Consider the following 72,089-nt stretch of genomic DNA (forward strand, 5'->3'; position numbering starts at 1 on the left):
TTGGTTTTGGGTTGTTTTTGAGTGTTTTTAGGTTGAGTGTTTTTTTCCTCCTACTTTTCTGTGTAATGTACATTTGGTTTATCTCTTCAGTTCATTTTTCTTGACATTTTGATGAAATGAAAAGTGAAAATAAACCTTAAACAACCTTGAACTGAAAAACAGAAAGACAAGGCCATAAAAAATAATTTTGTTTTGTTTTTATTACAACAAATCCCATGTCTTGACTATCTTACAAAGTGTTGGATCTGAAGACCCAGCCTTAAAAATTATGTGTGAGTTTAAATGGTGATTTGGAGTATAGGGACACCTGAGTGTAGTCTGTGACGGCAGAGAAGTGAGGAATTTAGATCATAATTGGTATTTTGATATAATGGTGATTTGAGTTAAGTAACCTATGGCATTCTAACAGTACTGAGGAAACATATCCCCATTCAGAGCATGGTTATGTTTTAAGATTTGTTTGGATTTGTCTTATCATAGCGATCAGTAATTAATTGTTAATAACATGGAATAATTTTTTTAAAATGCAAACTTGCTTTTCAAAAATTGTACTCCTAAAATATCTATATTATTGATTTTATATGTTTAAAATTTTCTTGCCTTCTGAAAGCAAAAAAGTGTTAAATGAGTATATAGTCGGTATATATTTGCCAAAAGTATTTAATTGATTTTCCATTGTTATTCTTGAACATTAGAGCAGTATCCTTCAAAAATAAGCATTTCTTAAGACTAAGAAATATTTTCTTAATGTCATGGAGAATAATTAGGTAAATATCTACATCAATTTGTAGATATTTCTGACTGATATTTGGGCTATCTCAAACTGAGGAGTTCTGCTGTAAACATTGGCATGCTTTGAGGGAAAAACATCACCTACTTATATTAAAACACAATAAAATACAAGTAGTCTTGTATTTCAGTTTGGTCCTCAACATAAAATCTTGATCCAGTTTTGTTTAGTTCATTGCTATCTTTGCTGTCTCCAAACAAAGTTGGCATCTTCCTACGTGCCAGGTGAATTTGATTTCCAGATATGCTGATCTCTTTTCACTTGGAAAAAAGTGTGGAAAACCTCCACACTGTTTTTCTTTTCAGTGAGCTTTTTTATAGATATTTCTGTAGTTATCCTTCATTCTTCTCTCAAAATGTTAATGGAGGAACCTAATAGATAGTAATGATTATCTGTTGTATGGTTGCATCATCAAAATCCATAAATAAAGACTACCATCAGATTCAAAATCTGAAAAGCACTTTAAAGATAAGTTAGAAATGCTTAGTTTTAAAAATATGTTGTCATGTGTTTTACAAATGACTGAATAAACCACAGGACTGATTTAGACCCTTGTCATTTCATTTGTATCTACTTTATCCCTGTTATACATGTATCTGGAATTTAGAGCTATCTCTCTGAATGTCTACTCAGCTTTCAGTAATTTCACAAGTTTCATAGGCACCAAAAAGTGTTTCCCTATTCATTTGGCAGCTGGACTGGCAGGTAGGTCAACATTTATCCAAGCCTAAGTAGAACTTTAAACCAGCCCAGTTAAAGTGTGAATGGGGACATGCTGACAATAGTCAAGTTTTCTCCAACACACAACTGCCTCCAAGACTAACAGTAGGGCTCATTTCCTCCGTCTTCTTAATCAGTGACCCTGGAAAAAATTACACAGGGAAGCAGAAAGAGAACTGGTCTGAATGTTCTCTCCTGGCCTTAATTTGCACCATTTTTGGAATTGCCTAGTCTGAACACACTACAATTTCTGCTGTATAAAAATTCCTAAGTCTTGACAAAGAAAGAATCTTCTTCTCTTCTAAGGAGATGCATGAATACTGGGATATTGTCGACACTGAATTTAACATTTCTTTTTACAATGTCAACATTGATAAAGCACCTAGTTTATTGTTTGACTGCAACAAGTATATTCTTCATCATCTGGCTACAAAAATCTCTCATTTCTTCATCATGAGAAAGAGGAGCCTGACCTGAGCATGAAAGTTCAGGACAAATGTTCACAAAATGTTCTCTAAGGTTTTTGAGAAAAAATAGGTATCCAGCTGTTTTCGTAATAGAGCCAAAAACTTGGTCTTCCTTATGGGCAATCTTGAATAACTTGTGAGAACAAATGCTCTTTGAAAAAGTTTTCAGTTTTCTAGCACCAACAATTAACACTTGATTTACTGAACGCTTTGTGTTCCTTAGGAGAGATGATGTCTTCCGTAGCACTGAAATCCCATGGTGGATTTAGCTCTTTGCACTTCTATAACCATTCACTTTAAAAGGACTTAATGGGATTACAAAAACTGTCAACCACATTCTATTATCATTCTATTAAGAGATAAGGGTGTCCATAATGAGACTATTATGAAGATGGACATTTGTTAATAATGATTTTCAGTGCACTTTATGTTTTAAACTATGTCAAAAATGTTTAATTTGGTAGTGCTACCTGGACTCTAAAGTGCGGGTACGCTCACCATCCTGTGATCAGAATTAAGATCTTTTTTTATAGCAGATCAGAAATTTGAACTTCATGCTTTAAGCTGCTTGTACTAAGAAAAGCAACATATTGCATCCTTCCTTGGATAACAGTATCAAAGAAAGTGATCCTTAGAAATACTTCTGTGATTGGCGCTAGCAGCAAGGCTTTGATACTATTTATAAAAAAAAAAAAAAAAAACAAACCAAAAAAAAAAAAAAAAACCAAAAAACCAAAACAAACCCTAATATGCTTTACTTAGCTCCTTTGATGTCCTTGAAAGAGATTGCACATAATTCCTCATGTAGAAAATGTGCACTGTGCCTTATAATGAAGAGGAACAGTTTCCTTTACACACTGGAGGGTTTCTTGTACACTCACTGAGATTTGTGCTGGGTTTTGAGAGACTGCAACACAAAGATAACTTTGCAGTTAGGAAAGAAAGCAAACTGCTGCTTAGGCTATCAGACTTGGTGTCTTCTGGCTCTGCATATGCCTCTTTATGGCAAGTATAGTAAAAGATAACTAAAGTTTGGACAGGTACAATAGTGGAGTATGGTATTTAATCTGTGTTTTTTAATGTATACTTGTTTGTTCGCCATAAGATAATTAAACAATTTGAATTTTTAAGTCAAAAAATATCTCTCAAAATTTGCCTTTACAATCTATCACAAATAGGATAGTTGACTTCACAGGTTGGCCAGTTTGTTTGTTTGCTTGTTTTAATATCTCTCATCCTCATATGTGTAACCACAGAAGAATAAGTGTCACAGAAAATTTCTATCTTGGCACTACCAAATGTCAGCATCTATTCCCATATCGTCTTACTGTGTTTTCTGATTTTCTAGGTATTTACTAATGATTCATTAAACTGTTTTACATACAAAGTTGTAGGGGTGACCCACATGACTTTAAATACTGTGTTACGTCATTACTATTTGAAAAGCTGGTGAACAGCTAGCTGTGCAGAAAACAGCTGTCTTAGAAGGAATAAAATCAATGTCTTGAATTCCAGTAAATCCCCACTTGGCTTTTCTTTTCAAAGCCCTCCAGAACAAGGCATATCAATACTTAAAAACAGGGAGACAATATAAGAGCGAGGGAGAATTGCTTAGGATTGTTGCCAGAAAATAAATAAATAAGCATAATGAAAAACTGTGCTGCATGAAAGTGTGATAGAAATACAGAGGGATTATGAAAAGCTGAAAAATATATATACTGAAAAACATATCAAAAAGAATTTTCTCAGTAAGTGTTAGAGAATTTCATCATAATTGGAAGCAAGCCTTTGTTATGTTCCACTATATTTGGGAAAAGCTGTACCAAGCATTTTGCTCAGGCTATGTTTTGGTTTTGCTTTAATAACCCAAACAGTTCTGTCTTTACAAGATATATCCTCAAGAGATTTTCTGCTGTAGAGGCTTGAGATTACTATGATGGATTGTGATTTACTGTACACTGAAAGGAGTCTCACTAGTGTTGCTATATTCTCACAGAGGTTAAATGGTATTCAATATGGAATACTGTCAAAAATGTTTTCTTTTGTGACAAGAAAACAACGCAAAAAATAAAGGAGCACCCACACAATCATGATCCCTGTGTCCAGTCTACTTTCTACTAATCATCAAATGATGGAGACAGCAGTTTGGGAAGGAATTCTCTGATGCTGGATAACAATGTGTGACTTCAATTTTTTAAATGCATTTCTTGATTCAGTTGAAGAAAAAGGACTGTTGGAAGTATAGAAAATAAAAAAAAAAATACACTAATAATTCTATGATTTTAGGTTTCTATATTTGGGCTCCTCCTGATTGTCAGTGTAGCACTTGTTATTTAGTTCTTAACTTTATTTCAGAACATGAATAGAGGGACATTAATTCTTCTATATCTATTCAATGCTTCAATAGAATGTTTTAGAATATTACTTTAAGTGATTTAATTTATAAGTAATTATTTATATGTGGGTTTGTGTTATTAATTATATCCTATATATTTTCTTAAATATAATTATTTCTTTTAATACTTAATATAAGTATTTATTGTTGCAAGAGTAAATTAACAAATTTCAGTCCGAAACTAAAGCAGAGAGACTGAAAAACACAAGTGTAATTCAAATTAGATTTTAGATAAAACACTGTCTGTATCTAGAGAAAAAAACTGTTGCTAGCACAGTTGTCACAATAACTTGAACCTGAATGGCTTCTGCATGACTTGTGTCATCAAGTGATTCACTTGTGTATTACTTTAAAAAATTCTGTTTGACACTTTTGACATACCATATCCTTTGAGTTTTTCCCTCTTATTCAGAAATCAAGGCAAAAAGTTCACTTCATAAAATATTAATAGGTGCAAGTATTGTCTCTGACCTTACTTGATCAAAGCGATTAGTGTCAAAGTTTAATTGCATTTCATTTGTCTCAGTGGCATCTCTAAATCTTTCATGTAGTCAATAAATTATTAGCATCACATGAAAATCTCAAAAAAAAAATCTTAGAAAGCCATAATATGAAGTAAGAAAATTTCTGTAAACTGATACTTGAGACTTAAATGAAAATTTATTTTATTTAATCTTAGCATCTTTCTTCAGTTCTTACTAAAGATCAAGGATCAAAGCCTGAATAATTCTGTGAGAATTATTTGGGGTATTTATCACTAGCCTTATAAAAAGAATATACCTTCATTTGAATAGATACTGTGGTAATTCTAAGATCTCAAAGATTGTTTCCTTCTCTGGAATTATTTGCAAGATTGTTTTAGGCCTTATGTTTTGCAGTCAGAAATAAATTCCTGATCCTTGTACTGAGCAGGCATACTGACATTGAGCACAGTTCTTTCTACTTAATTTGTATCTTCAAGTAGTTGGTTTCCTTCTGTAACAATTTTGCTAGCAGTATTAGTAGCATTGTACTCTCCCTTCTAGTTGGATCTGTGGTCAGCTGTGCCAGTCATCCTCAGCCAGCAGTGATGAGTGGTTGCCCCAGAATCCCAAAGCCTTCGTTGGGTAGAGTAAAACACAGTGACTGAGTTCCTTTCTCCTCAAGAAGTTTTATTTTTTTTAATATATCAATCTTACTCTAAGCTCCTGGCTCTTGTCTGCATGGCCCATTTCACAGCCTCCCCAGGCTCAAATTTTCCCCCAGGACAATGAACTCCTGGGTTTGCTGGACTCTTCCCACGCAGGCATTGGCACAGCTCAGGCTCAGGCAGGGGAGACGCCCCCAAAGCACAAAGTGAAACCAGGCCAGCCCTGAGACTGAAGTGTCAGGATCAAACCTGTGGCCTTTTACTAGGAATGGCAAAAAATCATATTCCCTGCACTACAGCACTGCAAATGGAACTGCTTTCATGGAAACAAAGCTCTTATATGCTCCAGAAAGATTGCTAGTGGTTCTAGACTGCTCAGTCAGGAAGAATAATATTACTTCCTAACAAGAAGAATCTTTTGTCACAGTCTGCTCATGCTGAAGAATCAAAAGAAATTAGTCTGGCTAACATTTTGTCTTTTGGCAACCTCTTCAGCCTGAACTGTGCCTCTATTGGATTACTGACAATAATTTCTGACCTGAAGAAACCAGTCAGGCAAGGATTTCACTATCAGCTTTTCAGATGGAAGTGCAAATACTTGAACATTTACCTCAGCAGAAAGCTCATCATGCCAAGTTGTTCTGGCTTGCAAACATCTGTGTAAGCCGAGGGATCATCTCTTAATCTAGATCAGCAATGTCTGCTCCTCTTTCTCTAGAATACACTTGTGATTCATGTGAATCTCCACCTTATAACTCTCAACATTGCTAACAATTTAAACAGCAAGCACTTGTCTTGTGCGTAGCTTCATTCAGTTGATGTCAAAGTTCTTGAATCATAAATGATAAGCTCTTCATTCCCATCTGGTTATGTCTAGCAGAGATTTATTCCAATGCCATAGAGTGGAGCAACCCAAATAATAATCAACAATGTCTGTTTGTCATAGCAAATGAGTAGAATTGGATGTCAGTCACTTGATCACATTTTCAAAATGCACTTTCTGCCAGAAAGTCCATTGCCATTGATCTGTGTTGTAAAAGAAGCAGAGAGGAGTTATCATTGATTTTTGTGGCACAGATGTACCAGAAGTTCAAAGCATATCTAGTGATCTTTCTTATGTTTTAACTGAAGGGAAATTGCCTTCATGTTGTCTGGCAAAACCTATATGTATCTATTTGGCATCTCCTATAACTGTAGTACTCAGAAAAGTGATTATCCCTTGGTGTATCCTCTGCTTTCACTGTTGGTGGACCTCCATGGGATGCAGGGAGACAGGGGTATCACTAAGGTCTCCTCCCATAGGCTGCTCTCATACCTGGAGCACCTCCTCCTACTCTTTCACTCATCTGGACTGTTCCAGATTTTCTTCACTCCACTCCTTCACAGCACCACTGCAGTGTTCTCTGCTCTTTCTTACATATCACAGAGATGCCCCCAGCATCACTGATGGGCTCAGCTGTGTACTGGTGGGTCCATTTTGGAGCTCGCCAGACCTGTCTCTGTCTGACAGGGGGGCAGCCTCGTGTCTTCTCACAGAAGCCTCCTAGGTATCATCCCCACTACCAAAACCTTGCCACATAAACCCAATACATATCCAGCTGTGCTTTTGTGAAAATTTTGTTCTTGTTCGGCAGCTGTGACAAGGTTTCACACATTACCTTCTGTATTGGATGACACTCAATATTATCACCTGTTTATTCTGAAACTTCAGCAGATGATTGCCATTCTTGTAAACAGAAACTGCAGTTTTGGTTGTGCAACAGAATTCATTTGAAGTTCATCAAGTGGAAGGAATTCATTATGCTAACTGACCACGTGACAATCACATGTATGTGGGACAGCCTGATTTTCTCTGCCTGCTACCAATTAAACGGCGTAAAAGAGGGAGAAGACATGATCTCAAGACTTTCTTCATCAAGAAGCAACAAGCTCCTCTGAGGAATTCATACAGCACAAAATGAGTGCAGTAATGGTGTGTCCTTGAGAAAACACAGCATGCATGCTCACAGGACATAAAGCAGAGACTGGTGTTCTGTCATTAGAGAAGCACAAGAAGATACAGACATGCACTGCTAAACTGATGGCTTTCCTCTTCTCCTACGTCTTCTCAATGTATAATTCACTTAAATATAGCTACTATAATAGCTATATTTAAATGTAGCCTATACAAAATAGTGTCTTCCAACACCATGTTTATCTGGTAGAACAACTTTCCATTGCTAAAACCACAATCCTGCTAGAATGTAAAAGCTTTACAACTTTGTAGCTCTTTGTTGATTTGGGGTATTTCCAACAGTCATATGAGAACTGTTTTCCTGATTTAACATTTTTTTTTAAATAGCCTGTTCAAAAAGTAGAAGAAATAGGTAAAAAGACTATAGAAATTCAGTATATCACTACCTTTTAACTGAAAGATTTTGACTGATTTTTCTAGACTTATGCCTGATGGATTTTACAAGCATTTGAAACAGAGAACCAAGTAGATCTTTTTTTACTCACACAGCCATGAATACTGATTTCATGCGTTAGAAATACCAACCATGTGGTGTGTTTAAAACCTGTTTTAGTATTTCAGATTCCTTTTTATCAGAGGGTTTTTTTCAAGCAACAGATTTGTGTATTTTTCACTCTGAAAGTTGATATTTCAGAATGTTTTCATTCTTTTGAAGAAACAGTTTGAGAGAATAGATATGCAGAAACATACATGACTAAAACCCAATTGCACCTAAATAAAACTAAAATTTGAATTGTGAAATATAACTTAACATCAGAGAAGCCTAGAGTCTTCACAGCATGATTCTAAGTGACTATTTTGTGGTTCATGCCATGTGTATTGAAGCAATGCTAAAAGCATTTCTGTACATTCTGTGAGCAATTATAAACATTGGTCAATGCACCAATAAATGCTAAAGTGAATTACTTGCATATGATTCTCTATGGGCTAAAGCAAAAGTAAAGCAAAGAGAAACCATTCAGTGCCTGCAAAATTGATGTGACCGTGAACTCTAAATATGGCTACATTTTAAAAATGCATAGTTTTTATAGAATATTTGTTCAACATTTTATCTCTGCTTCTCTAGAGATTTCTAGATTACTCAATTTTTATCTAGCATTTCTATCAGCTCAGAACAGAATGCTTGTAATCCATCTAGTATCACAAGAATAAAATATAGCTAGTCTTGAGAATATATTTTTCCAATTATGTTTATTTACATAAAAGTAATTCTGAAAAATAGACACTGTTTGAAAGTTGCTCAAATACCCTAAAAGCTGCCTTCCCAATCTTCCCTCATACTAAGGCCCATATCTGCAATGAATAAAAATACTTGCAGCTACAAAAATTGTACATGAATTTAATCTATTATCTTCAAAACCAGCCCCCATTCAATTCTTTTCCAAGCTTTTGTTAGCTTTAAGTACACTTGAAACATATTTGTACAAATTTGTGCTCAGGCAACTTAAGGACAAATAGGTCGATATAGGAAAGGGAAGTTAACACTAGAATGGCACTTGTCAGCTGGCTAGAAGTTTTATGACATGTCAGTTTTACTAAAAATACTCAGTGCTTGATCTTAGACTTCGTTGTGTGAAGACATATTTGGCCAGACCTCAGTGTTTCATCCTGAACCTGAATATATATAGTTTTAAGACTCCATGTTATGCCGCATGTTGATAGAGAAATATTTCAGTTCTCTTCTATCTCTAACTGCATTGAGTATTTCATCTTGGAATGAAGAGATTGACCTTCTGTTTTCAATTCCAATAGGGGGAACATTTGCCAGCTGTGGAAAGAGACGTTTTCACTGAGTATGCATAAATGCCATAAGAACAGTAAACCAGGTTGGCATAAATAAAAAAAAAAATAAAAAAAAAAGAGATTCAAGTAAAGAGAAAGAAGAAAAAATGAGATGAAGAGAGGGAAGGGAGGGAGGGAGGGAGGGAGGGAGGATTTATAGTGTTCTTTCTACTAGTAAGAGAAACAAGTAATAGACTGCATGGAAAGGTTACTAGAAACAGCATGAACACTTCTAGAAATAAAATCATTCTTAAATGAAGAATATTTGGGCAAAGCTATACTCCATGGTAAGTGCTTTTTAAGTCTGATGTATAAAAAAGAAGAAAGCAGAGAACTGATTAAAATTACTTGTTAGTTCTGTTGGTTGACAACAGGCAATTTGGAGTGATTTTTTTTCCTATTTGAATAACAGATCAATGAATTTAAAACATATTTTAAGATCTTCAAAACATTTTATTTTATAAAACTATAGAACTCTGAATTTAAATCAGATTTTTTTTTCTTTTGAATATATTTTTTATATATACATATATATATATGTATAGGAAACTGGTAATTAAAAAAATACAAAATATAAAATTATCTATGAAATATTTTGATTTGGTCAAGTCTATATATATTGTGACAATAATATAGCAACTTTTGCCTATCATCATTAGTAAATCTGTGAATTTGTCCCCACATTAAAAAGCATACATGAAATAGGGAGGGAAAGAGAACTGCAGAGAAACTGCTGGTGAGTGACACACAATGGTTTTAGTCAAAAATTAGCAGTGTTTGGTGAAGGCACCTATGTCAAAGCAGCCTCAAAGGAAAGAGCTGTTTTCTGATTGAAGGAAGCAGCACGATTCCCATTTTGGTGGAGACAGAAGCTTCCTCTTTGCACTGACATGTATTCCTGAGCTCAAAGCCATGTCTCCCACTGCCTTAATTTCTGTATAATGTAATGTTGTCAGGTCTTTCTATTCCAGACAGGTTTTTTCAACTGCACTCACTTACAAGCAGGCAGAAATAGAAGTCTGTTTAGCAACAACAGTTAGCTGAGCTATTCTGCTCCCTAAATTCCTGCTCATCTCTCTTGACACTCTGGCAGATGCATTTTTAATTGCTATTTAGTGACAATGGCATTCAGTCAGAGTTTTATAATTGTCAAAAGCCTTTTTTAAATTTTACAATACCTCATCTTACCAACTAGTTATAGCTTTGTCAATCAGTGGAATTAGAGTGCTAGTTAATTTACATTTCAGCAAATGTGGTAAGACTTTTGCAAAAATATCTCTGTAACTCAACCTTAATTTTGTCCAAACTGTTCCACACTGGAATATCATCATTCAGCAGATGCTGTAAAACCAGTTGAAACACTGTTGAAATGCAAAAATGAAATGCACTCTTTGTGCCATATGGGAGATGAAGAATGTATATGCTCAAAGCAGGACTGCACAAATCTTGTCAGTACAAAAGCCGGCACTAGACAAAAGCAGGTGATGTGAGTGGGAGAGAGCACGGAACTCACAATAAATAGGTGCCTACAGAGCATACACAGGCTAGAAATTATTTCTGTCACTGAATCCTAAATGATTTTGAGTTGGATTGGGTGTCTGGGTTTCTGTCTCGCTGTCTATATTCTGCCAATGCCTACATGGTAAGAAAATGTAAAATAAAATTGAAGGAAAAAACCTGTATCCATACTTAAGCCACAAAGATAAAAATATAAAAAGAGACATGAAAATAAAGGGAAAATTTTTATGTCTCTTTTTATACTTTTATTAACATAAATAAAAATTATTTTAGAGTTATTAAAATAAATAAAAATATTTTAGAAGAACAATTACTTACATGGTTAAGATGTCAAATATAAATTTTAAATCAATGTTTAACAAGAAATATAAATAAATCATTTTGTAAGTCATGAAAAGCTCTAAGGAAAGCTTTTGAAAGAAAAGTAGTGGAAATGATTAAACGGATGAATAGACTTACTTATTAGAAAAGATTAAAAGAATAAATGCAAATAGTTTAGTGAAGTAATTAGGTGAGGGAAGAAAGGAGGACATAATAAACTACAAACATCTGAAGGCAGTAAACACAAAGGAAGGAGAGGAATAATTTAGCCTGATACAAGAGAGTGTAATTAGTAGTAAAGGAATTAAAGTTAAAAGGGGAAAAATACATGGAGCAGAAGAGAAAAACACTTGCTCACTAGATGAAAAAAGATTGAAGTGCTGAGAGTCTATATCTAAGAGTAAGTAGATGAAAGGATTGGAAAGTATAACAAAACATTAACAAAAAGATTAAAAAAAAACAAGTTCTAGAGGGCTTCATGCAACTGTCTGATTACAAAATTTACATTCTAGGACATTGCTTACCTTCTAAAAAAACACTTTTTAAAAATAACCGGAATGATCCTTTTAAAGATCATTTTCACTCCTGTGTAAGCCTTTATTGTTGCCTGTTACCTCACTGAGCCTTTGTGGTTTGGTTTGGAAAGCCCTCTGGGAGAGTGAAGAAAGATATCTGTACAATCAGAGTGAGCAACTTCAAGACATGTCAAGCCCAGAGAGCAAGAATCAGATTTATTCCCAAAATCACTGACAAAGCAATGATCAGGAGGATGTGTGAGAGACTCAGTGCTTGATCTTTGTCTTGCTTACTTGTAAAAGTTAGGGCTTTATGGGGAGGCTGTGTCAGCATTTCAGATTTGGATTGGCTGTTCCCTGACAAGGTGTGCTCCATAGTCCTTCTGTATCTCTTTCCTATTTTCTGTCCACTTCCTATCAATTTCAGACTATCACAGTTCCTTTCCTTTCTTTCACTGCTCTCTTCCTGTCTTCTCACAAATAATTTCCTGCAAGTTTCCCTTTGCTTTCCATGCAAGCACACTAGCTCCTCTTTGCCTCCTTTCCACTATTGCTTGTCCCAGAAGTCCTAATTCCTGCCTTCATTTTCTACTTGTCTCCCTTAGGGACAAATGTCACAGAATATCTCAGTCCCACACTCTCTCCCTTAGCCTCCTTTTTCACTTTCCAAATTTCCTTATTCAAAAAACAGCTCTTATGATAGGAGAAAAGAGAGGACAGTGGATAGTTTTGTTGTTATATGTAGAAATAATTTACAACTCATTTAATTTCTACCATAATATGAAAAGTAAAAGGTACATTCAAATGGAAAGCCACAGGTTTAGTTTTAACCAGCAATTTTCAGGCTCCTTTTCTGATTTTAACAAGAATGAGGTATGTCCTGAGACACTTTCTAGAACTTCATTTCTTTCTAGAGGCAAGAGGTAGGCAGGGTTATAAAGTGAATAACCTCATATTACCATGAGGTTTGACTGAAGCACAAATGGAGTAGCTGTTATTAGAGATCAGCCATGTATTGGCATGAGGCTGAGCTCTAATCTTTCTTTCACCCTTTACCTTCTGTTCCCAGGACTTTTGATCCAATTCTAAAGGCAGTAAAATATATTCCTACTGTCTGTTATGTTTCCCCAGTGTTCTCTATCAATCCTGATACTCCCTTTCCTAGGTAATGGAGGTTGTTATACTGTCTATCATTGTTCAGGTTTGTAATTATATTTTGAAAGCATCCTAGATTTTAGTGCGTTTAAAAACTTAGTCTACATATGTTACGCTTGTCCTCCTATTGAGAAATTTCAGGTATAACCTAAAACCAGATATACAAAAGAAAAATAATTGACTCATTTTCCTTTTTCTATATTCAGAGGGAGGTTTTTTTCTACTTTTTTTTTCAGGTGTACTGTAGCAGTTATGACAGGTAATATCAGAACTATATCTGATAACTTTTAAAGGAATAACGTGTGCTGTTAAGATTGATTTAGTTTACTATCAGATCAATTTTGCAACAAACCTTAAATTAAAAAACATCTTCCAAATTCCCTGACTAGTTTAACTGTTAACAAAGCTACTCTGGCCTTGTTATGATACATAAAAGAAGTAGAGTGGCTTATGAAAGTACCCTAGAAGATTCTGTCTACTCCTTTAGTTTGAGCAATTGGAAAATATCTGCAAGAATGCTCCACAGAATTATTACACACAAATTGTCTCAAATTGTTTCAAGTATGATAGCTGTAAATTTCCTTTCTTGAAGCTCTGCTTTGTGTACTGCAACTTTAAAAGATCATTGCCCTCAGCTTCACTGAAGGCCCAAGGGGGAAAAAGCCACTGTAAGAGCAATCCCTAAAGTCATCTGCTTTTGGAAGTGGTACCCAAAGTATACAATTCAGAAAATCACATTATTTTTTCACTTTGTCTCATTTGAAAAATCAAAACTATTCTCATGAGTTTCCTGATTCAAATTCTGTTACTCAGTTATTATCTAAAGATTCTAAACATGCAGCTCAGAAATATTTACCCACAGCCTAAAAGTAATGCGTGGTCATGTTCTTTTGAAGGGGCCAGTGGTTTTGTGGATTCACACTAAAATGTATATAAATGTAAGAGCATATGCAAATAATTTTTCCATATGATGAATATAATTTTAAAAATTTGCTTTCATTTTTTAATCAACATTCTTCATTGATGAAAAGCTATGAACTGGAAACAGCATTAGAAATCCCCCTAACCCTGAAATGATCAGATTCTTGTAGAAAATTGAATAATTATTTTCCTTTCCATTTCCCAGTCTGTCATTTTCTGATGGCTCGAGTAATCCTTTTTTCATCTTGTTCTTGATGAGATGGCTAATAATAAATCGCTTATTTTAGAATGAAAATTATTTTGCAAGTCATGGGCTACATATAAAATTCAAATTTCTTGAATTGTTCAATACAGATCCATTTGGGAACATTGAGTTTGTTTTAATGACAGCTTAAGATCAAGCTATCAGGTGTGATTACAAGTCTCACATTTCTTAAGTGTCTATTTACTTACTAAGAGGTGTCCATTCTCTTCTGACTGGACACATTAACAGGTCACAGGTCAAGTGCTGAAGGACAAGTTACTGTGAAAAGCCACACACCTGTTTGCTTTGATTTGGCCCTTTAGACATAGTGAACAATTAATAGAGTTACCAATATCAGTCCAGTCCACCTGGAGTTGCAATAGGAGAGTAAAGCATCAGACTGAATCTGCAAAAAAAGCAAATAGAAAATTTCAGAAAAGTGGTAGGAAGAAGCAGAAAATGTTGCCTTTCTAATGAAATAACAGATTTTTTTTGTTGTTGTTGTTTCTGTGAATGTACTTAAACATTCATCAGGCTTGTACATGTTCCTTTTCCTTAGGTGTTTTATATCTCATGCCATCAGGACTAGCAGCTAAATGTTAGCCATATAACTGAATGTATGCACTGACTTGTCACACAGTTCCACACCATTCTATCTCCATAAGCCAGGTCGCAAAAGAGAATGCTAATAGAAGTACTTCTTCACTGAACCACAAGGTTCATCTCTTGACCAGTACATCTTAGACATTTGTGTTTCTGTCAGTATGACTCTGATTTGTTCAGGGTCACTCCCACTTGAGCCCTATGGATCAGAGCGTGTTCTGGGGACACAAACTGTGTCTTGAAAGCCTCTCCATCCTCTCAAAGATTTTTCTCAAAAAAGAGCTCTCTTCACCATCTCAAAGCTTTGGACTAAGTCTCCTATGAAGCGGACAATACATGTATTTAGGAAAACCAAAAACCATTTCACCACCCTTATAGTTCTCAGCAGTTGCATTGACCTCTTTAAAAGGCTTCATAGAACTTCTTTATGCCTGATAAACATAAGTGTAGTTACAAAATCCAAAGGACAGAATGTCAGTTTAAAGCCGCTTTTAGTTAAATGCCTCTCACATCTCCTGCCAAGCACTTCTTTGTGGGACCAGCAGATAGCAGGAGAACATGTTGTCTCTTCCTTTTAATATTTTCAATGTGGTGGTAGGAATATGTCAGAGTCTATTTATGAGTGGCTGCCACTACTGACCTTTTTTATCCAGAGTGTTTTCTAATAAGTAAAGAATTAACATCCAAAGAGTAGCAGTTTGTAATTTCCTGGCTTAACTGTGATATGTGTATTACCCTTTTGAACTCTGTCATTACCCTCTTACTCATCTGAAAATTATACATAAAATTAAAATCAGTAGCTGAGAATATAATTTGTTCCATTCAAGCCATAGGGAAAAAAAAAATCCAGTAAGAGAGCTTAAGTTCAAACAGGAAATTTCAGTAACATCTTTCACTCAGGTAAGTGTAGATCCATCTAAATAATAGCTTTGACTGTCCAAAATCAGAAACAAGCAGTTATGATAACATGTTGCATTACAAAATCCTGGTTTTGATGTCCTTACAAAATTATTGTTACATGAAGTAAAAGATAAGAAAAATGTTATGTTTTTGTGTGCTAATATGTGTTCTATTATGCATCATGTCTCATCCCACTGGTAATAAGGTCCTAATTTTTAGCCACACTTATATACAAATGCCCTCTGTTTTGATTTGCTTTGTATTGTTTTATTTTCTCCTGTATTTAACATTTACACTTCACATTTTTATTAACCAGTCTGATTTGTTAATTGGTGCTTGTTTTACTAAAAGAAGTTGTAATATTTGGCTTTAATGTTGTTCAAGCATTTATATTGTTCAAAGTTTAAGTCATCCTTAAAAATGTAGCATAATCTTTAAAAGACTTTTCCACTTTTCCTCTCATTAAAAAATACAACACATTTTGTTATTCCCCTGCTATTCAGAGAATTGAACAAATATACAGCTGAAGAGGCACCTGAAGCTTTTGGGCTGTTTCCAGACTTTGGCCAGGAGTCAGGAACAAATACAACAATATAATACTGGCAATCTGTACTTTGTAACTTAAACTGTACTTTGTGACTGTACTTTGCAGACTGTGGTATGTAGTGATGCTACTTAGTAGCTCTGTTTTCACATGTATTTCTCCAGTCTGAAACCTCCAAAATCACCGAGATTTTCATGGACTGACTGATTTACCTTGAGACTTTTCTTAAAACCCTTCATAAAACATAAAACTGTTTCTTATTGCTCTAAGGAATGATTCTCAAACCTTGGTATTCTGGCATTCAAGAATCCTCATAAATAAATAAATAAATGAGCTGCAAGTGGAAAAATTAAACTATATACTATTTTGTGGTTGATTGACCTTGTCTACTCTCCAGATGCCCAGTCTCTCTATTACTACGTCTTCCAAAAAGGGCCAGGGAGAAAATTGACAAAAAACCTCATGTGCCAAGATAACAGTGAGTTCACTCAGCTATTACCATCTTGGGCAAAAAGGAATCAAATTGGTAAAATTGGTAGAATTCATTTCTAATTAAAAAGAATAAGATTATAAGAAATAAGGAAAAATATGAAACATCTTTTCCCTGCTCCTCTCTTCCTCACCAAGTTCAACTTCATCCCTAAGTTCTCTACTTCTCCCCTGAGCAGTGAAGGAGGACTGGGAGGAAATGAGTTGTAATATCAAACCCTATATCAAACAGCCTATATTTAGTTCCAGAAACCAATACTCTAATTTTTCCCTGTGGCTAATCATCACAATGCAAACTGCCAATCAAGAGGGACAGAATAATTAAAGAAAAGGTATAAGCCCCTGGTCACTTTTCTGGGAAAAAGCTGAACTTCATCTGCATAAGGAAAGCCCAGGAGGTCAGTGTTTCAAACAGGTGATAAAAACACAGATGTTAGAAGCAGCTGTTGCAAAATAAGAGTTTTTGGCAGAACCTTTTAGTTTCAAAATTAACATGCAGCAATCAAAAATGAAAGATCCAGAGAAGTTTTAAAAATAAGCAGAAGCAATGAAGGGAAAAATGCCACTTACATAAACATGGCTAACTGGGCACTTTGGGATTCCTGGAAGAGACTTCAAGAGTTACTTTATAATTCTGAGATATATTATCCAGAATCATTTTGAAATCCATTTACTTAAGGAGTCCATGATATATACATACTATTGACACCAATTGCTATAGTGTAAATCCTTAAGACTTAGATACATATTTAAGGTGTAGGAACAACGTACACATTTTTTTTCATAATTTTTATATCATGAGTATGCCTTCAGTAGCCTCTTTCAAAAATCTTTTCTTATGAATATAGAATTATAATTATTGGAAACTTAAAACATTACTATAAATAACATTATTGTTAATATTTACAGCAGCACAAAATTAAACAAAATGTCATTTATATTTCTTTTGATTATGGTTTTAAAGTATGTGTAATAAGACAGAAAATAATTTAAACTAGTTTTGCTAATATTTATAAGTGGGTGTCATTAGAAGAATTCAGTTATGGGGAAAAGAAACAAAAAAAGGAAGAAAGAAAGCTTTTCTTAGAAATGCCACCTTAAAGTCTGAGAAGGAATACAAAGATCTGTTGCATGAATAGCTCTTTTTCCAAAAAAGGTTTGCAGTAGATGACACATCTACCTGTGGTAATAAATCAGTAGCTGTTTCTGTGCTAACTCATGCTGTCTATTTGAGTAGTAGGCATGCCATAAGAAGATGTATACAGACCTTCAAGAAATAATGAGTTTGACCAAAATGAGACATGTCCAGATGTTGGTGGTCCCTATTTTTATTTTTTTAGTCAATCTCTGGAAGCCTGAACTAAGTTAGGCCCAAAGGCTTGTACGTATTTTGTAATAGCTTTCATTTGAACTTTGCAGATCTCTCCTTTCTTGAGACAGACAGATAGATAGACAGAACAAAGCTTATCTATCATGTGTCTATCTATCTATCTATCTATCTATCTATCTATCTATCTATCTATCTATCTATCTATCTATCATCTATCCTTCTCAGAGTATATTACTCTCTGAGAACAGAGTAGTTATTGTCCTGTATTTATTCACTCATGCAAGAACATTCCTGAAATGCTCATAGATGTAAATGCTTCTACAAAATCTCAGCACCTTCTTGGATATTTTGACACTCAACACCGTTCACTACTTCTTCAGAAACTTGCAGAGTTGATTTCTTCCTAATTTTAATATGTTATTTCAGTATCTCAGCACTAGCTTTCTTTCCTCTGACCCTCTGACACTGATTCTTCCTTTGAACCATGTACTGTATTAGCAGAAGCTGTTATAATCCTGATTTGATGTAATTTAGATTTGGGCATACTGCAAAGTACAGTCCCTCACAGGGGCAGGTAATTCCTTTAGTTTCATTATAGTCTTTGGTTAATATTATTGGCAGATTTGTTATTGCTGTTACCAGATTTATGAAGTAATGGAATAATCTCTGGAAATAATTATTATAACTGTGATAAATTATTTACTATTGGGCAGAAATAATTTTAATTACTTTTATTCTACATCACATGGAAAGGCTGAGTATTTCCTATTCCAGATGTCTTAAATGGGTTTTTGTGCAACATCTGCACAATTATCTTTATCCATGTTCTCCAATCCTCAGTTAAGATTTCCTCTTAAAAGCATTCAGTTCATATTCCTGATTTTGTTCCAGCTAGTACAGGAGTAGTGGAAAGGATAGGAAAACATAATTAAATTTCTTTGCAACATCCAAAATACTAAAATAGCTTTGTTGCTAAGGGCTTCTGTATCTAGCCTCACTTTTGCAGCCCAATGTGTGAGCTAGGTAGGTTTGATTTTTATTGTTTTCTTTTTTCCTCCCCTTCTGTCATTTCTCAGCACTGAATTGTTTGGATTCACATTGCTGTAATTGCTTTAAAAAGAGTGGTTTTCCTGCAGAGGGTGAATTTGGCCACAAATGCCTAATTAGGAAGATGGAGTGCTTGCTCACAAAATGCCCTTTTAAAAAAATATATACAGCCTGTATTTATGTCAAGTTAAAACAACCAACAGGACAGGCACCACAATCCAACAACCTGGAAATCATATAGAATTTATAATCACTTCATTTGATTTTTTTCTTCTTCAGTTTTGTATTGTTTTGGAGGATTTAGTCATCAAGAATTTGTCTCGTGTAATTTAACAAGGCAAATGCCAAGTTTCATGATTCCTTATCTTAAGAGTAATTGTCATAAAGAACAAAAGGTTACAGATTTTTGGGTTAAGATGAATAAATAAATGGCTTTATAACAAAGAGCTAAAGTTATGTGTGGTCATTCTTTTAAATAAATTTGAGGAGTGATGCATCCCTAGAAATTTTGCATGAGTGTGACTGTGTTTGTGTATATCTGCCTATGATGAGAAAGGGGAAATTATGGGTACCAAAGTCTTCTTCAGACAACAAAAGGAAATACCTCATAACTTTAGGGGACTTAACCTCAATATCTGCTAAAAGGACAATACTGGACGTAATCCAGGTGGGGTTTGGAGAGTTAAAAATAATCTCCAGACACAGTGAATTCATGACACAGTGAAGCACTTTATTGGACCTTATCAGATCACAGGGTTTTCCTGCAGATGATGTGCAATGTCCTTCCAGACTTACTTGGAAAGCCTCACAAACAAAAATATGAAAAACCAAGTATTTGTGTTATCTAATTAAAATAAGTATGTACTTTTGTATATGTGTACACGCATTGCATTTTTTCAAGCCTATCTAAAAAGAGTTATTTCCCCACCCTGAATTTTTCCACAATTTTTAGTCATTTTCATCATAGAACTTATTATGTCTGGTTGAACTTTTTCAGATCTGTATTTTATTTTTCAGCTATTCATTTTTTTCATCCCTAAAGCATCATAGAATCAAAAGATTTGTGCGGTTGACAGGGACTTCAGGCATTGCCTAATCCAACTTATCTGCTCAAAGCAAATTCAGTCAGAGAAGGTTGTCCAGAGCTGTGTCCATCTGGGTCTTGAATATCTCTGCAGATGGAGACTGCCCAGCTCTCAGCAACCCATTCCCATGTGAGATGAACTTCACATTTGAAACCTTCTTTTCTTATGATTAAACTAACTTTTCTGCATTTCTATTTGTGATTCTTGCATTTTGTCTTCTCACTGGATACCATTGGAAAGATACTCTTTGCACCATCCTATCAGATATTTATATAGTAAAGAATGCACAAATAATATATTGCCAATATATATATTAATTCTATTTTTAAAATTTCATAATAAAACTTTAAAAAGAGGGAATCAAAGAAACTATGAGGGTTTTTTAGATTTTTTTCTTTCTTTTTGCTTTAATTAAATGTTCCTGACAGGAAAACATGTCATAAATCCAAATTAAATCCATTCAAATTATTTCAGCTAATTTTACAAATTAAAATGTTTTGGTAGTTAATGGGAAGGAAGTATTCTGCATATATTCCTTGTGTGTTTGTGCAGAACTTCCTGCAGAATTAGATGAATAGTATTTCATTTCAAAGAATATATTCCAGATAGTTGAACAGATATTAAATGGATTATTTGTTGATAATGTGCTCATAAGTTTTAAATAAGTGTTTTGAGGCAAATGTAATTCAGGGTCAACGTTACCATTTTTAATTATTATTTTTAAAAATTATTTCCAACAAATAGGCAAAACTTTGATAAAGTCTTATAATCAATTTTTGTTAAACTACTTTTATTTGCAAAATCCTGGGTCTTTGTGCAAAGCAAACTTTTCTGAGAACTAATAGCATAATGTGTAGATAAAAAAAATCAAGGTCTTTTTAGTAATTTTTCTGCTATCAAGAGACAGAATGAGCTGTTCATAGCTATAGTCTAATTTTTTGAAACCTTTTCTGTGGGATGCTATGTGGAATTGAAGAATATCAAGCTAATAAACAATATAGACCCACTCATTTTGTTTATCAGATCTGCCTGAAAAGATGTCTCACCATTCCTGCGGTGAAAGTGGTGGCAAAACCTCGCTTTGTCTCCAAACTCTGAAGTCTTTTGGCACAGCTTATATTCAATTTGGCTTTTCTTAAGCACTGAGATTGGTCATTTACTGCATTTAAGCATCCCAAGGTTTTGCCGGACGTTATTGATCATCTGTTCTTAGAAAAGAGAGCTTTTAGGCAAGAGCCTGATTCTCCTGTCCCCATAGGAACCCAGACTAAAAGATCAAGCAGAGACCAGCCCAAGAAACTAAAGCAGTATCTTTAAAGTGATATGCTTACAGAGATATGTCATCACCCCAGTTGAGTGGTTTCTGCTAGTGAGGCACACAAAATCCCTGTTGATATGGATGGAATTTCAGTCTTCTGAAAATTAACCTTACTCAGTATGTTTTACGTAAACAGCTTCATATCATAAATAGGGAAATAAAGGCTGAAGTCTTTGTAAGGAGTGTGGACACTGTTTGAAACTTAAACATTAGTGTTGCTTCCTTTTAAACTTAATAGACTGAATACATCCATCCTAATGAGACTGTTGTCCATAGCCTTAAAACAATTTTATTTAATTTTAACAAATATTCCACATATCCTTATAAGAACAAGCAAATTTTCATTGCACTAATCATCTTTCTTTTATGAGCAGATATGTTTTACTAGCAGATACTTTAAACAGAGGAAAACAATCTGTCACCAGATAATTGCTAAAAGGATGGGAATAAGTCATAGTGTTTGCGTATTTCTTATGTTACTGGCTTGTGGCCTAATTTAATCTATTCTGAATGCACAGTAAATGCAACATAGTAATTTTAAAAGCATAAACCTCTCAAAAAAGCCAGGCAGAGGTCTGCTATAATGTGTTAGGTTATGGATATCATATTTACTATTGATCTCTGAATGTAGAACCAATTCATTCTGTACTAGAAAATATTTTTCATATATTTTTAGAAGATATTGAATGGCTCTTAATCAGTGACAAGAATGTTTTGTGTGTTGCTGCTCAAGTACATTAGCAACGTTGTACAGCATTTCAATAGAAAAAAACAAATCTTTTAGAGGTTGAATCTGGCCTGGTATTACTTGAATGAACTGACTTCCTGTTCAGATTCCCTTAAATTAAAGGAAAGTTCAGAGTAAGCAATCCAAATGTGCTGCAGGAGTTATATATGGAGATCCACCTAAGCCTATATTGTACGGACATAGTATTCATTGTAGTTTGAATCACTGCTGGGGAGGATTTAATTTAATTAGCCACTTGATTATTATAGTTTGTTTCTGTGTTATCTGTCTCAAGAAGCTTCTGTTAGATCCCACTCCCTACTCATTCTATTTTCTTTTCTTCAAACTACCCCATTCTAATGACCAGGTTCCTGCATCTCCTTCTTTATTTTTTTTCTATTCAAGTTTGGATGCAGAAATCCCCAATATACTAGCCTAATCTCACTTTTGTGTTCATGGACCACTGGTCCAGGCTTGGATGACATTTAAAAAATATCACACACTGGGTCTAACCAAATATGGAATACAAGTGGGTATGTACTTGTATTAAATAAATTATTATAATCAGGTTTTGACTATTAAAATCTTTTTATTTCAGAAACCTTGTCCTGCTCTTGAAGTCTATTACTTCCTCCTTTACTTCTCCTTAACAGCCTTTTCCTATAAAGACTGTGTTATTACACTCCCACAGGACTCATAAGTGGCTAAGAATAGAGGGTATGAATATAAGAACGAGATTCAATTCACTGATTAAAGACTCTCGTTTTAAGTTATCTATCAGCACACCTTTGGTACATGTTTATCCTCCTGTTGCAGTCAGTAGAAGTTGAGGGTAGGACTGAGCTGTGTAAAAGCAGGTATACAACACCACACAGTTTTCCAGAGGGTGTCCCAGACATCCACACGGGACTGGCAGGTAAGATGGATCACAGGCAGGAAGCCTCAGCCCCTCTGAGGCAGCAGGAGAAGCCCCACAGTGTGTTCTGAGCATTTCACATGCCCCTCCACTCCTGCTTTTATGTCTCTTGTTCTCAGCACATCCGGTTTACCACAGAAAAACTTTGGGGACATTATCACCCTAGATAATATCTACCTCAGAGTGAAACAAATCCCCTCAATGAATTTTCAGAACAAAGAAACAATCCCCAAAACAATAAGCAGTAATAATGGAACACTAGCCTCTTTCCAAGGCTCGTATAAATGACACATTTCTTTTAATTATCCTCTTATTTGTAAGGGAAGGGTTTGCATCTGTGCATGAAGAATGACAGATTCCGACTGAAAAACAACCAAACTACAGCTGCTGTGTGAGAAAGGGAAATTCAGTGAAATGTTTCTGAAATTAGCTATCACATCATGTTCAATTACAGGGGAGTCTCTGTGTCTCTGAAGGTATTTCAGTTACACTTCTTACATTGATATTGACATTCAATAAAAGTACCAACTTCTAACCCTACTTTAGTGAGGAAATCTTGTCTGCCACCATTCCCTAGTCAACTCATTACAAATTTTCTTAGTTTCTAACAATTTAGTTTCCAGAATATCATTCACAAAGCCTATGCATATTAATAGTAAGTGTTTGCAGTCAGGAAAATGGGTACCATTAATATTCTGAAAGCATGAAATCTTGAAAAAAGTTGTGCTCATCTTACTGACTTTTAAACTAATTTTTAAAATAAATAAAAAAATGAAAAATTTTGAAAATCCTGTAGCAGACATTTGAAAATCATTTAAATGTCAGACCTTTTTATTCTTTTTATAGATTGAAGATATGCCAAATTTAATTGATACATGTTACTTTTTTTCCTCATAAATGTCATGCTCACAAAACATCTACATTTTTATCATTGACATTAAATCCTGTGAAAGGCATAGTACTGTTGATGGCTTAAAAATGCCTTTGAATCACCCTACAGAGTAACTTCTTTCTACTAAATAGATAAAGTAGAAATTAAATAGATGAAGATAAATAGAGATAAAGTTAAATAAATGAAGTAGAAATTTGTTCCTCATCTCCCAGCTATATAACTATACCATAATAAATGCCAGCTAGTATCAGCTTTTTTTTTTTTGACACTTCAATTCATTAAGCACTGAAATAAAGTTTTCAGGTTTAAAGAATGCAAGTGCCACAATAATCTGAGTTTTCCTTACGTTTCATCACATTGTCTTTGTTTTTTTCTGTCACGATAATGTTGGGTTTTTTTTAAATTTCCTCTGAAAAATAAAATTTGTGAGACACAATTCACATAACTAGGTTTGTTGTCATAAAATGAGAAAAGCTTTTAAAAGTATTTTGTCAAATATAAATAGAAATTCCCTTTCCAGAGTTATTTAGAAGGATTTAGAATGAAAAAGAAATGAAATCTTTTTCCTAGAGTGACAAAACATGATGTTTCAATACCAAAACATTACAGATATTTTTCTGCTTTCCTTTTAACTTGTGGATTATCTGCTAGGAGAAGACATTTTACATTGTCAAACCAATTTAACAGAAAATGATTGGTACCACCTAGACTTATTTCAAATAAATGTGAAAGCCTGTGAAGATTTCAATCTGAGCAGGCTGCAAAAAATAATTCAGGTAGCGATGCCCTGAATAACAAAGGACAGTTATCTCTGCTGATATGGCTGAATGTGTCAGAAGCTGTTGCCACAATTTCTCAATTACCCGTATGCAAAGTAATGTGAGGCTGGACTTGGCTGTCCCTCTTAATGCCAGGCAGTCACTTATACCCTTTCCAAAAGAGTGCTGATCTCCAGTGTCCTAGGGGACATTGAGATGTCTCTTTTTTGAAGAACTTTTCCAGAAGTAAATAATTCCATTTGCTGGAATGATGTGAGACCATCACACACAAATCACAGACATGGCACCAAGCAGCGGAGGGCTCCTCAAAGAAGATGTCAGCAAAAACAGCAGGGAGAGGAAATTTTTTTCAGAAACTTGAAAGGCTTTAATTCAGTATATATCCTCATTGTAAAAGTAAGAGAGATTTAAAGGGCTATTGAGTTTGTCACTGGACAACGACAAATAAACATACATTTTTTTCACCAATATATGTCCTCTGTGGTAGACATTTTTTTCACCCTTAATTTAATTATTAAAATGCTTTCTTACATAGATAATTCAAAGGACAATTGGAAAGTCCAAATATATACTATAGATCAACTCATCTTGACAATGAGATCTAGAGGAAAACAGTTTAAAAAAGTTTTCTTTCTTTATTCTAATTTTCTTTTCCATTCAGGATTCTTAGTCTGGTTCCCAAAGAGAGTACAGTCTGGAATGAGATGATGCTACAGAAAGACTTACTATCAAACTTGGAGTCATAACACTTTGCAGGGCATGCAGGATTCATATGTACACAAATCGCCTCCAACGCCACAAATAATGTCATACTTTGAATAAACATAAGATACTAAATTGGGAGGTCGAGGATTGAGGGCGTGGGAAGACAGAGTATGTTTTAAATATTATCCCCTCCTCAAAGGCAGCAGAAGCTGCGGAAGGCTTATATGGGGTATTTTACTGGTCGGTGCATCTTAAATTTTCATGTAGCCTAAATTATGGCGTCTTGTTTTTTAAGGTTGTTGTATTTGTGTCCACACTGTGATTCTTCCTAGACACAACATAAAGAAAAGGAGGAAATTAAAATATTATCAATGCTATGAAGCCTATGAAGCCAATAAATCCATGAACATTGTCTGTTAATAATTTCCTTATAAACTATTTATACATACTAAAATATTTTTCATTATATGTTACATGTTTCATTTGATCTTTATTCTCCACTCTCCCTCCTCTGGAAATTTTTTCTAGTTCAGAAGTAATTAATGAACTTAGGGATTTAGCAGTTATGGATTTAATGGAAGGACATTTTCTTTGAAAGAATGGGAAATGTGGTTAACAGGAATTGTACTTGACCATGGTTACAAGGATAAGCTTCTCAATTTGATGTTTGATTGTCCCTAGATCATAGATTACAATATCATTCAACATGGTCAAATTGTTTATTGCCTTGCAGACAGTGAATAGGGTGGTATTTGTTATTAGAACTTTTTTCTACAAGGAATGAAGCATCAAAAATAAAATAGTCTGAGCAAAATGGAAGAGCAGAGATGTGAAAGGCAATGAAAGAGAAAACAGAGTTCAATTTAACCTCTTTGTCATCATAAAATAAGGTATTTAGGTCAGACAATACATCCTAATATTCACCAATGACAACATCCTTAAGTGAGACACCTGTGTTCTCTTCAAAAATGTATAAGATACATCTGATTAGCTTAAAAGGAAAAGTGGGTTTGGGGTATAACATCAGAAGACCATTTCAGTGATTTAAGAGAAAAAATATATAAAAATAGCTTTCTAGTGACAGGGGTCCCTGCTCATGGCAGTGCGTTGGAACTAGATGATCCTTATGCCTGGAATAAACTACAAGTTAATTTGTTACATCTAACAGGGCGTGAACTTTGCTTTATATGAGATGCAGTGTTTTGCAACATTCTGAGAGTTCACAAACATACAACCATGAAATTAATTATTTGTCAACCAAGTAGAAGCTATGACTTTCTGCATACTTGGTAATAGATGAGTTAAAATAATGTTGCTCTTTTTTTGAGAATAATGTTGCTCATTTCTGTGGTAAAATTTTTACCAAATCCAAGAAAGTAATAAATAAATTGATCTATTCTGCTTCTACCTGGTCTTTTCTCAGAAGAAATTCAGTTACCATAAAATTTCTGTTACCTGAATAATTTTGTACGTTAACCTTAAAAATCGTCAGGTAACCATGTCAGGTGCTGAGAAATCCCCCCTGAACTCTTCACAAAGGGAAAAACAAACTAAAAAAGTTACAACAAGATTGTAGTTACAGTTGTTATTCCATGAATAAAAATTACTATTGCAAAACTGGATAATTGCAAAGCATACACACATACAATCAGATCCGACAATCAAGTTATCTTTTCTTTTAGCATTTGTACTTCTGTCTATGCATTTCAAAATGTAATTTAATTTTATGTAAAAAATTTCCTGAAAGGCAAAAATGCATTTCAACAGTGGTAATTCTGTTTTAAACCATGCATAAAAATCCAATAAAGAGCAAAATGCTAATAGGTTTGTAAATGGCCTATGACCTTTTCTAGCTATTTTTCAATATTTTTCAACAGTTAAGAAACAGCCACTGAAGTAAGTCAATAGTCTCTTACTGTATTATTCACTTTAGAAAAATGAATGTTTATCAAATTGACTTGAATTGATAATAATATGATAGTTCATGCTTGAGAAGCCTCACAATCACCATTGTGAAGAACTGGATATTGTCTTTCTGGCATAATCACATGGACAGTGGATTGCATTTACACCTTCCATGACCTTGAAAACAGTTTCCCATACCAATGTCAGAAACTTTTTTTTTTTATTCTGCTGCTGCTGCCAAGTCTATAGACTAGACAAGTGAAATTAAAAGATATAAGGTAAATACTGGTAGTAAATAAACAGTTATACTCTTTTTTCAGTTTTAGGATGAAATATCCTCAAAATTATGAACTATAATTTAAATTGCAGATTTTGTAAGACATTTCATTAAGAGAATTCAATTACACTGAGTTCTTGTAAATTGTAAATTGGAATTTAAATGGCTAGTGTTTTTAAAATGTGTTTTTAAATATTCACTGAGATTCCTTGATTTCATGATCCTAAGTTTCAAAGATGTTAGATTTGATTCACAAGCTGTTGCATATTAAATGCTTTCAGTAGATTTGACTTCTTTGTTCCATGATATGTTCCTGAACTTAGCAAAATATATTTTTCTTTCTTTTCATGGCATTTTTCTCTTAAATGTCTTCTAGATCTGCATACTTTTGTAATTCTTTGGATATTTTACTTCTACATTGGATATGCACTAATTCAATTGTTATAACTTATAAAAATTTTCCTTGCATCTTAAAATCAATATTTATCTATACTGTATTTATTGATCTGTTACTCAGCAGTTCTAGTGTCCTTCTCTAACGAAGACCAAGGAAGTCTTTCTTTTCCTTCTGTTCATACCTCAGCCTTACTGTAATAGGATACAGAATTCTAAAATGTTGCAACTATAGCTAGGAGAAGGTACATTCACTACATGAATATAAGAAAAATATTGCTTTTTGATGGAGTGAGCAAGAAGGTTCCATAGGTATTTCCCATGGAAGGAAACATACTGGGCTTTCGGACGGCTATGAAATTCCTATGCCCTACAAAGTTGTCGGTTTCATCTTTGGGTTTCACTGGTCTATCTTTCAACTGATTTTTTATTTCAACTGTTGACATTGCAGTCATAACAGATCACCTTATCTATATGTAATTATATCCATATAGCCGATATTTTTATTTTATTCAAAATCTCAACACTGTTAAATTTTAAAAGGCTCCATTGTATTTAAAAATTGAATAGATTACCATATTACTAAAGTGGCATTCTTGATTTGAAATGGGGTTTGGATTTACTGACGTGTTTAAGATTTGTTAGTTTTGGACAAGAACATAAAGCAGGTCAGTGCTTCTGAATTATGTCACCATTTAGAGGAAAACAAGCCCTTTGAGAAATAACAATCTACTTCACAATCATGTTACAGCTATAGTTACAGTTTATGATGATTTATTAATAGTCTGGTTTGGGTTGCTGAAGCATTTTATTTTGCTTGATCTGAATGCTATCTGCTTTATCATTTATGAAATTATGTAGAATAGTCTGACAGTGTTTTGAGATGGTGTCATTCTTATTTATTAAAACACATGTCCAGCTGTGTGATTACACATTAGATTTTTTCTGTACTATCTTGTTAGTTCCTTCAGTTTTTGCACAAATTCATTTTTACTTAGTAAATGATAAAGTATTTTCTTTAGGTAACTCTATTCGTGATTTGGGTTTTTCTTCCTTCATCTAAGGCAGTACAGAATGTGGGATAATGACTTTTTACAGCTGTATAGAAAACTTCTAAACACTGGAAAAATGCATTTGCAGTTTAAAGATGTATACAAACACAGAGGAATGTGTGTGCATGTCTGGGGGCACTGGTGAAAATATTTTTCTTCTTTAAATGAAGTTAATCAGGAAAATATTATGAAGCTGGGATATATCACAGGACAATATTATGAATTCATTATTGGTCACAGCTGCAAGAGACTTCATCAGAAGAAATTAGGAGAGTTTTCACAATTCTAAACCCATATATATTTGATTCTTCTGAATATTTTTCGTTACAAAATACAATCTTTATTGATAAATAAAATTATCTGCTGTAGCAATGCACATGGGACTGCACAGGGCAATCAAGTTTCACCTACATTATCATAGTGTTTATTTATTTACAGAAAAATCTGGATGCATGCCTTCAATTGGTTTACATAAAGCATTTACAGTGATTTCACTTCAATAATTGAATTGATACATATATATGTGTAACTTAGAGTTAACAGGCTATTTTTCACTGGTCCTCTTGAACCACAAAATACTTAGGACACTCCAGACATTTATTTTCACATGGCAGTCTTTTTTACTCTGTGAAGCTGACAAAAATGCTGTTGCGCTCAGTGACATCTCAGGAAATGCCTTTGCCTTCTTCAGGTTTATAAATTGTGGTAGACCACTCAAACTGAAGATGAGGCTGAGCTGAGATGTGTGTGATAACCAAAATAACTCCAAGGTCCTTTGTCCCTGTGGTAACTATGCATTGGGTCTACACCAGAAACATGGCACAACATTGTCAGCTACAGACATTTGAAAATTTTTTTATGATACTGTTTAGACCACTCAAGGGCCTAAAGTAGACAAAGCAATTCTGAACAAAGTCTCTCTTTCTCACATAGCTTATTTTCTGTGGGAACGTGGTATCTGCTACATCCAAAGAAGCATATTTTTATCACTAAAAGGTGCATCTCCTTTTAGAGCTTTTGCTGAGATAGATGTGTTAGCAATCTCCCTCTAGCTTAGACTAGCCCTTAGCAGTATAAAGCAATTAAAGATAATCCTGGCATGCCTTGAAAATGGATAATGTTTTCTGCAGCTCTTTTGTTCATGATTTTCAGGTGTGTGCTTTTCTCTACTGCCCCTGCAGATCGTGTAATATAGATTGCATACTGATAATGCAGGCTGTTATCTGTAGGTGTTCCTAAATAATGAATAGCCCACTGTAACAGCTTTTCTTACAAATAACTAGCAAAATCTGGCTTCAGCCTGTTTTTTGAACAAAATAATTTATAACGTTTCTAAAATAGAAGCCTACCTCTAGGTTTTGAAATCCATTTTTGGGCACCTAAGGGTGTCTTTCAAGTTCCATTCATTTCAACTTTTAAATTATATTTAGTCCAAAAGTGGAGATATTTCTTTAGACTACACTGTGCCTGAACAAGCACAAACTCTTGTCCTGAAGTGTATTGGATTTGTATGGCCTGTTTTTAATTAGCAGGGTGTCAACAGAGGTGGTTTCTATGAGAAACAGCTGGAACATTCCACCATGTTTGGCAGAGCCAGTCCCTGCTGGCTCTGTGGCTCTGAAGATGGAAATGCTGTTGGCCAAAGCTGGGCCAATTGTTGGTAACGCCTCTGTGATAACAGATTTAAGAAGAAATCAAAATAAAGGCGGTGGTGCAGTTTTAATTCCAGCCAGAGAAGAGGAGGAGATGAAAACACATGAGCAGAACAGCACGACAACACAGAGGTCAGTGGAGCAGGAAGGGGAGGAGGTGCTGCAGTCACTGGAGCTGAGATTCCTCTGCAGGCCATGGTGAAGGAGCTGTGCCCCTGCAGCCCATGGGGATCCATGGGGAATGCAGAGATCCACACACAGCCTATGAGGGAGGTGCCCATCACGGATACCTGGAGAAGGCCATGGTCCAGTGAGGGTCCTGGAGTAGCCTGTCCATGGAGGACTGCGCCCTGTGGAAGAGTGATCCACACTGCAGTCAGTGTGTTTTGGGAGACTGCTGCCCATAGGATGGGCTCACATTTAAGCAGTTGACAGCAAACTGTTTTTCTCATGTTGGAGAAGTTTGTGGAGAACTGTCTCGTGTGGGAGGGACCCGGTGCTTCAGCAGAGGATCAACTTCCCTCCCTGAGCAGTAGAGGCCATGGATGGTGCACTGACCAGTACCCCTATTCCCTGTCTCCTTGCACTGCTGGGGTAGGCAGTAGAGCTGGGAAGGAGGGAGGGGTGGGGAGAAGGTGTTTTTAAAGGTTTATGTTACTTCTCATTATACTACTCTGATTTTGTTAGTAATAAATCCCTTTCAAATTTCTACATTGAGCCTGTTTTGCTCTTGATGGTATTTGCTCAGCAAACTCTCCCAATCCTTACTTCAACCCATGAACCTTCAATGAATTTTCTCTCCTCTGTCTGGCTGTGGAACAGAGTCAGTGGCTGACTTTGGTGGGTGCTTGACATCTGACCTAAGTTAACTCATGACATGAAGCTACAGGGACCCTTATACAATATTTCAGTCCCCAGGAAAACAAATCTAGGCATGACATTCTGTATGTATTCCTATCTTACATATCCATACGTGAGAGTGTTAGCATTCAAAACCACATAATCACGTAGGGATTATATGCAGTGCTTTTTATTAAAGAGCTCTGGGAATCAGGGTATTACCCAAATCTGACTCCGACCATACATCCAAAATGATCATGTTTTTATACTCTATTGTTAAATAATTTTCATGTTTAATAATTAAACTTATATTTTTCTATTGTATACATAAATTTAGCCCCTCTCTGAATTTCCAACATAGTTTCTCATTATTCTTATGGTTATATAATAATTATATTTAATTACTAAACAATCATCACATCTAACAATTATATAATTTATCATACTGCTTACGCAGGTGCAGTTGATCTGGGAAAGCACAAAGCCTAACATTTTAGACTCTATCTTTAACTTTTTCCAGGGCTCCACTGTCAAGAGGAAGACAAATGCTAGACGATAGCTCATATGGAAACATGTTTTGCTCTATCTCAAGTGTAAGGGTATGCCTCCATCACACATTTTGTTTTACCACGTCCTCTGGGAATTAATATGGGACATATTTGTAATGTGCATGGTTGGTGAAGGTTCTGAGTTTCTTCTTAGCTTGAGGTTGCTTTAGCTACTTTCTCAGCAGGAGCCCCTTGTTATTACTGGCCATGACTCTGTACATAGTAAGAGAAATCTCAAACCAGGGGGGACTCATTGTGTTTAGTAACAATTTCGTCCCCTAATCCAGTGCCCTGTCCTTTGTTCCATCAATGTGACTCATGGTTTCTCTCAGCAAAGACAAATTGCTGAAAAAGCTGTAGTCATTCTGTTCTGTCCTTTATTTTAAACTAAAGCTTTAACTTTTTGTAGTCCTTGCTTAATTGATCCACATTTAACAGAAGACTTTCCTTATGGAAATTATCCTTGCATTGACAGATACTGTGAATAATTCAGGATAAGTGAGAGGAGCAGATTCTAAATGATAGTTTGCTCAATTGAAAATTGATGATCAGAATTTCTTCAAGCTCTAATCTACCATCAGATTGGGCCAATTAAGTGTACCAGTGATTATGGCATCACTATTTTCATTTGTTTGTCTGTCTTTCTATAACCATGATTCCATGGGAAACATAGGAACATAAAAAAGGATATGTCTTTTTTTTTTTTTTTTTGTTGCAGTCTTCAGTCTTGCCTCTGTCTACCCAAGGAATTATTTCAATACATCATTAGTCATCTTGGAATTAATTTAAAAGTTCTTCCTGGATGATCATAAGGGATTTAAGCACATTTAATTTATTGATGCTTTTCTCTGCTATTCTCATCGGACTAAAACACATGCCATATGAATAACCCTTCCCACCACCTGTGTTCTTAAAAGAAAGCATTGCAAATTATACTCTTTTTCATTCCCTCTAAAAATAGTTTTAACACAAACACAAGTGTCTCAGTTGGAGTCAACTTACAGTATATAAGTATATATACTAAGAAGAAAGGAAATAAAAAAAACATAAATCAAGTAAAAAGTGAAATATCACAGAAAAAAAAATCAAAATGTCAGTGTTTTCATTATATATCTCCTTATTTTAGAGGTTTTATTCCATGTAAAAAACTAAGACTAAAACCTGGCATATGAAATATGACATTTCAGTCTAGAAATAATTTTATCTCATATATATTGCTAATAGTTAATTTTTGGCATTTTAATAATATTATACAATTGAATGAAAGGTGGCAGTACAAGCTGGAATAATTTCAAGAATTTAGATAAATGTTAGCACTAAAAGTATCTGTAAAAGGTATATGACATCTTTAAATTCAGATTTTCTTGATAAGTTTTGGGGCTTGTGTTTGGGACTCCAGAATATTTATTTTTCTATATTATTGTATGTTAGCTTTAGAGTGTGCTTATTGTGCTTTACAGTCAAGTTGTTCTCACAGTTAATGAATTATATGTGCACATGTATGTATATAGTATATGATGATTGACAATATGGTATCATTTGAATTCTATTTTCTTTTCCAATAATCTTGCATTTGACTGCTGTATTGCTGAAGAGAACCCAGGATATTAGAAAACCTTCTGGTGTGTTATGAACAGAGCCATCACGTCTCACAACATGAGCATGAGACAGAGAAGTGGCGTTTGGTTTGCACCTTCTCACAGTAACGCTTCTGTACCATATGTTTTTACAGCACAAAACCAGATCATTTGTCATACTTTTGATCCCACATGACAATCACAACTGCATGCCTCAGCTGTGATCTGTCAAACCATTATGCCTGTCACATAGGGGTCAGAAGAAGGAGGAACACCTTGCTGCTGTGACTCTGCCAGAGGGAAGAGGGAAAGAGGTCAATGTAACATCTCAAAGGAGCTCCACCACAGAGTAATATTACCCATCTCCAAGCAAGTGCTATCACACTCTTTCACCACTTGAATGTCTTGAAGAAAAGTTTGAGTGGCCACTGAAACATATTTTATTTCCGTGCAATCCCTTAAAGAAAAATGCTTGTGCAAATATGCTACAGGGCTCTGAATAGAGTTTCAAATTTTCATTGTTGAAACACCACAAAAACTTTCATCTATTGATCCTTTGGCAGAAGCTGAAATACAAATAAAGAATTTAGCTTTCCACAGATTATTGAAGTACAGTTTGCTGTGCAGATTAACACATGATTGCTAGCATAGCTACACATCCATTGTTCACACTGCCTGGTGTATGGGAATCAAATATTTCTGTTAAGCATGGCAGACAGAATTCACAGAGAAGCAGATAAATACAGGAAATTTCTTTCTGCCAACCCAAAGAAGCAATATACATAATCCTGAGATGTCTGATTATATTCCTAGTTTTGTTCTTCATCAGTTAACATGTCTTGCCTTTACCTTTTCCCTCCAACTGTAAACACAGTAACACTTTTTCAGTTATGATAAATGTTACTTCCTTGGCTCCAAAGTTTTCCTTGAAAGGTCTGAAATACTCTAAACCTACTTGTTAATTACATGGCAGTATCAGTTATTTCACTTTTATTCTTTTGTTCCTTTAAGTATACACATATATACATAAAAATAAAAAAGAAAAGCAAAAAAAATCCTCCAAAAACCCCCCAAATTAAACAAAAAAAAAAAAACCCAAACAAAAAGCACACAAACAAACAAAAAAACCTCTTCAAACAAAGAAACAAACAAAAAAGGACAATTCAGACATACCTTTAAAAAGTCCATGTCTCTAAAGGACATCTGGAACTCATTTCTCAATTAATGGCCAACTGCTGCCAGTTTGTCATTATACTCTCCTATACTGCCTCAATATAGGAGAGTATGTAAGTCACAGATTCTTTGCTGAATGAGTATTTACATGTTCCTGATAATTCAAAAGTGTTGGGTGAATTCTAAAACATTCAAAATCCTTTTGGTATGAGGATTTAGACTGCTAAGTTTGGTAACTCTGCCGTGCTTTTTTTTCAGAAGAACTTAGGTGATTAAAAGAAAAATTACTATTGACACTACAAATAATGCAAACAATTTAGTCAAAACAATATAGAGATGTTTTGCTATTTCCAAGTAAATGTCTAGAACACAGATAGACATTTCAAAGAATAAGAAGTGGAAGGCGAAAGGAGCTTTACAGATCTAGACAGACCCAGTGTCTCTCCACTGTTATCAAATATAACTGATCCTGAACATTCCTGTCCTGAATGAAGGACAGTTAAAAATTGAAAGTCACCAGAATGCCTAAGATATACAACTTCTGTCATTTTCTTGTCTGCACAAATGAAAAAAATCCTCAGTGCTCTTTTGAGACTTGCTGGTGTCACTTTTGAAAATTCTTCTTACATGCTTGTAATTACTGACCTTTTCCTTAGGTATTTATATTTTCTGAACTGTAGCCATCACAATAATCCTGTAAATAAGCACCTGGTTACTTTATAAATTTTATATTGATATTGTCACTTACTATGTTTTTGTACAGTGCCTGTCAGCACAGTCCTTTATTATTAGTGTAGTTAGTAATTAGTAATTTGTGTAATATATTAGTATAAATTCAATTAATTAATATTTCCTGCAAAAGGAAATAAAATTGATAGCATGCACCTAGCCTGACAGAGTTCAAGAAGCATTTGGACTATACTCTCAGTCACTCCTGGGAATGGTGCTGTGTAGAGCCAAGATCTGGACACCATAATTCTTCAGTCTCTTCCAACTCAATATATTCAGTTGCTCTGTGGTTCTGTGAAGTAAAGACATGGGAAATTTTCTTACAAATATTAACTACAATATAATATCCAAGTATATCAAGAGACAGACTCCTTCACAAAGACCTTTCCTCTGTCTCCGTCTCCTTCAGATACAGAAACACACAACATAAATAAATACTTATTGCATCAATGAAAGGTAATTATACCTTCAGTGGCATCAACAAAATTTGAGACTGAAACACCTGCATGCATTCAGTTTGTGATGTATTGGCCATTTAGGAGACAAATATGAGATAGGTCACAATTAAGGTTGTGACTACTTTGTTTCTTCTAACCTCACTTGCCCTTTGATTTTAGGATATCAAATGATTAATTTGACTAGGCACAAACAATTAACTCCTAAATTGCTGCTGTTGGATTTTTTTAAGCACTGATGTCTGACCTAAGATTAGTTTCAATGATCTGAGAGACCTACAGCCAAACCTTGATATAATAATTTAGAGAGCTTTCTAAAGCAGGGAAGGGAACACCTAATTGATGCTATCTTTCAATAAGATGGAGGTGCCTAGATAATTAAGGCAAAAAAAAAGTAAAATTTCCAGTTAATTTCCACTATTTTTTCTTATACCATTAAAATTTATATAACTGATATCATATGCCAGTAACTGATTTTTTTTCAAAATGAAAGCATAAATATTGAAGAACCTGAAGGAAATAGCTGTTGATTTGCTTTGAACTATTACCAGCTGTTAACTATTCAAAGTCTTTAATATGAATTCAATTCTCACCTCAAATTCAATTCCACATACTAAATCCATACATAAGAAACTACCATGTCTTTCATGAACAAACGTGCAATAGCCTGATCTATTTTCTTAATATATTTTTCCTTTTCATTCTCACATCTTATTTCAACTTTGCCTGTATTTTCTTACTTGTCACATATAGTCCTAACTAGTCCCTGAGTTTTCCATACCTTCCTTTTCTCAATTGATTTCATATCTGCCATTATTTATCTTCACAATTGCAGAGCCACACCCCCATCCCTCATCTCACATCAACTTTTTTCCTCAACATTTTTTGACACCATCACCACGCTTTACTGCTTCTCTTGCTCGCATTGCAGCCTAACATCTTTAGCACTTTAGTTTTATCTCCTCATGTTCCCAGACTCTAGTTCTTTGCATGATTTCACTTATTCATTTTTGTTTTTACTATGGGCTACGTTCTATTCAGGCAAGAAATGTAGTATAATCATGTATGTTGGCGGGTTATTGCTGTCAGTCATCCTAGACAAGGGGGATAAAAGTACTATTTTGCATTAGTTTGCCTCCACCTGCAAAGACAATACTACCTATGTTGTCCATGGTATAATGAAAGAACCAGAGCATCATAGAAATTGTGTTGGAAATATATCTCTAAATGCTAGAGAATAGATTTCCTCCCTGAGGCGTTCTTTGAGAAACTTCATTCATGCAGGCAAAATGATGGACAGCTTACTGAGAATCCGCTTAACAGTTTCTCTCCCAAGATATCTGGTGTTTTACTATGATTAGTTTCAAAAATAATTACATTGAGTTAAAGTAACCCCAAGACTGGTTCTTAGTGTACTCCAGAAAAATGAGAAAAATTCTTAGGCAGAAAAAAATTTACTTACCTTATTGTATAAGATTGCTGTCTTACATGAGACAATCAAAGTGAGTTGAATCAAGGAGAAAGTTTACAGTTTAAAAAATGTTACCTGTTTTAATATTCGAGGATAATGTTTTAATAATGCAAATGTTCTTAATAAAAATAATTGATTAATTGATTTTTAGCTCTTTTTAAAATATTGTTTATAAATTAGACTTTGAAAATCAAGGCATTTTTGAAAAAAAAAATTTTTTTGTTTTGCAACTTGTCCTTCTGTAAATCCTCTTATATTTTATAAGCACTTTGGGACTTGAGACCATAGGAAAAATTTCAGTTATTTGAGACTATTTCGAGACGAGAAATTTCCAAAAATGTATTATTTCCATTCAGACATATTTAAAATTAATCCCTTTTGGACTATGGCAGTGGATTTAAATTAAACTAGAATTAGTACTCCTGACAAGAGAAGAAACACTATAAAACTTTGTCTTTTGACCTTTAAAATAATAGTTAATTTCAGCTTAAGCAGATGCTTTAAGCAAGACTGGATTTAGAGGATACCGATTGTTCTGAAAACCAGCAGATTGTATTTGACTTAAGCTTATTTGCCATAAAATTTGCTTTGTTGCTTGCCAATCAATCTAAACAAAGCTGTGTGAACAAGCTGGGTCTCTATCAGACTGCCTCTATTTCCCAGGTTCCGAGCCACTGAGTTTGTCAGCTGCTTACTTGCAGTGGGACTGGAAACGGCCATGGGCCCTTTACTGTCAATCTCTTAAATGTATTAAAAGAATGTTTGAAAATTGTTGAACTTGGTTTAGTTTTACCTACTAGCTTTCACACTCACGTGCAGAATTTTCTTTCTGCTATGACTGTTTCTATCTTCTGATGCCTTTTGGAAGTTACCAGTAAAAAAAGGCTCAGTTAACTACTGGTATGGAAATCTGCATAGCAGCACCCCAGGGAGCTGCTGCTTTCATAACAGCTAATGGCTTGTCTAAAATTGTTATGACTTTCTAGAAAGGAAGAATTTAATGTTTGAAAATTAGTACAGATTTTTTTTTCAATTTATAACGTTTAAAAATAGTAAGTGCTTTATTTTATCACAAACAGGTGGTTTGGAGTATATTTTTCTAGATCTCATATTCAGATGTCGTTTCCTCCTGGTGAGATTTACCATTGGTGACAGAGATGATGTATTTGATTCTTCATCTGAAATGTCAAAAATATTTATGCCCATGGAGGTGTATCTTCAGATGCACACCTTTTTTTTTTTAGAATGGGATCTCTATATTTACCATTGCTTTATCTTGCTGGTGACAATCACAATTTATATACACTAAAGGACACAGATCTTTGATTCCTACAATACCACTTATTTTGTATCCTTCTCCTTCCTGTGCCATGTAGTATCTTATCTGTTTAGTAGGCTATTTTATAAAATTGCATGTTTTCTATCCTATGCTATTAAAAGCCAGGGCCAGGTGGCTTCCTGTCTTGTTTTATCTCTAAATTCCACTGTAAATAGTCAATAATGAGTAGTATTACAAACACATAATAGCTGATGTCATAATCATGTGATTATGAAATCAGCTACATAAATAGAAGAATAAAACAATATTTTAAATGTAAAAACAAATTCAGTGTGTAAAGAAAACAATCTAAAAGAAGAAATCATGTTGAAATACTTTTTATACTTTCATGCTCTACATATAAGAAAATAATTTTTTTTTTCCTAATTCCCCTGATCTGTAGAACATAGTATTATCCTTTGTTCTTCAGTCTAGTCATATCAATTCCCCTGGATCTGGAAAGTTATCATAAAACAATTGAGACAATAAACCTGATAAGGTATGGACTTGTGCAGTGGAAAATGAACTCACAACTGAAACTCATGGGCTAAAAACTCATATTAAAAAAAAATCTGCAAAGTCTCTTCCCAATACTCTTATACATTTCTAGAACTCGATATCACTTTGAAGAATGGACTGAATAATAGAAAAAAATCAAAGGTGAAATGTTATGAGTTTCTGAAGGCTTTCTGTGTCAGAACACAAAAAGATAATAACTTCTGTTACCAATCTACATATGCATAGATTGAAGAAGCAGAGCGCAGTGCTCTGTGAGGAAATAAAAATCAATGAAGAACTGACACACAGTAAAAGATGGAGTCAATCACCCTTTGTAAGGTGCCTCCCTAATATTCAAAAAAGCTTAGGAAGTGTGTTTACTCCTTGAAAATTATACAATTCAAGACCGCTGAAAGAATTATTAAAAAAAAAAAAAAAAAACTAACAAAAAAACAAAAAGGGAAAACCCAGAGCTCTAAATATGAATCACTGAATGGAGAAAATATTGGAGCAAGAAAAATAAACTTGATATAAAGGAAGAGCTATTATCACAACAATATAATGATCTGAACGAATTCATAGAAATCACTGTCATTTTGCAAGAAGATTCTACCATGACTCCCAGGTTTCAGTGTGCTACATAAGATCTTTTACAAGCAACAGTGAAGGCTAATGCTACTACTGAAAATTATTTTTAATGATTCCTGAAGTGTTAGTTTAGGTCAATTTCTCATTTTATTCATTAACTACAGTAAAACAGACTGAAATTTAATTTTAATTCAGGGTTCATTAATATTTCGTGTAGATACCAATTCTTTAACAAGCTGGTGAGTTATAGGGTACATGAGACTTTAAAAAATGCTTTTTTTGTGGCATATTTCCATAACTGCATTGAAACTTACTGCTACTTAGCTCATTTCTCAGGTTACTGAACTTGTAAATTGATAGAAAAAATTCTTTATGAAAAAGCAAACACAAAATCATACCCAGTTGTCTGGCAATAAACCATTTTTTTGTTTATTATAATTAGACAAAATCAAGATATTAAATATGAGCTTAGTCATAAGCTCACTTCACTTTCATCCAACTGGAATTTAAATTAATACTGTTGTTTCATCTGTCTTTCCAACTGCATATCAAATTAAGGTATCAAAAAAAGGGAAAATTGGTCCTATTAAAAAAAACCCCAAACAACCATTCAGAATATCCTGTATTCTTACCAGCAGGCAAGGAATAAAGCAGTGAGACCAAATGGTAAATTTCAATAAGGTATTTCAATCCCAAAATTGTTTTTCAAAACTAAAAAAGCTTGCTGATCTTGGAGGTAGACATCAAGATCATTTAGAAAAAAAAATAAGAATCTTAAATGTTTAAAATAAAATGCTGTGCATTTCAGTAATCTCATATACTTCTGGAGACAAATAAAAAATAGGCTTCCTTTTTTTCTCTTGTCTCATTATATCTAATGTTACGAGTCTACAAAAAGTTCAAGGTGCTGATGGATTAAGAGGGCATTAAAAGGGCAGTTAAGCCAGTTAGAGCAGATAAACACATTGCCACGGACATAGTAGACGATTTTTCTTTTTTCCTCTCTTTTTTTTCTCTTTTTCCCCTTTTATTCCTGTTAATCTCAACAGCTGATGATGCAGACAAACTCTGAGAGCTCAGTTCAGGCGTCTAAACCAGCACCTGGTACTTGAGGGTTCCTGGGTCAGTCACGGGGGGCTGAGAGGTGGGAACCAGAATTGTGTGGGGGTTCCACCCTTCCACAGAGGCAGCTGGAGACCAGGACACGCTGGCAGGGATGAGGCACAGAAGCTTCTGTTTAGAGAACAATGTCATCATATTCCTGTTCCTCTCTGGTGATAAAATTACTGTGACAGGCTTTGCCACAGAACTTCAGGTGGAGTTATGGCTTACTGATCATCTGCCATGTCCTCAATTTTTTTTTTTCATTGTTTTACTCTGAGATTTGTTGAGAAGACAATTTTAGGGAATCTTGCTTTTGACACAAGTAGATCAATGATAAATCATCAAAACTGTAATATTATTTTCTATTCTGCTGAAAGGTCAGGTGAACTAGACAGTCTAGAACAAAGTAACTTGGACACAGGGTAATAGTTATTGACCATCTTTGGGCAAAATCAAACACCTCTTCTTAGTTCTTTTCTGTTCAGCAATGCAAAATGGGATCAAAAGCTGGAGCACGATGAACACACCAGAGATTCTAATGTTGAAAACTACCCTGACTGAAGCATGTTACCTATTTAGACTGTTTTGGAATAAAATTACTTTTGTTTAAAGTAATCTAAATTTTTGTGAGCATGGATACCAGCATTAAGAGGAAACATATTTCCTCCTTACTTATTCTTGTTTAGTAATTTGATACAATTCTAACAGAATAGCAGAATCTGTAAACAAACTGTGCAGAAATATTCTTATTTAAACTACGATACTTAAATCCAGTTAGCAAAAAATGATACATGTACTAAAATACAGTTTTAAAAGCTAAACTAAACATGTTTGGCAAGTTTTGTTTCAGAACTCCAAAAATATGGTAGAAAATTAATATAAAGGTAGACAAGTCTACTTGTCTAAAATAAATTCTGGAAAGTCCTAATGCCATGAAAATATGCAATGGATAAATTATTTAACCCCCTTCTCCCAAAAAGATAGAACAGCAAATGCAAGAATGTCTATAACTTAGTCATATTCTGTTCAAATACAAACCTGGTTGCAGAGAAACTGAGAAAGGACAAATATGGCAATCCAATGGCCTTTTCTAATGTAGTATACCTCTGCTCAGAATATGGCTTGGCCTCAAAGGTGCAATTGTGGGTGTTTCACATATTTCATTTCAACATTCATTAGGATTTGTTCTTTTTTTTTAAGATTGTAGTTTTTTAAATGAAAAATAACATTGGAAGTTTGGGGGAAATATGCATTGGCAGCATTTTGTTCAATTTCCTTGGCAATGCTTTTTCCATCTTAGTAGCATGAGAAAATGAGATGAGAAGACATTTTTAATAAACTTTTGTCCTGAAGTCACTTGCTCAGTTACCATCACTAAGTATTTTCATTAATTACATTTTCATTTTATATTACGTGAGTTTCTCTATATATTTCAGATATAAAAGAAAGATGTCCTTGACACTATTTACACTAATTCTCAAGTTAGTGACCACTTCAAAATAACATCATGCAGTTGCTATTAAAATGTAGTTCAGAGTTTCAATAGACTGCTTGTGCCTGACAACTAATTTTTTTGTTGCTCCCTTGGGGAGTTGCTAGAAACAGTCCTCAATGTAGATTCATCCTGTGACTGAAGCACAGAAAGGAAAAGCTGAAAAATGAGCAATGGGAACAGCTTGCTGATGAAGTTGAATGAGGAGCTAGTAATGATATTGATGACATTACTAATTACTTAGCAGGCAGAATTCAAAATGAGAATTCATTTGTCATTGTGATATCATCAATCAGCTTTCCATTGCCTTGGGAAATAGGTTCGTGCTTGCTTGGTGCAAGATAAACTTCGCTTTATAACTCATTTTGGTTTGTGCATATGTACTCTTAATTTTTGTGTTTGAATGTTTTATTCTTCCCTGTGTTGCTTTCTGGTTTTTTAAGTGTCCTGTTTCAAAGGTTGTGTATTTTGCACTTAAATCAGAATTAAAAACAACACAATCTCTGTCCCTCAAAACAAGCAAATTTTCAACAGGTTTTTGTATAAGGATCATAGCCTAAAGTAACATCCATCCCTGATACAAAAGAAAGCCTATTCAAATTTTACACATAAAAAAAAAATAGATAGATTCCTAGATATTTTAAGAAAAAAATTACAGTAAGAATATACAAATTCCCCTAATTTGAGGATAGAGGATCAAAAGTCATAGTTCCTGAGTCCTTGAGTAAAAGAAATCTCTGGGTATTGATTTAGGCTTTTCAAGCACTCCAATATTCCTATCCTTTAGCCTGTGAATCAGTATCACACTCCCAAGAGCCTGGAAGCTGTACTATCTCCTCCAAACAGCTGAGATTCCTGGCTGAGCCACCCTGCTGGAAAGGGAGCTGGCCAGACTTTACTGACTGTGCACTCCAAGATTTTCCTCTCTCCAGTCCAACTTGGCATTTCTGTCTTTTCCATCTGCTTTCTCGATCCTTGAATTCTTGCCTTGTCTTTCACAGGGACACTTTCTACTTTTGTGGGCATACACTACGATCATTAGTGCTTTGCTGAGAAGTAAGTAAAGAGAATATTTGTTTACTCACAAGGGAACTTCTAACTGTCCCCTTGGAAGCCACCACAGCTGTCAATTACTTGCCCTACCAGGCCCATATCATGGCAGTAGTAATTAACCTGAGAGTTACCCAGGGTCCCAAATGAAAATGTGGGATCTGCTGGCTAGCTGTATTTGGCCAAGGGAGTAGTGATCTGAATCAGCAAGTATATTGTCTTTTAATATGCTTATGGTACTATAGTCGAGTAATACATGCATAAGCTTAGAGGTAGCCTCTAACTCATTAAACAACCTAATGGATCATCTGACAGTTGGAAAGGTTTTCTGTGTGATTGAATATTAAAGTGAATGTGTTAATTTGAGCCTGTATTATTATGCCATGCCATTTGCACTGTTTTCTATCATTTTGATTAATGCCTAGATTGTGACTAACACGTAGAAGGAATGAGGAATAATGTGCATAAAAGTGCAGTCTATGGATGTTCTTACCATTCTAGCTTGTGCATCTACTGAAACCAAATAAGTAAAAATGGAGACGGGGAAAAGTGATTCTTTTGGCTTTTAGTATTATAAAATTTATAAGATTATAAAATATTGATTTTATCTATCACTTCTTCAAGATAAGAATGAAGGAGATTTCATTTAGTTAAATATCACAATCATGGAAAAGCAATTTACATATATTTTAGTCAAAAACAGAGGAAAACTTCAGAATTTTCTTAGTATCGAGAAACATTTCCTGATTGAGCAGATTCTGAAGAATGAGGGTGTTCCAATTCAGTGAGTTTATAATTGCAGTTTGGATTACATGCAGACCATTAATTCTCCAGGACCCTTTGAAATACATTTGTAGCTTGTCATAACATCCTCACAGAACTGATTTTCATTTGCTTTATGTAGATTGTTTCACATTAAGTGGCATTTCACAGCTGTTGAATACTTTTTTACTTCTTCTGTTTACAAAGAGTCATATTAAATAAAAAAAAAAAAGAAATATTACAAGAATTTAGCAATTTAAAAACATGTAATCCCCCCTAAGGATACAATCACTATGATAATTTTATATCTATTAGGTTGTACTACAGATAGAATTTTCAAAGAACACCACACTTCTGATATATCAAATTCTTGTGAAAATGGAATAGACTTAAGCAGATTTTCTGTTTTTCTAAAACAGGCTGACTACTTAAGATTGTTACCCTGAGTAGAGTTCAGAGTATCGTATTGCTTCTCCTCTGAAAATCTAACTTCAGGAAACTCTAGAGAAAGGCAGGATGGCATCCTAAATCTCATCAGAGTCATACATGGAGATATCATTCAAATAAATCTCCCAGAGGAAAGAGGCACCTCTTAAAATGACAGAACTGATGGCTGTAAATGAGATCTGCAGTTCCAGACAAGTGTGTGAAGGCACTTGAATATTACGTTACCAGCACATTGCCTTGCTCTGTTCAGTGGCAGCAGAACAGACGTTCCAATTTTGGCACATGACCCCCGACTGTCCTGCAGGTCTCTTTCCAGCAACTGCTATGATAATCTCTTTCAGAGGAAAGTAAAAATCCTCCACAATGCTTGCGAGTCAGCATTCTTGTGAGACAGGACAATTTTTAATAGAGACTTATTTTTATGAATAAATGAATCGTGTTTTTCCGACTGTCTTCCCTACTTTTATAAGGGGAATGTGTCAATTATATTTGAAGGCAAGGTAATATTTGCCATTAAGTGCAGTAAGCTTAATCTGATAATTAGTTTTAAATATAAATGCAGTTCAGAAAACTACTTTTTATTATTATTTGATTTTTAAATTTTCTCTCCTGAAAATTTCTTTTCACAAAAGAACGCAAAATGGCCTTCTCTTGATGTAATGGAAGATTTGGAGCAAGAAAAAATTCATCTCCATAGATCAGGCTGCCAGCCTTGTCAGAGGTTCCTATTGACAGCAGTCTACTGAAAAAAAATGGAGCAGAAAGGAGCAATTCTAGGAGTCTTTTTAGATTTCTTTTCTTTTTAATCTTGGAGCTATCTTCAGTCATGATATTGTGCTGGGAATAGCTTATTATTGTTAAATTTGTTCTTATTTTATAAGCAGGAGTGACTGACTTTGCTCTTTGAAAATACTAATCTGCTTTTTTTCTGTGTCATTATCTCTTCTTTTGGTTTTTGCTGAACACAAGAACTGGTACTCCAAAAAAGCTGTTGATTAATCTAATTCCATTTAATTAGATAAATACATAGCAGGGAAAACAGAAGAAGGAGAGGTCTTTGATCTTTTCAAGTTAGACTAAATGATAATGGAAATTTCTCACTATAGGTAAGAAGGTTGTTTTAGCCTCTTAAGTCTCTAATATTGTCAGTTACTCAAAGGCACTTCCTAAGCTTTTAAGTTCAATTTAATTAAAATATATTTCATACCAATTGACTTCCATTATTTCAGCACCAGAGAATCCTATCATGCTGTCATTACCTTATGTAAATAGATTTGTTTTACATAATGTGCAGAAATTATAGTATGGTCCATTAAAAACATATCTTTCTGAATTAGTGATAGATAAAGTGATAGAGGTTTTAAAAATATTCCAATTCAACTTTTCTATAATTGAGTTGTTTTCAATTAGAAAGCCTATTTTTGTTTGGTTGATTTTGTTTGGTTTCTTTTTTTTTTTTTTTTTTTTTGGAAAACATATGAAAGATATTAATGAAATAGTATCACTTATTTAAATAGCATTCTTTCCTTGAAAGCTGGAAGATTTCAAAATTAAGGTCAGTACAAAAAAACCTCTAAAGCAAATGTTTTGCTCTGAGAAATTCTTAATAGACCTTAACATATTTTTAATTACTAAGTGTCATGCAATGGTCTAATTATAATGGATTTTTTCTTTTCTATTCCATGTGGCAGATACTTATTTGTGTTTGGACTTGATTTTTTTTTTTAATACTTCATTTATGTCTTCTTCACTTTCAGCTGTGTGATTTTCTATGATTCCCAAGGAAAATTTGACAGTAGGTTGCCTGTCAGTCTGTTCTTGCCATTGTTTTTGGATACACTGTTGATCATTGTAATGTTCTAATTTCTTCAGTGATATACAGATTCTTTAGGAATGCTTCTCCTTGATTCACCTTTTGCCTGGATTGTAAGTTATTTGCCAAAAAGAAAATATTCTTGTTTAGTTATTTTGCCCTGCCTGACATAACAGAGTCCTTATTTTCTGAAAGTGTTATACAGATTGGCAGTGACATTAAAATTAGTATGAAGATAATATTTTTGTGTTTCTGGATTTTTATTTTATTTTATTCACAATCATTTTGACTGCAGATTCAGAAACTGTGCCATGCCACAAGTAGATTATATTCATAATAAAATGAGTCTATTACACACTATGTTTCCCTGTACATTAATCTTGTGTTGGTACTGCTTTTTCACTGCATTTAACTGAAATATATTATAGTGACTGATGAGTTTTAAAAGTTATATTCAATAAGTTTAAAAAAAATCTTTTTCAGTATTCAAATTAGTAAAATTACTAAAAATGAAGGTGACGCTGAAAATTTTAAAAAATGTTTGACACTAAAGCTATGTGTTCTATTTTATCAAATTTTTCCAATTTTGTACTGAAAGGCACTGCCTTTTGTACCTGGTTCAATGGTATTCTTAACAAGAAAAAAAAAAAGGCAAACTTATTCAGTTACTTTTCTGAGTTTCACAGAATGTTCCCACAAGTCCCTCGCCTTAATGGTGAGTAGGGAGCTTGAGAAGCACTTTCCAAAGTTTGACTCAATGAGTCCTTGATGTCAGGACTGATGAATATCCTTGTGTAACTAAGCAGCTATAGAAACACGGCAGAGAAAAGAAACTGAGCTGAGTTGAGGGCACTACCCAATCTTTTAGGTGAATTTTCCTGAAGATGAATATCTGTTTTGTTTGTCCACTATGCACTGGATGTAATGTTCCTTTAAATGACCTGCAACTGCACCACAGGAAAATACCAGCTGCTTCCTTGCTTTGTCCTGACAGAGAGCCTCTGGAGGCTGAGGCAGGTTGATCTTCAATCAGAAATGACTAAGAAAGTCAGGAAAAGAGCAAATAAAGGAGGGAGACAATCTTCTGGAGAATGGTTTGGGACAGGGAGATTGAGCCAGACACAGAGGGCAGGAAAGGCTGTAACTCAAACAGGTATTTAAGAGTCTTCTGAGAATGGGAAATGGACAGTTAGGTCTGCTATATAATGTAAAAGGAAAAAAGAAAAAAAAAACTAAACAAAAAAGGAAAACAACAACAAAACCATTTATTAGGGATCTATGTGGGATTGTGTGGAATGTGAGGCATGTGTTTTGCAGCCCCATACACTGCACACCACAACTACCTTTTAAACACTGCTGCTTTCTTGGGAATCAAGTAGCTGCAGTTTGCCAGACATCCCAGAAATCATTTAACATCAGTCAAACACTAAAGCACACAAACGTCTGGATTGCTGCAGCCCAGAAGAATACTGAAAATTGCTTATGTGAGTGTAAAAACTGTGGGAATTAATGGTAACACAGGGGCCAGGATTTTGCTCTCAAACTTCCAGTCCATTACATTTTGCCCAGCACAACTGAGTTGTTTTTATTATTTTTGTTTTAATCAAGATGAAATACATCTTTAGAGAATAAAACCCCCTTCCTTTTTCCTTAAAAAGCTAATGTGAGGGGAAGATGAAAGATTTACCTCAAAACTCTAATGAAGCTAGAGAACTCTAGACTTCCGCAAGAGAGAAGTTGAATAGCACTTGTTAGAAACTAACCTAAATAAGGTTTCCCTTGTGACAATCTCTGTTTGCTAGTGGTTGGCACTCACAAACAATATCCACAGCTCACATATTGAATCATTGATTAATTTTCTCTATTTTTAAAAATTAAGGAAGAAATCTATTATATAAGGCCTTCAATCTAACTATTGACTTGCCTGTTGTTGACAACACCGATATTTATAGAATATTAAGAGATGTAAATGAGAACTGGGATATCTTGAAGTAGAGTTGAGGACGTTGCTGTGTCACTCCTATCAGCCCTAGGGGGAAATACAATTAAATCTGATTCTCTGCTTAAAAAAATCTTAGCAAGTACATTTAAAAACCTGCCTTCTACTATTCCATAGTTCTTTGCTAAAATGGAATTATCTGGAGAATAAGTTGTTCCCAGAGCTCTGGTGGGAGCAATCTACTTCCCATTAGATCTAATAGTGAGTGTATGCCTGTGCTGCAGTCCCACATTGGTCTCACTTTCCTACCTTCTTTTCTCTCAGTAGGTATTAAAGTAATTCTAGCTTCCTTACATGACCCTTATGACTTTTTACCAGCTTCACCTATGACAAGCATATGATCTTGTGGTGAAATACCTTCTTTGATTTGTGAGATAGGGCAAACAGGGCAATAAAGAGTGCAAAGTGACAGCTTTTCTTGTCCTGTTCTCAGCTTTTATTTCAAAGGGAATATAAATCACTATTTACACAGACATAACAAAAAACATTGATTATTTCAGCAGCTCAGGCTGTCATCAAAAAGGCACAGCTACAATAACCTGGATCCCAGAGTATCTTAGGAATTTTGACTATTCTTGAAATTTAAAATATGCCACACTCTATAGATAGTCCCTGCAATCACCTATTTCTGGAAATCATTGTGCTTCAGTCATTGTTATTAAAATACTTAAATACTAAGTCAATTTAAACTCAAATTGTAAAAGAAATACTTTTAATCTTACTCACTTAGTGGAACATGCACTTCTATCAAAACAGCCAACATTTTCAGCCTATAAGCAAGGTATAAGCAAACTGAGAACAGCTCATAGGTGTGTCTCCAAAAGCATGCTCCTTTCAACACTGCCTGAGTTGCAATGTTGCCCTCTCCCTGCATGTTCAAGGAGAACGTGATCCATCCTCATAGTTTTCATACCTCTTCAGTTTATGGATCCAAAATAATTACTTGTCTAGTTGAAGATCCTTGATTAGAAATTTTAAGCTTGACAGGACACTTAGTTTTTTATTCTTATTTTTCAATACTTAACAGCAGTCCAGTGTTGCAATACTAGGAAATGGACCAGGCCAGAGACTGATCCCTGGTATTGGACCTCAGTCACCAACAGGAAATATTCCTTATTTCTTCCAACCAATGTTCTTTCAAATAATGTCTGGTCAGGATTTAGGGTCCAGTACACCCCAGGAACTATCCTTAACAAGCACTTTGCATGTAGTGTCCTTGTTCTGGAGATTAGGAGACTTTATTAAAATTGACACATGCCCCCCTGTGTCAGTTGGCCTCAGAAATTTTCCAACAATATTTAATCTACTTGCATGGGTTAAAAATTTTGAGGCCTTATATTGTAATCATTTATTGTAGTACAGCCAACTTGCTGACTAATTCTTCCTTTGTTTCTTTTTCCTGCTCATGCTTGTATGAGACAAAATGTTTAGATGGTTTAGTCTTTGATTTCTTACTGTGGAAATGTTGATTTCTGTTTTCTTTTCATTGTCATTGCAGTGAATTCAAAAATTGAAACTATTGATCTAGTCAGACGCATATATGTCATAACCTAATATGAGGAAATATGAGACTTGTCAGAACATTAAAAAATAATTTTATTTTGAATATATGAATTGATAATTTTAAATATTTATTAGACATCCTTCTTAAGAAACAGTCAGAAATTATTTGGCCATATTTTGCTCTCAAAAAGCAAGAGGTTTTTTAGAGAGAGCTGCATTCATTTTCCTCAGGCTTCATGAAAAAATCTTGCCCTTGTTATACGGTAGTAACTATGAGGAATGTTCTAAATTGTGTTGGTTTGAATAAAGAGGGAATTTCTGAGCCTCTCTACAGCAAGAACTACACTCATTAGAAAAGCAGAACAAATTCCTATTTCCAAGTGCAGCAAATCTATTTCAACTCTTCTTTAAGTAGCAAAAAGTAGAAAGTATATTTCAATATTTGCTAACTTAAATGTTCCCTGAATAAGAACCCCAACTAATTTCATCAGTAAGCAAAATGAATAGTAGTGAATATCTGATTATAGAATGGTTAGGGTTCCCTCTCTCTCTTGGGATTTTGTATCTTTTTAATATGTATGGAGGAGTCCTATATTACCTATAGACCTGAAGTCTGGTGAAGTAGTCAAAATATCTGATAAAATTTCAGAATTCTAATTTAAAAACCCATTCTGATATAAATTATATATTTATTTTGTTTTCTCCTGAAAAGAATAGCTCAAATAGATGCTCCTGAATTACTTGTGGGATTACTTGTATTTATTTCAAAGTTATTTCTGAGCCACTTTGATGTCTAGCTAAGTCTAGAGTAGATCAAACAAAATCTTAACTAGTAAGGCTCTCATAATGGTGGGTGTAGTAAAGATATGGGACAAGAACAAAAGTATGTGTAAATCAGACACATTAAATTTATCTTCTGTATGAAAATTGTATTAAATTGCATTTCTATATGTTTCTAACATATACCTTATGATAGAAAATTTTCTTCTATGGAATTACAATTGAATAATAGAACTCAAGATATTGTACTAAGAACTACTAATTTTTAATATTTAGCAAAAATAATCACGTCTTATTATCTGAGATAAACAATATTTTACTGTTAAAGAATCTCATCATAATTACTATTACATTTCTGGACATAAGAATGAAGAATCATTCATCATAATAGCATGTCTTTCCCTTAAAAAGTTAAAATATGGTTATGTTACAGAATGAAGGAATAATTTTGTCTTCTCAATAAAATATTTCTAAAATGGAATTTCTGATATAGAAGGTTAGATATTTCCATCTCAAATAGCCAACTTTGTAATTGGATTTTTATTTATGTGACCACTATCTATGAGTCAAAATTCAATTTCCTGTTCTGTGGGAAGATGATCACAACTTTGAGGTTCAGATTATTCCAAGGCAAACCTAGTCTGTTTTATGGCTCTTTTTCACTTCAACATCTTTGAGCAGCGACTCCAATTTCCAATTTGCACTAGATGTAGCTTCCATACTATAGACTACAAATACATGCAGAGTATAAAATTTTCCTGTAATGCACAGATTATGCCATCCTAGAATAGTCCTATGGTTCTGACCTATATAATTAATCTAGAATAAAAGAAAAGCAGAATCTAAAGAGTTATGCTTTGAACTTCCTCACATAGTGATTGATTACATTGTTTATCTAATAGTTGATCCCTTTCTAACATATTATTATGAGAATAATTTTTATATTAAAGAAAATTTCATTTTACATATCCTCATGGACATTATCTATAAGTTATGGAGCAAATCTCAAAGAAAGGAAGAGTAGAAAGAAATAAGGTAAATAGTTGATCAGCTATCTGTTTGACTGTGAAAATAACTATGAAATAAAAGGATTTGTACTTTTTGTATAGGAATTTTTGTTGACATAACACGAGCCTAAAATATTGAGTGTTTTAGGATCTGCTCCAAAAACCTTCCTCAGTGAATGTTCAGTGCACTAACAGTTCTTTCTCTGAGAGAAAAAAAATTAGAATAAAAAAAAAATAAAAAAAAACTCCAAAGGGAGTAAAAGGAAAAAGAGGAAAGTAGGCAGAGAAAAAAAAAAAAAAGAGGAAGGAGGAAAGAGAAAGAGGAAGGAGGAAAGAGAAAGAGAGAGAAAAAAAAGAGAAAGAGGAATAGGAAGAGGAAGAGGAAGAGAAAGAGAAAGAGAAAGAGAAAGAGAAAGAGAAAGAGAAAGAGAAAGAGAAAGAGAAAGAGAAAGAGAAAGAAAGAGAAAGAGAGAAAGGGTTTAATTTATTTAAGCACTTCCTTTGAGGCAACCAGACAGTTTACCAGAGTAGGATATTTCCTGATTGATGATATCTCTAAAATAGCAATTTGGACTGGTCTTCTTATATTTATTTCCCATTTTCTATAAGGTCTGTTCAGAAATTCTTCTTTGCAAGCATCCTGTAAAACATAATTAAGGTACCCTATCTTGTCTTGGCCCAGTATGGAGTTTCCTAAAAACGGAGAAATAAAACATCAAATGTATCTCCAAAACCATCTCAAACTTATTGCTATGGACTGCATTCTATCTAGAAGCCGCAAAGAGAGGTAAGATAGGGAGCTTCCCTCATTCCTTCAGTCAGTCGGAAAAAAAATGATCAAAAAAGATGAAAATTTTTTATAAATTAATCAGGTTTCTGTTTCCTGAACTTTGCAGCACAGAGAACTTTACTGTTTCATACACACAATGATCAAAGACAACCTTACTGCATCCCTTTTTCTATCCTGGCACTGAGTGTCAGGTCAAGCCAGCCATGAAATAGGCAGCAAGTTATAATATTCCTGGAGGGACTAATCTCTACAACCCTCTTCAAGGCTCCAAAAGGAATTTTTGAAGGACTGCCGACCACTGGACTCCAGCTAAAAATCTCTTTTTTGTACCTGATAGCAAAGAAGTAACACTCCTACCTTCAATAAAATTGTTTATAGCTTTTTCTGCTATCCAAATGCCTAAATAGACTAGATACTGATCTTACCTTCTGGTATATTAATAAAATTAGAATGTGCATATTCAGGATATAGTTATGAATATGTACAGACAGACAAGCAACAGATAAACTCAGGCCCAGGAGAGACAATGAATTGAAAGTTGAAATAACCTAGAGAAGATCAGGGAGTTCAAGGAATTAAGGGGAAAAAAATTGAAGAAATCACAGAATCACAGCATCATTCAGGTTGGAAATGACCTCTGAGATCACCAAGTCCAACCAATACTGAACACCACCTTGTCAATCAGGCCATGGCACTCAGTGACACATCCAGTCCTTCCTTAAACACTTGCAGGGATGGTGACTCCACTGCCTCTCTGGGCAGCCCATTCCAATGCCCAATCAGCTTGTCTGTGAAGAAATTCTTCCTAATGTCCAACCTAAACGTCCCCTGGGGCAGCTTAGGACTGTGTCCTCTTGTCTGTCACTGGTTTTCTGGGAGAATTGACTGACCTCTACCTGACCTCGACCTCTATCAGTGCTTTTATGGAAACCAGAGAGAGTGATAAGGTCTACCCTCAATTTCCTCTTCTCCAGGCTAAATACCCCCAGCTCCCTCAGTCATTTCTAGAAGATTTGTGTTACAGACCCTTCACCAACTTTTTTGCCCTCCTCTGGAGATAGAGATGGGTGAAGAAAAATTAAAATGAAATTTTAAAAATTTACAATGAAAAGGAAAATAAAGTGTTATTTCTAAAACTTTCAACCCCAAGGACACCAGTAACTTTGTTAATCTCTCCCATTTATTTTTGTAGGAAAATTTTTCCACATTCTCATCTAGGTTTAACTTAAGGAACAGAATCTAAAGAAATATGTATATTTGATATACTACTTCTCTCAGAGTCTTGACAATGTTGGCTGATGTAGTTGTCAAGCCACTCTCCTTAATGCTTGAAAGTCATTCCAGTCAGGTCAAGTCCCAGAGGACTGGACAAAATGGAAACATTACATCCCATTTTTATAAAACAAAAACGGAAAGGAGTATTCTGGGAATTATCAACTTGTCAGCCTCACCGCTGTGCCTGGGACAATCGCGAAACAGATCCTGCTGGAAGCTTTGCTAAGGCACATGGATAACAGGGAGGTAAATTGTGACAGCCCAAATGGCCTCACCAAGGGCAAATTCTGTGTCAAGAACTTAGTGGCCTTCTCTGGTGGAACGATTGCATCAGTGGGCAAGCAAATGGCTACAAATGAAATTTATTTGGAACTGTAAGGCCTTTGACCTGGTCCCCCACAACATCCTTCTCTCTAAATTGGAGAAAAATGGATTCAATGGGTGACTGTTCAGTTGATGAAGAATTGCTTGAATGATCACATAAAGAGTGTAGGGATCAGTGGCTCAATATCCAAATGGAGATCAGTCATGGGTGATGTTCCTCATGACAGGATTATTTTGTATTGGGCCCAGTATTGTTTAATACTGTCATGAATGCCATAGATGAAAGAACTGAGTGCACCCTCAGCAAGTTTGAAGATGAAACTAAGCTGAGTTGTGCAGTAGACACACCTGAAGGAAGGGATGCCATCCAGAGGGATCTGGACAAGACTGAGAAATGGACCCATGGGAACCTCACAGGCTTCAACCAATCCAAGTGCAAGGTACTGTACCTGTTTTGGGGAACCTTCCAACGCAAACTCTTCTATGATTCTGTGATTCTCTACTTTATATTATACACATAAATATAAATTACCCAACATACAGATTTAAGGAAACAGCAGAAGAAATTTGGTACTACAAGTGCAAACAAACAACCACTACAACTTCATATGCATGTTAAATCTGTGTATGCTGTAACAAATTTTTCATCTGAATTTACTCATTTAATTGTTCTCAGTTGATCTATCTTAATTAAATCAAGTCTCTACAGTATATCTAAAGGCTGTATAGAGAAGTATGATTGACCTAGCACTCATACTGTGCTGAAATGACCATCTTCTGTATAGATCTTCAAAATAAACATTTAACAGGGAATAATGGCAATTTTTAGGTTTACTGTCCTCATGCTGGAAACAGTGGAACAAATTCTTCCTGTTGGCTAGGTTCTTTCATTAGAAAAAACATACGTTTGACCCTGGTATTATTACTTTTTCTTTCAACTCTTCTTTTTTCTGAATGACAGCATTTAACATCAAGGGAAAACAAGTGTCCCCTCTTGCTATACACAATTGCAACAGCTCTTGTCAGTACTAGGTCATCTGCAAGCTCATTTTTTCTCCTACTGTTGATGCTAAATAAGTGCAAGGGCTCTGAGATAGATTGGTGATATTGCCGCTAGCAGTTGCAATCAAACCCTCCTGGGTGCAAACTTACGGCAGTACCTCCTGGTCTTCTTGGAAAACATTTGCAAATGTTTTCACCTTGACCAAACAAGTCAAACTCATAATAACAGTGTTTTTCTTGCTCATGGAGTGTACTAACCACCAGGAGTGGGAATTGTCTCCATTTCAGACCTTTCTTTTTTTATCAGCTTTCACGTCTGCCACTTCTTTTGTATCATATGCCAAATATGACATGAGAATGGGGGTAAAGTCCGAGGGTAAATTTCATCTAACGAAGTTTCTCGCACTCTCTGATGAAAAAGAAAACAAACAAAGCAAAAAGTCAAGTTTCAAACTGTGTGTGTTCTTTTACTATATAATTTTAATGACTTGGATAGAAAGGGGAGTCACAAGACAGAGACAAGAGTGTGGTGGATAAAGTATAAATTGGGGTCAGCTATAAAATTTGTAATGAATCACTGCATTTGATTCTAATACTAACTGTTGTCATTTATGCACATAACTAATTCCTAGATTATATCAAGACTTTTATGAAATATTACATCTTAAAAGGTCTCAACTGAAAATCAAAAGAAAGTATTCCTGTTCCCAAAAGAACTACAGCAAATTATTTCAGCTAGAGACCCAGGATTACAAAATTTAGCACTGTGTAAGCAGCAATAACCTTAAAATTATAGGATGTTTAAAACCAAAGTAGGGAACTAGAGGTGTAGGGAAAACATTCTCAAAGGAGAAAGGGCTACTGAATAGAACCAAGAGGTTATTTATCTAATATGTATATTTATTTCTCATTTTCTTCTTCTGTTTAACAAGAAAACAAAATCAAGATACCTCAGTTATGCCTTTTTTTTTTTTTCAAAATGCTCTTCAGAGTTTTTAAGAAAGGAAAGTTTAAGTATTAACATTTTATTTGGCTCTAACATTCAAGTTGAGAAGACTAAAGGGTGAAAGGAACGCATTTATTACATCCTATAACAATGCCACTGAAAACATTTAAAGAAATAAAAATTGGGCATACTTCAGGGTTTTCCCAGATATTTATGTAAAAGACACTCACCCTCCCTGTCTTCCAAATTGTCTAACTTGAAGAAAAGCCAAGAGATGAATTAAGGTAATGCTCAACCATATTTCAAACCAGTGCATCTCTGGTGCTTTTGTATCTCAAACCCAGGACAGGGACTTCTTTAGAACTTAGCAGCTTACTGAATTAAGGTTCCTGTTTTCTTGTCCTTTTTTTGAGACTGTACTCCAAAACACCGAATTCAGCATTTTTCTGGGTTGTAGGAAGACTGGCAGCCAACTCATACTGACTTTCAATGGTATTGGGGTATGCAACTCCCAGCAAGGCTTATGAAATGTCATTCCTAATTGATATTGAAAAAAGCTTACATTATTCTACATTAAAATTGAGGTTATTTCATAAGATTGCCATAGAAAATTATTTGAATTACACAGTGATGCATGTTAATTTTTCCATATCACCACCCAATAAATTCTGCAATTAACCCATATCATTGCTCTAATATCATGTGCTTTGGGGAAATCTTTTCAATTAGAAGCTCAACACCAGGAGTAGAGAATTGGAAAGGATGCCTAAAATTGGATTTACTTTGCTTGTTTTCCCTTAAGGTTAAAATAGGCTTTTGAAAAAAACGCATCTTTTTTTTACATCTTTTCTTATGGGGTTTTTCTCTCCTTCCAGTGGGATTAATGAATTGCACCGGATACACAGGAATCAAAAAATATTGTGCATCTATTAAAATGAGAGATATAATTTAGAATATTCATAAATTAGAGGTAACTAATTTAACCATCATCATAAATTGAACACATAATTTTTTTCTGGTCTGTTTAATTCTTGCAAGGACCTCAAAGTGAATATTTTCACTAGAAAAAACAAAACAAAAAAAAAAATACAGCAATGACAATGACAACCACCAAACAATATTTAAACTCTAAAATGTATGTTAATTTCCATATGTAAATAACCACAGTTAAACACGAGGTGCTTATCATAACTAGGCTGTCAACTGAACTTTCTCTCTAGAGAGAGAAATAGGATATGTTTTCTCTTCTAAAGAGCTCAGCATTTGAGAGGACAGATTAGGTGTCTGTGACTTTAGTTCATTTACTTTGATGTGGTTTTGTTCTGGGTTTTTTGTTTGGTTGGTTTTGGTTTTGTTTTTTGTTTTGTTTGGTTTTTTTTGTTTGTTTTATTTTGTTTTGTTTATTTTACTTTTTCTTTTTTATTCTTTGTTTGCCCATGTTTTGCTTTGACAGTTGTTTTTACTGTTTTGTTGGCACTGACCTGGAAACTATTGTTCTAAGTCTGCATTTTGCATTAAGGTGTTTCCTCACCCTAGCCTGGGTTTGGTATTGTGCAAAACTAGAATTGAGGTTCTCAATGTGCTTTTACAGTCTTGGTACAGTTTTTCCTTTCACATTCCATTTTCATGTTCTCATGCTGAAGGACCGGAGGAGATTTCACTAATTGCAAAGGGCTGAGACAGATGCGCTAAGTTTGGAAAACATAGCTCCAGAAATTCTGTCAGCTGGCTCTAGAGTGATTGTGGCAGCTTCATTCAGGTACACTGCTAGAACAGCAGTCAATGGGAGCCTTTACTCTTTGGGACGAGGGCAAAAGAGCTATGCAGAATTTTATAATGGTTCTTTTCAATACTCGTGTGCTGTGACTGTTCCTGAAATAGGGAATTCCCAGGACACAATACATTGGCAATAAAATAATCTTCATTACTCTTCAATGCACTTATATTACTGGCTATTAAAAGTTTAATTAGACTTTAGAGAAGACTATTCAGCCCATTAAAATAATAAATGAATTCTGGCATTAAACAAACTTGGACAATAATAACTAATTTTATGAAACAGAAATATATTTCTTTTGCCAAATGATATGACAATATCTGGGGGAAAGGCTCATAATCTAGTTTGTCTTAGATACAGGATTTCTCATTAGTCAGGAAATTATGTCAAGTTTTTAGGAAAAGCTCCTAAGACCCAGGATCGAGTCTAGTTTCCTTTCACATTTTGTAGCTACAATATGGAAAAGTGAACTGTTTATAGAATACTGCTGATTTCTGAGATTCTGTGAGAGAAATTAAAACATCTGCTCTCACTGATCACAGAGCAAGGTGTCTATTTCAGAACTGGACATGCCTTGATAACAAAAGTTTTAAGAGTTTGAAGTAATGAAGTTTGCAAGACCAAGAGGCCGGGTACCTACAGTGTACCTTTTAGCTAAAATGTAATTTATAAAAAAGTATTCAGTTTTCTGTAGAGATCATGCTGGTCCTTGCATGTTAATTTGTATCATGTACATATTTAAACCTCTGGCTCCAGAAATATTTCACAAAGAAATAAATCTGAAGGAAGAATCTGTGACATTAAGTCTAATTTGAGAAGCATTCTAACAATAGGAAATCAAAGTCTTTATTTGAGGTAGTATTAATAGATTTACGTATATTATGAAGACACAAATTGCCGCACAATGTCACCTCCATGTTACTTATAATGGTGGGATTCTAATTCTTAACAAAATGGTCACAGGCTAAGAAACTACAAATGCCAACCCATATAAATGGATAATATCAACTAGGGATAATTTTTTATTTTTTTAACAAATATAATAGTAAAAAAACCCTAAAGTCTAGAAAAATATTTTATAATGTATTTGAAAATGTCACAAATAATTATCTCTTTACTAAAAATATCAAGAATGTCACTATAATTTTTTTTCTGTTAAATGAAAAATAGTTGTCAATGCATATTTTTGTTCAGTACAGACTTTAATTTCTTTGCTTTCTTGTTATTTGCATTGCTATGCAAAATCCAATGACCTTTATGTTACATTAGAATATCAGAAAAAAATGCAGAGACATTTCTGTCTTGAAGTGAAAAATGCTATTTGTTTTTCATGTTCCAGTCTGCTGTCGGGACTTAAATCGCACATGATTTTAAATGCATTTTAAACTAAGATCTCAAGAGAAAACATGCTTATTTCTTCTCTTTCTATAGGGAGAAGATGAGGGATGCAGATAAGTCAGAAAAAATCAGTATCCATGATTATGCATAAAAAGATCCTTCAGGTTTTATGTCCTCCTTTTTTGCTCCTTGAAATTTCTTGAGAAAGACATCCTGATTCGTTTTTTCAGCACTTTCTTAGGAACATATTTAATGTGTAAATGACCTTGTATTTTTTCTCCGTTTTTTTTATTTTTCATTTTCTATTAAAATTATGGTCTATTAATTGGTATGCTAGCAGGAAGAAGCAGTGAGGTTTTTTCTTTTTAAATTTAATTATTATTGTAAACTGATTATGGAGAGGAGCTTTTCTATAGACCAAACTTTCCACATTAATAAAGAGTGGGCTGTTGTATAGCCCAGTGTTGAGATTTGGAATATGGACAGTGGCAAGAAACTGCAGTGAGAAATCACTAAGGAGTTCAATATGTACCTGTGTTCCAATGTAAAAATCCTGGCTTCTCTTAAACATCAAGTGCTAAAAAACCCTTTTATGCTGAAGTTCATATCATTGAGTTTAGCTTACATTTCTAGCCTTTTTTTCTAGCCTTTCCCAGTACACTGCTACATTCTCCCCTGCAGTATGTAGGAAGCTATCTGAATTAATGCTTCTGCAGTTTAGAAAACCTCTTGTGCTACATAATTTTGCTGGATGGAAAAAGATGGAATTAGACCTCTTTTGGCAGCCTCAGTGCAACCACTCACATATGAGCTGTCCTGCTGTTCCCTCTCTGAAAAGCCATTGTGTCTCTATCATTGTAGACTTCAGTCTTGGCAAAACTGCGTTGCCACAGTGTGATTTCCATGGGCTTTATTTTAAACAGAATTATTTATGCTATTCTTACAGAATCTAAATCATCATGAGAGCCTCCAGAGTGAAGGTTAATTCTGTTGCCAGCAGCTGTAGCTTCGCCCTCCGAAGCTGAATCTGGCTGTGGCAGCAATTACTGGCCATTCCTGTTCCGATAAATTTGTGTTTTCTCTTTGATCAAATATGTCAAGCTTTTAATTCTGCATAATCATTGATTGCATGAAGTGCCAGACCATCTTGTTTTATCATCATTCACATCTGCTGCTATTTTCCAGTCACACAGGTAAAATGCATTGACCTAGAACGTGCTGTTTTAACCTCAGCAGCCTTATTGTGAATGAATGCCAAATGTGTCTGAAATACTATTCCCAAGCACTTGTAATTTCAAGAGATGATACACTAGATTAAATAATTGAAAATAAAAAAAAAAAAACTAAAGTAATTGTCTCAAAAGTAAAGTGCCAGAAACTAAAATAAGATGGAGAAGTTGTATCATAAGGAGGAACACAAGGCCTTTGATCCTTAAGAATCCTGTGGGTCATGCAGAATACCTGTTAAATTTATTAAATTTATGTTACACAATGGAGATCTTCTGGAATAACTGGAGCATATTACTCTAATGATAAGTAAAAAGTAATAGGTCAAACTGCAATTTATTTTTTTTTTTTTAGTTTGTGGCAAGTTTGGGCAAAAAGTAAAAATTTTAAAAATAATGTGTGATGATAATAACAGACTATTAAAAATGCCCAGTACCTGACATACCAGTTTCTGCTACTTATGATGTTTTGATTTCTGTATTATGTGTTTTCAGCTCAAATTTCTAAAAAAAAAAACCCTGTTTGTGTGCAAATTGACCTTTTCATTTTGAAAAATGCTTAAATGGGACTATTTCAAAACTGTTTATTTTTTCTCCTCTCGCCACAGTGAATAAATTATTGTAACAAGAACATTTCCTTTAAACTTTGTTTCATTAGAACTGTCTTTTTGGATACTTTCAAGAAATTTTATAGTTCATCAAATATAATAGCCAGATAACATCACAAAATGCTCTGACAAAACAAAGCCATTTTCTACCCATCATCCCCCTGCATCAGTTTTAAGCATTTACTAATTCAGAAAATAGGAAGCTCCAAGAAGAGGAACATGCTTCTACTGCTTAGTTAAATCCTATATTTTTACAGACATTATCATTTTCCATTCCTAATACGCCGCAGTGTGCTTTCAGCTCTTCAAGCCAAAAGCGCTAAAACAAGGCGAGGTTATATGGGGGGGTTGTATTTACTCTGAATTGTGTCAATGCAATTTTTGCATTATCCACTCTCAGAATTTTGCACCTTGAAACCATAACTTAGAAGCACAATTTTTAGACGTGGAGAGGCAAAATGTCATCAGGCTTTACATGCCATATTTTCACCTGAGAGAGGAAAATTGCTAAGCTCAACACCAGACAGGGTGGTACCTATCTTTTGACCACATTCAGAAATGTATACTTCATTTTATGTAACTTCTAAGACTGTTCTACAAATTCAGCTGTAGACTTGCTCTTTAGCAAGCACTATTTACTGTACATGACAAGTTTAGAAGTTCAGCCATTTTTCAACAGTCTGAGTGATAAAACATGGTAATATTTTTAAGATGAAAGTTCAAAACTGCAAAATTTCTAATACAAAAATGAATTTTTTTCAATGGCAAAACCAGAAAGGACTAGGAAATACATTTACAACTGGAAAGAAATTAACAAAGAACATTCCAAACAGGTGGCAATAAGAAGAATATTTTAATAGATTTGAAAATTTTCAAAAGTGTTCCTTGTTGTTTTTGTCCTGGGGTTTCTTTTGTTTGTTTGTTTGCTTGTTTGTTTTATTTTGGCTTGGTTTTTTTCTGCTTTGATGAATCCCCCATTCACACTCACACTTGTTCTTATACACTCCAGTAGAACAAGAATATTTGAGTTCCATCCTTCTGGTTAAGCTGCGCAGAAGGAACAATTCTGATAAAAGCAGCAGTGCAAAGCAGAAAATATTGACAGTACACACACAGATTATTCTCACTTAGATTAAAATTGTTCATCTCTTTTAGTAATGACCCTTCTTTTGGCCTGAATTACTTTTGGTAACCCCCCCATTTCAGAGTATAATTATAAGGTAATGCAAGGAATGATATTTAACCATTCCAAATTGTCATCATTTTTGGGAAGCATCTAATAATTTCACTTGCTTGCAGGAGCTATCTAGCTTTTTACTATTTCACTGTCTGCTGTAAATACTTTCAAAATATTTTATATTCTCCCGTACTCTCAGCAGGGGCCATAACTAGACTTTGAAAAGTCCATGTAAGTACCATACTGTGGCTATGCATTTTTCACAATGCAGCAATAGTGTACTAGCACACAACAGTTCAAACCACAATGTATATTTTTATAAGGATAGCTAACAAAATCCCTTGGTTTCCTCTGGGGGATTATGGACATCCAGAGAGTAAACAGTTATGTCACAGGAGTTTGACAGGAATTCAACAGAAGTTTGACAGAAGCCCTTTTTACATTGGAGATGAATGGACATACACAGGTATCATTCAGCTCATCTTAGGGTAGACAGAAAGAAATGCCAGAGAAATTATATCCTAAGAGTACACCTCCATTCACTTAGAAATGGAACATACAAGAGTGTAGCTCAGTAGAGATGTCCAGATTGTGGACACCAACATCAGCCAATATCTCCTTCAAAGGTATTACACTCTTCAGGAACAGGGGAGTTTTCTGTCGTTACAAGTAAACCTAAATGACAGATTAGAAATTAAGCCCATATATAAAATTTTCATTATCAGATAATAAAAATAGTGACAGTGTTTTCATTATAAGAAATTAAACATAGGAAAATGTGTGTGTTGGAAAGTTTATGAAAATATATAAATATTGTTCAGTGCTTTCAGGGTTTTTTGTTTTGTTTTGTTTTTTTGTTTTTTATTTGTTTGCTTGGTTTTAGCGTTAAAAGTAAATCCACAAATTAAGAAAAATTTAACTGTGCGGTTCAGGTTTATCAAATAATTTCCATCATACCTCTGATGGAAGATAAAAAATACTTAATGTCTAATTAATGCTTTTTCTGACAAAATTTGTTAAATTGAAAATCATACATCTCATGGCTTTTTTAAAAGCTAGCACTTACATTTCTGTTGCCTCTATGTTCTACAGCTAAATCTATATTTTTATTTAAGAATGAGATGATGACATTTATTATGCAATGTGCTAAAATTAGTTTAATAAACACCTATTTTCCTTTAAAAATAACTGCCGTCTCTTATCTAAACATAAATTCTCAGTGAAATAACTGTTCGGCATATTTTAGCTGCAAAGTTCTTTTTTGGGGAATTTAAGCTCTTTGTAAATTGTAAATTATAAATTATAACGTTTACCTCAGTGCACTAGTTACAAAATCACATATGAAACTGCAATGAAGTTCATTAGGAAGATGCTCAGAGCTATTTTTGCTAGCTTTCGTTAGCTTTAACATTACATGACATACATGCATATAAACATCTTGTGCACTCGGTTATTTGTTCAGCTCTAAGATGAATCACAGAGAAATATGATAATTATAGCAATCTCTTCTCAATTCATATATTAAAAAAATGCAAACAGACAAGCCTTTTTACTTAATTCTTAATTCAAAGACCTTTTTAAACAAAGAATGAAACTTCATCTACAACAAAACAAGATGTTTCCTCCTAAACTTGTCTCAAAACCAAGACAGTGTAGCAAATGCAAGAGCCAGAGATGGTCTAGGTGTGTTATTCTGTTGCCATATCGCTTCTGCTGAGGTGAGATTGTCACCACCAAATTATAACAGGCCTATTTATCCACAAAGATTTAGAGGATTTACCCACTGATTTCTTTTGAGAAATGGATCTGCATATCAGGAGTTCACATACACTCTCATGTGCAGCCTGAGGGTTCAGCTGTACTGCACTGCTTGTCTGTGTGAGGCGCATCACGCGAAGCAAAGCTGGCAATGAGCCGTACAGCAAATTTCTCATGTGTGCCCAAATACAGCTTTCCTGAGGGGTAAATTTCTTACCTTCAAAGGACGAAATGCTTGTACTTCTGATCGCTGCAGATGTGCTCTCAGAAAATTTGGATACCATAAACTCAAACCTAACCCAAGTGTGCCCTGTGTGGAGTGCACTGAATCACAGTGTGGAGGGAAAATTTCCTTCTAGTGTTATTGCTCAAAAGACCCAAGATCCTCACAAGGATAATATTTTTAGAACTGCTTCCTAGAACATGTGGACTGCAAGCAGGGCCCAAGAGAGGAGAAGATGTGCAGACCACACCAACCTGTCACCAGCAGAGGCCAGCAGCACCAAACTACTGTCCTGTCCAGGAGCCAGGGATAAATGGGAAAAGAGCTGTGGCTCCTGTAGGTAACTCATGGAGGGAGCAATAGCCAAAATGACACTTGCAGGGCAGTGAGGTAATCAGGGAGGGAGATTAGCAGGTTAGCAGGCACCACACAAGCCAATACCTACATACAAGAAAAGACCTTGAAGGAAGATACCAAAATTTTACAAGCACTTGGCTGCCACTTCTTTGCAAGAAACACTAATGTTTTAATGGGTAAGTCTAGAGCAATCAGCAGAAAAGGCTTTGACTACTTCACTTGAAACCATTGCAGCTTCCCTGTCAGAACCTTTAGCAGTAAGCCATAACACACAACATTATGAAATGCAACGTAACTTGCTTAAGACATTATAATTCACAAGAGCTGAGATATTGTAGAGGTAAGATACACTTAAATAAACTACCTGCTACCACCTTAGGGAAAACTACAAGTTGTTCCATAATCATTAAGTCTTACAAATAAGAATTGCCTAGTGTTTAACAGAAAATATTTTTCTGAGCAAAGGAAAGACCTCATATAAAGAAAATTAGGATTTGCTCTTAGTCCAAATACAGTTTTACAATCTATTAGTGCAAGATATTTGATTAATCTAGAAAAGACCTTCACGGGTAATATCAAAAATTCTTATTCACACTTCCTAATTAAAATCTTAATGAAGGATAAATAAAGTTAAGGCTACCAGGGGGATTTTCTGCCATGCCGGGATATTAAATATATGGAATATTTTTTTTAATAAATGTAACTGAAAGTGGACAGGCTTTTACAATATATAATTTCTTCCTTTGTGTCAAAACTTCATACACTCATAAAAGCCATGCATTTGATTTTTAAAGGTTGTTGAATATGGGGCACCATATTTGTCTGATTCTGATACTTTATTTCATGACAAGAACATCATACTTTCTTAAGACTGTTGTTGATGAACTAGCACGGGGAAATAGGTAGAATAGGACTTAAAATTAAGTAACAGATAAAAGATGCCAATGTCTTCTTTAATCTTTCAAGTGGTAATATCAATTATGTTTCTCATATAGATATTTTTATATGCATTATAGATAACATTGTTATTATAATTGTGAGGAAATATTCCACTGTAAGATAAAGAAGTTAAAAGGTTCTGCTAAAAGTTAAAGGTTCTGCTTCTGTTAAAAGTGGCCCTTCTTGTTCAACTCGATCTAAATAGGAATAATCTAGAAAGAATTCAAGCTCTCTGGGAAAATGAAAAACAAAAGTTTTTGTTATTGATGTCATTGCGATGTGGGTATTTTTCTCACATTGCAAATAGAATGTTTAAATTTTCATGTGTTTAACCTATCTCTGACTTTACACTGAAGGATAACTCTAGGCTCCACAATTGTAAGTGGATATTTGTTCTTTATAGTCTTTGAATGCGATACTGGAAACACCAGTTCCTATTTATGAAATCTAATTACATTTTTTCTATGTGTGTTTAGCTATAGACAGTTCCATATTTCTTCACCATGTCAAATCAAGAAGAAAACTAAACAAAACCAGAAGAAGCCTAAAAATGACAAATGGGGGAAAAAACCCCAAAAAACCCCAAGACAGTTAAAACATTTACAGAACGCTTATAAATTTCCTGATGAATGAAGAAGGAAGTCTGAGGACCAATCTAGATTTCCACTGGGGTGACAAAACCTTTATCAAATATGTTAGATTTGAGAAGATAATTCTCAAAGAACTACTAAAGACATTGCATGAAAATGCACCTCAAAGGCTGGGTAAAACCTTGTTTGAGTGCTGCTTTTCTTTCAATGTATGTATTGGGATCTATCTTGTCGTTGTAAAATTTTCCACACCATACCACATAGTTTTATAGTTATCTGATGAAAGATTTAATGGATAAGTGTATTGTTTGTCTATGCTATAGCTTTCAAAATGTAATCAGAAAGCCTTTGTTCCATCAAAGAAGATAAAATGATAAAACTAATATCCCAGAAGTAAAATTGACTAGTAAAACTACACAGAGCTTATCTGATTGAAGAAAATTTCTCATTTTCAGTTCAGTAGAGAACTGACTATAAACTGATGGAATTCAAATTTCCTTATGCCTCTTATACACTGAATAACAGAAAATAATCCCATATTTGTAGAGGAAAATGCTTAAATGCTAGTCTTTTCCATAACATGGAAGTGGAGTTACCTATTCCCAGTCATTCACTCATCAGAACTGCCCAGAACTTTATTCCAGTTTCCTTTGTTGCAAAAGGGAGCCCCAGATTCTGCTACAGCTTGCTCAGTAGCTGTCAGTGAGCTCCACATGCAGAAGTGTGATTAAGAATCAAGAAAGTAGGAAAAGTCAGTTTTCAATTTTTTGGATGCAAGCTAAAGAACAAACTCACCACAATTAGATAAAAATATCCTGATTACAATTCTGTGTAATTATTGTATGGAAAATATTAAGCTGCACTAGAAATGATAGAGAGAGAACAGGCACATATTTTGACCCCATATCCTTTGATATATAGTCACAATTCTAACCCATTACCTCACTTCTAACAGGGGCAAATCCATTAGTTGTTGAAAATAGGAAGTTACATTAAAGAGGGTTGAAATTTCATAGAAAAAATATTTATATCACAAACATACATAAAAAAATAGTGGAACAATAACAACACCCTTCAGCACTAGAACTATTTGAGAACTTCAAGGGCCAAAGAAGTATCTTACTTTAGTAAAATTGAATTATATGAAATGTAATAAAAACATTCTTTAAATCTAGATATTACTCTTAATTTTAAGATACATTCACTAGCACATAATTTTTTTTCCAAATAATTAAAACTGCTTCTTAAGATGTTCTGTAATGAGTAGTGACACATTAATGCTGCACAGTTAAAATAGATTATTTTAAAATTGAATCTAAATGTACTGTAATTCACATTCATTAACAGAGTAGACATTTTTCAAGTAAATTAAACTATTCTATAAAAATCAATTCACTGTACAACAGTAACATATTACAGACCTGCAGTTAAAATTCAATCATTTAAATGGGAGAAACACTAATCCAGCGGTAATAATTCTGTTGACACAACAATATTTATTCAAATTTAAGAAAATAAAATACCCACCCTGCATCTGTGAGACAGTCCAGAGTATCTTTAAACTCAGTAATTGTTTATGAGCCGTGAAAAGACAGATTATTTTATAGGCAGCAAATCTGAAGCGTACATTGAGAATTAAAAAATATTTGGAGAAACACTTTTAAATTCCTTGTATAGATTTTGGTCCCAGTATTGGATATTTTTCATAAAACTAATGGTATTGTGTAAATTTTTCAGCTTAAAGAAAATATCATATGATCTACAGGTATAATTCCATATGAGTTTGTAATTACTGATATACTTTTACTGAAAACATAAGCTAATATGTGCTATTAGAACAGTTTCAGTTTAGGACCTTTCTTCAGGTTTGTTGGGGAGGAGTTGCAGAAGTGATTTTTTTTTCCAACTTTAAGCATCAGAAGGCATAATTTAAAAAATTGGCAATTTAACCTATTACTTAAACAATAACATAAAGTAAGTGAAATCCACCTTTTATTAAGAGTAAAACCATCTCCTATTGTGGAGCTTTCATTCAGTTTCATATATCAATGTGCAATCAGATATTTCCCATTCCAAATGTGGTGAATATGATCAGGATTTTGACTTTAACTGGCTTATCTCTTCCTTCTAAAAAAATCAAAATGGATTGTTTGAACTATATTAAACATCACTAAGTCTGTTCCTACAACATTAAATTTTTTCAGTTTTCCTGCACAAAATAAAAAGAAAGAAAGAAAGAAAGAAAGAAAGAAAGAAAGAAAGAAAGAAAGAAAGAAAGAAAGAAAGAAAGAAAGAAAGAAAGAAAGAAAGAAAGAAAAAGAAAGAAAGAGTCAGTCACATTGAAATCTGACACACTTCAATAATTTTATATGAACCAGATTAACTGCTGTGGTGATTGAACTTCATACACTGAAGAAGATGTAGAAGTCAACAATGTCAAGACATTTAGTACCTTTACTTTTCAAGACTGGGCATCAATGAATTAGGCTGCATAAGGCAGCAGAAATGTCCCAGAATTTGTTAAATATGATGGATTTTTCTATTTTTAAGTGTGTACTACATAAAGTTGTTTCAGCATCAAGTCCTTTTTTGGACAAATGACATCCGTAATTCCAATAGCCATTGTCAAGTTCAGTTTCATCTGGATGTTAATTCACTTCAAAAATTCCTGAAACTTGCTCATTCTGCAGTGTCAGAACATTGAAAGACTGAAATCAAACTTTGCCAAATGTTGTTTCAGGCAGGCAGTTGAGTTTTCTTAGGACCATTACTTATCAGAAGTAAAAATTGTTACCAGGGCCACATTCTACTACAGATAAGAAACATTACATTCTCTTACACTTTTAGATTCTAGTGGAGATATTTCCTACCTATGTTTTAATATGTGAAGCTGTTGTGATAATATTTTCCAGGAAAACACCAATGTGCCTTTGGGTAGATAAGAGACAAACCAGGTTCAACCTGATTAAAGACTTCACTATGAACAGACAAGCACTTACAGTTTGATTCCATGTTACCTGCCACCATGACAATGGTTGACAAGAAAGCAGAGCTTGTTTCACACCTACTCAAACTCATGAAGACACACCAAGAAGAACACTTATGTCAAGAACACTTAAAGGGAAGCAAACAATTGGATGCAACAAATTGCATCCCACTTCTGAAAAAGAATCAGTGCATTGCTTAAGGGCTTTGGGAAAACAAAAAATCTGTCTTTGGGTATATAGATTCTAACTATCAGAACAATCAGATCAAAGCTCCTTGATGACACTTAGCAATAAAAGGATTCAGATAAACAGGAATGAAAATTGCCTGATGATCAGTAAGAATACCTCCATTAACGTGTGATAGAGTATAGGACCGGAACTGAAATTGTGATGGCTGTCTGCTTATCTCACCTGCTCTTATCTCTACCAGATGCCCAGATAAATGATGATATAGAGTACTTGCACAGTGCAGGATAGCAGTTTAGAACTGCAATTTAACACATTTCATTACACTGGAAATAATGTGTTTTCCTGATAACAAAGTGGCCCAACAATCTCAAATATTTTAATTTATTTCTACAAGAGCATTCTATAATAGATACATATTAATTTTATATTCTGTTTTGTTATATAAAATGAACTTTTCTTACAAAATATTCATGACAGGCTTGGTCACTCTTTATTTTTCAATGGATATGATTGTTTCATGGAAAGTGTGAAAAAGTATTGGGACAAAACTTTAACTATGAAAACTCTGCTAGTGGCCAGAATTACATGTTGAAGTTAAAGTTGTCTAAGTTTGAAACCAGTGTTATACAAAAAAAATGCATGAATTTATAAACTTAAATACCAACTCTTTCTCAATTGTAGACATGATTTTTTTTTCCTTTTTCTGGAACTTAAGGTCACAACTGATGAATATGTTATCCTACTGCATTGGTAGATCATCTGATATTTATAAACTCAATTTGAGTCACATGTACTGTTAAAATAATAATATTTCCAACATCTAATACATGGTATCATTTTTTTCAGACGATTGTCAAAATCTTATATTTTCAGAAGGAGAGGTTTTATATACAGGCAGTGAAGAGCATTCTGCCTTCAAGACAACAAACAGGTTGAATGCTTGAATAAAACTTTGAAAAAGATTGCTAACCTGGGAGGAAAATTTTGAAAATTCTTTTCTACAGACTTTCTACAAAGTTACAAGGTTACATGTCTTCCAGCGATTCAAAGAACACTGGCTGATTTACTGCATGGATGTAGAATGCATACAAAGCAAAATGCTAAATGTTAATGGATTACCACTGTCTTATCCTGAAAGAACATAATCATTACAAAACAAAGCCAAAAATAAACAGTAAAGATTTGAAATATACAGAGTGGCATAAAATACCTTAAAATACACATTTGTGAAACTACAAAAGCCCAGAGGGACTGTGGAAGTAGGGCTTTACAGGGTATTTCTTTGCATTATTTTGATTGGTCTTTGTTTTATTCCTCAGCAATAGGAAAGCAGGATGGGACAGCACTAAATTTTTCTCCCTCCTCCTGGTTCAGATCCTGAAAAATGTTTTTGATTTTCACTATCAAATGGATTCATGTCACAGCTCTTGTCCTACAGACCATACTCTTCACCCTGTACCATGAAATAAAAAAGGTTTATTTTTGAAATCCATCAGAAGAATTCTTTTTATGTGCTTCCAGCACTCTACTTACTCTGTAACCACATTTGATCAGCAGGTAGTGAGAACATCAATTCAGTTGGAGCAGATCACAAAAAAGTGAATATCTTTGCTCAGTCACCTAGGGAAAAGACTGTACTTATGCAATCAGCCTTGTTGAGGCCATACCTCAAGTCCTGTGTTCAGTTCTGGGCCCCTCACCTCAAGAAAGATGTTGATGCGCTGGACCGTATCCAGAGAAGGACAGTGAGGTTGGTGAATTGTTGAAAGAGCAAGTCCTGTGAGGGGCAGCTGAGGGAGCTGAGGGTGTTTAGACTGGAGAAAAGGAGGCTTAGGGGAGACCTTATTGCCCTCTACAACTCCCTGAAAGGAGGCTGTAGCCAGGTGGGATTTGCTTCTTCTCCCAGGCAATCAGTGACAGGAAAAGAGGAAGTGGCCTCCAGCATGCCAGTGGAGGTTCAGGTTAGACATCAGGAAGAATTTCCCCACTGGAAGAATTGTCAAGCATCAATATGGACTGCCTAGGGAGGTGGTAGAGTTACCAGGACTGTCAGTATTTGATAAACAACCAGACATGGTACCTAGTGCTTGGTTTAGTTGACATGGTGGTGTTCAGTCAAAGGATGATTCTATGAAGGACAGGACTAGATCCTGCCTTTCAGTGTACCTAACATACAAGGACTGTAATATCCAGGTTCTACCTTGTATATGCATTTAAAATTGCTCATCTCTTACTTTACAGAGACAGTGCAATGCTTTTACTTGCCAGCTGTATTTTGGTACCTTGTTTTCTGCTGTTCAGTGCAGAGCATGGAGTGTGACAGGAACTTGACTCTAATCAGCAATCTCCTAGATAGAGAAAATGGGTATTAGGCATGTATATCCTGAAAAAGAGTTGGTTGTTATTCCTGATGTTAATCTTAAACCACAGGTTATTGAATTACTCGGCCTTATAAGCTGTATAGCTGTTTACTGACTGTATAATTACTATTAGAATAAAATAAATTCTATTTTTTGTACAGTAGGTTTTCCCAAAAAACATATAGAGTTGTTGCATTGTTACCTCTGAGCAGAGGATGTCAGTCAGTTGTTATTAGCTGAAAAGTGAAGAAGACTTTAAATTGGATATCGATCACTATTTGTAACTGGTTTTCACATGATTTGCAATGGAAAGTCATCTATACTGATCTAATAGACTTATTATAACATATACTTGAGTTTTCAATTTAGATAGGCAATGTTTACATAGAAAAGTCATCTGCACCAGAAAGACTAGACATGGCTCTTAGCTTATGGATTTGGAAGCCTTTTAGCATGGCTGCAGTAAACTACAGATGCATCTTAG

The sequence above is a fragment of the Melospiza georgiana genome, chromosome 4 (assembly GCF_028018845.1).
Source record: "Melospiza georgiana isolate bMelGeo1 chromosome 4, bMelGeo1.pri, whole genome shotgun sequence".
Lineage (NCBI taxonomy): Eukaryota > Metazoa > Chordata > Aves > Passeriformes > Passerellidae > Melospiza > Melospiza georgiana.